We start from the raw sequence: 72,089 nt of genomic DNA on the forward strand, positions 1-72,089 counted from the left end.
GTGTGTGTGTGACATGCGCACCTGTGTGAATACGGGCATCAGGAAAGGAGGAAGGTGTAATATTCTGTGTTATGCTCAACATTCCTAATCTGTGTGAGTCTGATGATTTCTTAGAAAAACATTTCCCTACATTATCATTCGGGAGATTTCCTTAAACCATCAATTTGTGATGAATACTTTCAAAGTGGCCCATCATGCATGTCAGTACAATCTGTTCACTAGTAATTGTGATGATGTACGTCATAACTGTTATATATACTGTATACTAGATATTCACGCACACACACTACACTCACACTATGTACATATTTTGTGGACAGTACATTACGCACACATGCAATACACTACACACATAATATTGCTAGATTTCTCCTAAGTCTCTTAGGAACACACCAACGATAAACTTTACTCAGTACACCAAAAGTAACTGCTTGGTATATAAGCTACACATGTGCCCATACAGTCATACACATACACTACACACTCACCTAATGTATAGTGTTTTGAAAATTAACATGTACACAGCCGGCCGCAGGCATGCCCAAGTGTACTAATTTTAGAGCCAACATGTATAATTATAGTGAGTGATGTATTATACAGTTCATTGTGCTGGTCATAAAATTGGTTATTCAACTTGTGTTACTGTAGATATCACACTTTGCCACTTTCATTTCATCACTTTGTGTGAATAAATTTATTTGACCTAAGGACTGCTGCATATTGTAGTATGCCACATTCACTCTTGATAATGCCACCCTCTTCAATGCAGTGTCATTCAACAAAGTGTTACTTTGTTGCCTAGTGACAAAAAAAACAAAAACAGAACTACCCCTGCAGGCAATTCCCCATGGATTAACCCTTATTACAAAGAAATATTAAGAACAAGGAAGTTGTTTTGCATGCACCTTTACATGGACAAGCAGTGGTGTATCTACAGCAGGGCTTTGTAGGGCCTAGGCCCTGCTAAATTTGGCTAGTGCCCTACCAAACTGAAGACTACGAAACCCACAATCACCAGCTTTTCATGGGGAATTACACTATCTAAATTCTAACTAGTGAAACTTATTCTATACTAAATTACTCACCAAAAAGCTGTCATGAAATGATGATTCTAATTAACGCCCACCAAATGAGCACGTGATTAAATCACCTGTTGGTGATATTGATAAGGACGTGTCCTCCTAGTGTTCTTGTAGGTTATAATCACCATATCTAGATCCTTGTAGCGTTTCATCATGTATAAGGCAGATATTCTTTGGTCGAAGCTCAAAGGAATGGACTGTCAACCCGGACTGCTTTTAAATTTACTAAATCTGTTTTAGTAATTTTTGTGTGTGTAATTAATTTTTCTGTATGTGTATGTGTGTAAATAGTCTTTCTTTTCCTTGCCATGCCCGCGTGCTGACCCAATTACCGGTCAGTTGTGCGGTCGCATGTTGTCCAAGGATCCACTTGCTTTTATTTTGTATACACCTTGTTCATCATAACTTGATAGTTAATAATAATGTAGTGTTGTCTTGTTCTAATGTTGTTAGCTATAGTGTTACTATACAATCTGAACAGGTTAGCGGGCTAAATATACAAATAAACTACTTTGTAAAAATCTAAAAGCTTGTTTTTTTTTTTGCAGCTGAAATGGCCTCAGGTGCATTTTTCAGCTGTTGAAATTCAAAATATTTTTTCTGCAGGCATGCCCCTGCCTTCAGCAGCCTTAGCTGAGGCCCTAGCTGTGTCCTACCAATGAAGAAAGTCCAGATACGCCACTGTCAGGACAAGGTCATTTATTACTTCCTTTTATGTCTAGCTGACACTGCAAATGTGTGACCTGACTAGGTATTGTAAAATATTATTGTTATACGTTACATAATGTAGTATCACAAAGCTGTATTGATGCATATCAGTTACTCTCTCTTGGTGCTCAGCTAAATACACAGTAAATGTGTGCTTATTTTCAGTAGTACAGTTTGAGTTAATTGAAATTTTTAGGTTCACAGAACTGTATTAAAGTTGTATAATTATTATCGACAGTGTGAAAACTTTCTAATTTTGATAAACTCTAAAAACATGCAGTCTGATGTAACACAACATCAGTACAGTAAGTCTTAAAAGTAAGCAATACCTTCCAATATTATACTACCAATTTTCTCACAATGTATAATATTACTATCTAATAATATTCATACATTAGTTGTGATGCAACCAAAGTATATACCGTAATTCACTTTATTTTCATGCAAAAAAATGTAAAAATATTTTTGCATGATTTAGGTGAATGACTGCTCTAATTTCGATCTTACATAAAAATTACTTTTCATAGTTTTGCAAAAGAAAATTATTTTACAACGAAAAAAAAAACAAATTACAGTATTAAGCTTCAATTAAGCATTATATTCTCTATGTAACAAAATCTCTTCAAATTTAGTACACAAATGTAGTATGATTATACTAAAAAGGTTTCATACAAAACCAAATCTGGCAGAAAATTCTTAGAGGCAAGAGTGCTCTGCTGCTGATTAGCACAACGCATTGGTGTACAGTTTATGTAGGTTGTAGAATGTAAAAATTATTAATATTCTATTCCAGTACTGACCTTTGTGTGTGATGGTGTGGTTTGTGTTCACGTACCCTATATTTGCAGGCCCATGTGGTCACTAATTTTGGAAATCAAAACAATTTGATGGGATTCATGATGATAATAGAGCCAATATAATAGCTGTACAGCTCACATTCCTTAATAATTTAAAAAGGGGTAGCTATTAGGCCTGGGCCTATTATGCTGGCATAATTAGAGGAATAATGGGTGATTAATTTTTCTAGGATAATTCTAGAATAATCGGAAGCTGTTGGGAATATTACAAGAATAATCGGCCAACTTTGTTGGAGATATCCTGGAGGACACTCAAGCGGTTCAGATTAAAGGTTCTGATTCACAGTATATGCATGTATGTTTAGCCCTTTTGGTTGATGTGTTTCTTCAATGACAGTTAAAACGTCCTAAAAATTTAAGCTGGTAATAGCCTGGTATCACATACTGTATATAAATAAATGCACATATACAGCAATAATTATACACAATTTACATACCACTGTAGATAAGGTTAACAGACAAGGAAGCATTCAGGGTATAGTTGGTATTGAATTCCCAATTAATAGAACTGGAACCCACAATTATAAATATTCAACAGCATTGCACGTGTAGACAGTGATTATGCAATCTCTACTTGTAGCAAAAGAAGCACTAGCTATTTGGAATTGCTCATACTGAATTCAGATTAAAGCTGCCACAAACATACCAAGAATTGTCACCCACCCACCCTCCCTTGGCTAATCATTGGCATCAACCTTCACTCAACCAATGCAATCATACGTGCTAGCACACCTGGTATAAATACATTATTTCGCATTTTGGGCACCCAGAGCATGGCACAGTCAGGCTGCTTGATGTGATTAAGTACTGGCTATACTATAGCAATAGAAATACAGCAGCTAACTTCAGGTCACTAGGGCAAATGCAGCACCTAGCATCTAGCAATGTCCTGGGCTGCCTCATTTATCCCCAAACTATGCATAGCTCTAATGCATGCCATTATGCAGTAGTGCATGCAGGCCAGCTGACGTAGGATGTTAGGTAAGAATAATAGGCCTCATGCTTGGGAATAATGGCCCTAAACATTTTCAAAGATGTCCAAGAAAAGCAAGACTTGTTAGATAAAAGAATACAAGAAATAGAAGACAAATTAAAGAATGAAAAAGCCAATGCTCCTCAGTCTACCTCTCCAGTACCATTACCTACAACTAGGTTACCTCCAGTAACCAGTCTTCCAGATAAAAAGTTTAACGTAGTTGTGTATGGCATTCCTGAGTCACCTCCAAATACTGATAGGCAATCTCGCCAAAAGCACGATGTAGAACATGTACTCAAGTCCTTATCAGACTATGATGATGAAATCAAATCCTCAGCTGTCAAAGACATCTATCGTCTTGGAAAATTTAGAGACAACAGAACTAAGCCAAGACCATTACTAGTTAAATTTCTCCGCTCTATTGATGCCAGCAATGTACTTAGGAACAAATCAAAGCTCAAGTCAGGAATCTTTTTGAAATCCGATCTGTCTGCTGATGAACGAGCAAAGGAGTCACTGCTATTATTGAAGGAGCGGTGGTCTCTAATCCAAAAGGGTGTTGAACGTAAGCGAATGACATTGCGGAACTTTAGCATTTTTGTTGATAACCAGGCCCATTGCAAAGTAGAAGGATCTCAGTTGGTATTCCAATCTCCTAGCTCCAATTGACTACTATGAACTACTAACTTTTATACCCAGAATAACTCAAATTTAACTTCCTTACACAATAACCCTGATTCTTCACACAATCTCAAAATTATTAGTCTTAACTGCCATAGTATCAGAAGTGCATCAAAAAGAGCTAACCTTTTGGTCCTTTTAAATGAACACAAAGCCAACATCGTTATAGTATGTGAATCTCATCTAGATGAAACCTTCACCTCCTCTGAAATATTACCATCATCCTACAACATATTCAGAAGGGACAGAACCTTAGGTGGAGGAGGAGTATTCATTGGTTTAAAGAACCATCTCACTGCCATGGTTGAGAACTTATCAATTAACAGTGATGTCGAATTTATTTGGGTGAAACTACTAACACAGGAATCACAGACTGTTTTCATATGTTCTTTTATAGACCACCAAACTGTGAAATGGAGCCTTTATTATCATTAAATGAATCTTTAAAGGTAATAGCTGAAAAAGAAGCTAATTATCCTGTTATAATCTTAGGAGGAGATTTTAATCTACCTCATATATCATGGGACAATGGATGTGGTCGGGTTAATCCCAGCCCAGCTTATGGCCTACAAGTTAATAATACCTTATTAGATACAGTCAATGATTTTCACTTGGAACAATTAGTACATGAAAATACTCATGATAATAATCACACTCTGGATCTGATCTTTTGTACTAATCCAGCTAGAGTTACATCTGTTTCTGTCATACCAGGGATATCTGATCATGAAGCTGTATTTTTTTGTTTTGATATGAAACCCCTCTGGTACCAAAACTCCAGTCACAGTGTCTATTTGTATCACAGAGGAGATTTTGACAGAATAAGAGAGCGTGTATATATCAATTTTTCAACAGAATTTCTTATCCTCAGAGCCATATGCTAAATCTGTTGAAACAAACTGGACAGAATTCAAGAATACCATTAAGCAACTTACGGATGAATTTATTCCTCAAAAACAAGTACAATCATCTAATCACATTCCATGGTTAAATCGTCAAATCAAGTACAAAATTAAAGAATGCAAACAACTTTACAATATTGCTAAAAGATCACAAACTCCCAGTGCCTGGGCATCTTATCATAAAATCAAGAATGAGATAACTAAGGAAATCAGAACAGCCCACAGTAACTATCAGTGCCAGCTATTTGAGAATGACTCCAACAATACCTCTTAAAAGTTTTGGAAATATATCAAGAGCTTAAGGAAAGATCACGTAGGGGTATCAACACTATCTTCTGGTGGTAAACAAGTAACTGATAGTTTCGACAAGGCCAAACTTTTAAACAACCAGTTTCACTCAGTATTTACAAATGAAAATCTCACTGACATCCCAACTGCAGAATCTTTATATCCATCTATGCCTGAAATATAATTTTCTACTGAAGGAATTTTTAAATTACTTTGCGAACTAGCCACAAATAAATCACCTGGCCCAGATGAAATTCTATCAATGGTACTTAAACAGTGTTCTGCAGAAATCGCACCAATACTCCAAGTCATCTTTACCCAATCTATGTCAACTGGAACTGTTCCTGGTGATTGGCTTACTGCAAATGTTACACCAGTTTGTCCTATTTATCATCTGATGACCGAAATCAGTGTATACACTCTAGATCAGGAGAAGGTACAGAGGGCCACAAAATTGATCCATGATCTTCAAAACTGCATATACAATGATTGCCCCACTACTTTACCATATGACTTAAATACCGTAGACTACATGGAGATAATTATGATAATGCTCTACCGGCTATTGCACAACCAATTCAATCTAGACACATCCGAGACTTATTATTGCAACTGTGGCTACGTAATTGTGAAACAGACCAGGCTTTGGACCTTCTTTTACCACAATAAGGCTTCTTTTTTTCAACTGAATTAGAAGCCAATCAAATTAGCTACCATCGTATCCATATCCCAAGGCACTTACGAGAAAGTAGCTAAATAGTTGTATTCAGGCTCCTGCATAAAACATCTGGCATCAGAGGGTATATGTATACAGATGTATATAACCTGCGATTTAAACTCCACTACATTATACACGTTGACTAATACGGTGATCACGTGACTAAAGTGAATTGACGGCTAGGCCACTGTAGCTATACATCATGACAGTTATACGTATTTCCGCCGAAATCCCCGGCGTCGCCTCCTCCTCTTCAAGTAGGGTATAATACTCGCTGTACCTGCTGTATGTGGTCTTACACTTAGAGCTCAACGAATCAATCCGTTGGTACTGTCACAGCTAAGTACTACGCACTGCAGCTAGTTTATACGCGGCGAGACGGTGACTCTGATAGGCTCTTAATGCGCAAATAGCTACTAGCTACTAGGCTGCTGCGTCACAATCAGCTGGCAGTTGTACTGAACCGCAAAGAAACCTCACAGAAAAAGTGGATATCAAGTGAGTTGAAAATAAAATGTATGTATGCGTATATAGCCTGTCAGTATTGCGAACGTGTTGTGCAATAGAGGGAGTTGCATCTCCTTGGTAACGTTATGTAGTCGCCATGTTTTTTATCAATCAATTCAATTATAGGCAATGTTACAGGTGTACATGGTTATAGGGATGCCACGACATAGAAATTTTTATGTCACATGTCATAGAGGTTTATGTCACGACATGTCATATGTCACGACATAATTAATGTTTCGCAACTGAAACTGTTATTTATGAAACTGTATAGTTATTTTGATTTAAACATGCAAAAATATCAACTTAAACATCAGTAATATTAATTATGACATTGACAACCAACATTGCTCATACTTATTTGTCAATTTTTCTCATATTTATTGTATCAAATTTGATCAAAATGAATGGAAAAGTGTGCATTATTAGGAGATATTTATGTCACGACATAAAGAAGCCTATGTCATATCATATCATGAAGCTTTATGTCACGACATGTCGTATGTCACGACTATCGTGGCATCCCTACATGGTTATACAACAATAAAAGTGAGTTAGTGTACAATTGCACTAAAGGTAATCTAGTAAGTACCAGACCCCTTAACACATTAACTTAACATTAAAAGTAAGTACTTATTGTTACTTATATAATTACAATTAGCTAGCTGCTAAGTGTATCAAAGTTGGGTGGCTTGGGATGTTTGGAGCAGATGCTTCAAGGACATATAAAATGGAAACCATGTTGGTTGTCTGGATCAAAGTTTCTCATAAAATGTTGCCATAGGATTTTAGTTAGTTGAAGTTTAATGGTAACAAAAGGTTGAGTTAGCTAAGTCAATTACTAGCTGGTAAGCTGTTGAAAGCTCAAGGAAGTCTGTTGAAGAATGTACTTCAGTAGGGTATGTGATGTGTAGGTGATGGTAGGTCACATTTGCTAACTAATGAGGCAAATGTCAACTATCATCTCCTACACATGCACATACATTACAGGAGTGCATGCTCAACACATTTACAGCACATCACATATTATGTACAAATACACACTTTACTGTAGTGTTAAATAGCTACTAGTGCTGGGCGGTATTGAAAATAGCAAACAGTATACCTTCCATAAAAAGTATCACGGTATTAATGTAAAAGCCAATAGTATTAAAGTAACTGCCATTTACCTCAACAAAAGCACCAAATACCCATGGTAGCTCAGCAAACCTCAGGTACAAATTACCGCAAACAAACTTGTTTACATAGTTTGGTTAACTGACTACATCAGCACCTGCCTACAAACATTGTCACATGTCTGGTTACCTTCTAAATGTGGGATGAAACAAGCCCACAGGGAGGCCATAGTGCCCAGACAGTATGGTGGTATTAAAAAAAAACAGGCAGTATCAAAACTGGTATGACTTAAATATCACAGATTACTAACAATACCAGTATATCGCCCAGCTCTAATAGCTACACAAGGAATTTTAGATGTCAGAACATGATATGTAGAAAAGATATCAGGATTCAGACAGAGTAGTTAATTCATGGAAAGAGAACTGAGGCTGGACACGTAGCTGCTATCTAGCGGGTCCAGCTACGGGCTATCTAGGGCTCACAACCAGCTAATACGAAAGTAAATTTATAGCAAGGTCTTTATATTCAACACCGGTGGCAGAGGAAGTAGTTTATGTGAGAGAGGGCTAACCAGAGTATAGAATCTGTGGCTGCTGAGGGGCACAGCCCCCAGAAGCTGCAGCCAATTTTAGGTTTTGCATGTCTCAAAGTTCACCAGAATGCGCAATTTGAAGCACTATCACAACTTTTTAGTCAAAAGTATTTAAAACTGGGTATTTGCATATTATAAACTCTTGGAAAATGTTGACTACAGGGTTAATAAACATACAGTATTTATAAGCAGTTCAAAATAGCCTTTTAGACACCTGGAAACACTTGGTACACCAACTCTCTCAAGTAAGAGGTCAGTGGTTTGATCCCACTGTAGGCAAAAAAATTTTTTTCGTTTTTCAGATTACTTTTAGGAACACATCTTTATGAAGCACTTTTGACTACTCTATTAGGGTACTATTTGCCATCATCATTTCAGAACTGTGTTAACTTTATTCGAAGTGAGATCAAAAATTGCTGAATCTTTCTGCAGACACATTTTGACTTGGCTGCTGCTGCTTCAATCTCTTCTTCAAGAAGAATACTTTTGACAAGAGATTGCCCAGAATGATCAGGGGAATCTTGAACGCTGACCACTTTAGTTGTTTTTACTTAAGTTTTTATGTTTTCCCTTGCCACACCCACTTGTGTGGCATTTTATTGCCTTATCCATGGTTGTGTGTGTCCAAGGACTCACTCGCTAGTTAGCTTGTAACATAACTTTGTTATTCATCACTATTGATGATTTTTCTCTCTTTGAGCGTTCTATTAGAGTATATCGATCTTTTGCATGGTTTTCAGCCCCACTCCAGGAAGGTGAAATATCATTCCGAGGGGGGCTAAGCCCCCTCACCCCCCCTTTCCACTGCTTATGTTCAACACCACAGTGCTGTACAGCCACATCCAGCCATCGCAAGGTGAGCCAGAGCTGCTATAATTGCTGAGATCACTAATACTAGTTGCTTGGAAATGTAGCTAGACTAGCTATACCTAGTCTGCATGGCCAGACCCTAGCTACTCCAAATGCCCCATTCTCTCGTAGCAGGCACTTATAATCTCTAATCAATAAGCGCTGTGTGGAGAGTAGGGTCTGGCCACGCGAGACTAAGCTAGCTATACCTAACTCTGACTAATTTTAACAGTGAAAGTTGAATACACTTTTTAATTTCACTCCAGAGTCAGTCTACTTTAGCTGCCTGTGCTACCAATTTTTAGCCAGTTGTGAGCCTTGGATAGAGCCCAATTGATCTCTAAACACTGCCAGTTCAGCTTTGGTTTTTTTTCCAGGCTACAAACCTTACATATGTATACTTCTCTATACCGGGATGCAATACGAATCTGCCTGATATTATATTTTTGTAACTGAAATCTAGATTCCTTACTAAATTCAGCTGATATACCATCATTACCATGTACAACTCTAGCCTGGTATAGCAACCTATTATGTTAAGGATATGCAACTGCTCTATTATGTTGATAGCTGCATAGCACTAGGTTTTTCCTACCAGGAAACTGTTTACCAACACAATCATAGCACGTTTGCAAACCATCTAGTGTGCACAGAAAATGAAAATTTCCATATGATACAATATGTAGTAGCTATCTGCTTACTGTCTTTTATGTTGTACACAGCAGGCTGGTACATAGCACATTAAAGACACATAATCACTACTGTCAACTACAACCAAACCAATAAATGTCAAGCTGCACTTATTGTAGCCCCCGTCAACCATTATTTGAAGGACCAGTACAAGTGAAGTCTTGTCAACATGTGAGTTGCATGTGCATATGTATGTATAAGATCACCTGCTTAGGTGTGTGTTTGACATAATGTGCTCACAGTAATTCTATTAATCTACATTGGTGTGCTAATATACAACCGTATGTACACAGTGATGTGCAAGCAAAAAAAGGGATGCAGTAATATAATAATACTGTATGAATGAATTGCAGTTTGTATCTGAACTTGTCAATTGGAGAACACAAAACATATTGTAATGCACTAGTATACTTGGTAACATGGCAGCTTACCACATTACTGTTTGGATGTTTCAAAACTAATGACCTTTACTAATATTCATCACATTCACAGGAATGGAGAAAAAAGTACCTACAAGCTTTTTGTGGTATCAGTGAAGCTGAACCAGCAAAGTTAATGGTCTACAAAGACAAAGGATCCACACTTGATGGAAAATCTGTGATACAGGAGATTCTATTTACAGATGTGAAGCGTATCAACTACACAAAGGATCGAGATAGGAGAATTATTGATGTAGAGCTGGTCAGCCAGGATAGAGATCAGTTTTCATTCTATGCAGAATCTTCTTTCTCAGATTTCACTGTTTGGTTCAAATATTGTGGCTTTCTCTGTACCATTCCATGTTACCCGATTCCAGATGTGCCACAAGAGAATTTGATCTCAGAACAGGAAATGAATCAGTATACTGACCCTAAAAAATTTGATGCCAGTAAGTTGTGAACACAGTGCATGTATAATATATACATGTACATAAACATAATTAAAAGCTGCAATTAGTATAGGTAATCATAGGCGGCGGAAAGGGGGGGGGCTAGGGGGCTAAAGCCCCCCCTAGGTCTGCTGAGGGGGGGCTTAGCCCCCCCTCAGAATGATATCACACCGAAATTATCTTTCTTGGAGTGGGGCTGAAAACCGTGATAAAGATCGAGATACTCTAATAGAGCAGTCACACTAATAAAGTAGTCAGTGTGTAGCGAGCTATGTAAGGATTTTTATGTAGTTTATCAGCTAGAAATGGTAGCTGGTGAGGTGGAAAGCTCTTGTGAGCTGGTTGTGACCTTTTTTTTTTTTTTTTTTTTTTTTTTGGTCTCACCTTACCAAACTATAGAAAGAAGTCTGGGTCAGCTCAGCGAAGCCCCCCCTCATATCAACTACTTCCTCCACCGCTGTAGGTAATCACACACATTTGAGTGTAATTAGGGAATAATTGTATGAGTAACAATCAAAATTGCACGAGGCAAAGCCGAGTGCAATTTTGGCTGTTACGAGTACAATTATTCCATAATTACACGAAAATGCGTGATTGCCTATTAATCACATAGTGACCACCCTTCGTGGTTTGTAGTACACATCTATCATAGGCGGCGGAAAGGGGGGGACTAGGGGGCTAAAGCCCCCCCTAGGTCTGCTGAGGGGGGGCTTAGCCCCCCCTCAGAATGATATCACACCGAAATTATCTTTCTTGGAGTGGGGCTGAAAACCGTGATAAAGATCGAGATACTCTAATAGAGCAGTCACTCTAATAAAGTAATCAGTGTGTAGCGAGCTATGTAAGGATTTTTATGTAGTTTATCAGCTAGAAATGATAGCTGGTGAGGTGGAAAGCTGTTGTGAGTTCGTTGTGACCTTTTTTTTTTTTTTTTTTTTTTGGTCTCACCTTACCAAACTATAGAAATAAGTCTGGGTCAGCTCAGCGGAGCCCCCCCTCATATCAACTACTTCCTCCGCCGCTGACATCTATCCAGTTCTATGTGGCCATTAACTTCTACCAGGTGATTGCATCATCCTTCCTTGTATTACATCATTTGTTGTTGCACTTAAAAGGCTTTGTGCATCAGGGATTCTGATTGGCTACTCAAAATGTCTACATATGTTACACTTAAAAGGCTTCTATTGTCAGCTTCTTTGATTGGCTATTCATCATATCACTTTCTTGTTGTACTTAAAAGGTTTCTGTTATTCTGCTATTTTATTGGCTACTTTACAGTGCAATTACAGAAACAAGGCCATGCGATTTGGGATTAATTGCACTCCTACTATTGAGACTAATGTATGGCAAATTAAATCACTATGTAATTAGTACTAGTAATAGCATGGGTAGCAGTGAAATTAGGGATAAATACCACGAGTGTTGTATTGGAAATGGGGATAAATTTCACGAGGTGAAGCCGAGTGAAATTTACCATTTCCGATACAACACTCGTGGTATTTATCCCAAATTTCACTGCTATACCCATGCTATTCCCAGTTAATACCATACTCGCTGCATATACGCATGCTGCACATTAGCGTTGCTATGTACGCAACTTGTCGCTATGTACTAAACACACGTCAACACTAATTGGCGCTACATTGTTAACGTAAATTCTAGCCAATGAAATTGCAATTACAACTTTTTCACTGCTACCAGTGAAATACAGGATAAATTCCACTGCTACTATTGAGACTTTTGTATGGGCAGTGAAACAGGTATGGTATTATTAAGAAAATTGTGATGTTCATGGCTTCTGTTATTATTAATAAGTTTGTCAGCAGCGTAAACACACAAGACCATGCATGATAGCAAGAGTAAATAATGGGAGATTTATTTACTCTTGCATTATTTTTAGCATTACAGTATTTACTCTTGATGATAGTACTAGTTCTTAGTATGTTGGCATTGCCTTACAGTTTTATTGTACCGTGCATAGGCAGATCTAGGAGACACTGCCAGTGGCGTAGCCAGGAAAAAATTTTTACTGAGGCAATGTTTATACATTGACCAAATTGAGAGGGTCTGCTTCTGACTCAAACTGATTCACAAATATTTTGAAGTATGGGTGGTACAGCATTTGCAGGTTGACTATCTGGTTGGAAGGAGGAAACTGTTTCAGAAGACTGGGCATTTTTCTACATGTCATAAGTAATGCTCCAGCATAGTTAATGCTACAGTATACCATGCTTCAACTATTAGACTAGTTTAATTGCATTCAATACAACTTACTGCAAAGATATTTTGAGCGGCCCGGGCCAGGCCAACCATACATGGACTGCAACGGAGGTCATAGTCATGCACACTACTTTTTTATTGATCTGATGTGTTGTTTAAGTCAGAGATAATTATCTCTTTCATGTAATGCTCAACTGCATGTGCTAAGCATGTCAAGATAGGAAGTTTGGGGGAATGCTCCCTCAAGGAAATTTTTGAAATATTGCTTTGAAATGGCTTTTTTTATTGTAGCTGCTAATGCATATTAATATACATGATCAATTAACTCAATGTAATGCCATGCAGTTGACTCGTTAGAACTTTTGAAAAGTAATGTAAAGACAATTAACATAGATGTAAATGATCAAGCAGTGTAATGAGAACAGCGGCAATAATCTGTATTGAATGCTCTATTAGAAAATATTACAATGACTGCTCTATTAGAGTATCTTGATCTTTTACAAATTTAAGCCACACAAAATCTGTAGTACTAAACAGGGCTGGAGCCTATGGTGACATGGTGCTGGACCACGTTTCAGCTACTGGGGTACAGTAATGCTGTCTAGTAACGTTTGAGTAGAAAATTCGGGATGCCAAAACTCAGGCCTGCTCAGCCTGTTGTTGAGCATTTTTACCAAGGCAGCTGCCTCGGTTGCCTCAATGGTAGCTATACCACTGAATGCTAGGAGAGAATGAGGGGCGCAAGGTGTTATAGGATAAAATCCACTAAGAAGAGAAGAATAGAACTTGGAACTCTAGTAAACAAGTTATAATTATTCATTTACATAACTTTTTGTTTGGTGTAGCTAGGGCATACACTTTCTAAGACTCTATAGGATATCTTCTGGGAGCATTTTTTCATAGATATTTAGCTAGCAAATGCATGCTTTGAAAACATAAATTGGTTAGACAAACCTGTTTGATGGTAAAGTGTACTAAACATTAGGTAGTATTAGAGTAGTGACTGCTGTATTAGAGTATCTTGATCTTTAGCACAAAATTTCAATTTATTAACTCATTTGTCTAGTTTATAACTGTCAAATGCATTTATAAGTGGTCTTCTATTTGCCTATTGGCTTTCTACAGTGTGAATGCATGATTCTTGTTTCTGGTGCCAATATAGTCCTGCAAATTAATGGGTGGCAAGAGAGGGTCGGATGGGGGGATCCCCTATTGGCCCCCCTCAGATCTGCCTATGGCACCACATATCCTAGTACAGTTCAGTGGGGGGAGAACAGTGTGGCTTGAGGATGATCGCATCCCACTATCCCTCCCATGACTTGTATACACTATATGTGACCAGATTTGCAAAAAGGTACCTTTTTCACACACACAATTTGACCCATTTTTTGAACTTTGAAGCTTCATAACGTTTTGATCATTTCGTATAATTGGCTGAAATTTCCATGAATGTAGCTACAGTATTTGGCTGCAGTTGGATACTTAGAGCAAGTTAATCAGTGTAAGAAGTCAATTGTTACATCATTTTGTTTGCTAGTATGTAAAATGTGTTGAAAAGGTACTTTTTCGCAAATCCAGTCACAATTGTGTGGGTATTGGGCAATAAACACAGTTAAATAAGGCAACTATGAATGTGACAATTGAGGTAGGAATCTTGGTTCTATTGTAAAACCGCAATATTTTGATGAAACGATATCAGTATCGTCTAAAATTCTTGAAAACGATATTATCGTGATATCATGATTACCGCAGTGTTCTCCAATAATATTGTATTAACTATTGTAACACGTAGTAGAACATCACACTGCTGCTGTTGTAGTTCCAGGAAAGAGAAGGATACAGGGAAGATCCAGATTATAGATCCAAGTAATAGAACAAGACTCTAATAGAGCAGTCACCCATATAATAGAGCAGTCAAGTACACTCTAATAAAGTAATTATGATAGTAGATTGTGATAAGAAACTTGATGATTTGGATTTTTGAATATTTCTACACATTGTAGCAGTAAATTATTATAAAATGTGGTGATGCAAAACTGAGTATGAGCCTCTATTGCCAGTCAGCGGTCTTTTAGTAATGGTACATGCCATACGTATGTTATTTTATATACATCCATTCATGCTGCTGCAGGTTATGCCACTTGGTGTAGTTTCATAGCTAGTAGAGCACCTGTCAAAATATGAAAAGAATATCGTGATAATTAGTAATATCGTGATATATTCCCATGATATATCGTGATAGTAAAATTTCAATACTGCCCATCCCTATATTAAGGATATTCATTTGTCACTAAATTTATATAGTAAATATTTTTTGTACAGAGTTCATGTGGGTAGTTCACATACTTGTGGAAGGAGTTGCAGAAAGTAACACTACCTTGGCTGGGCTACGTGTTATCACAATTCGTGGCAGTGATGCCACATTCAATGTGCATGACTTTCATACCGGGAAACACTTGCTGTCTTGGGATCAAGGAGCAATAAGGCAATCTGGTTGTCTGAAGTCACTTGTGTTTTTAGAGGCGGGAAGGAGATGTACAGGAGGTCCAGGATTGTTGTGGATGCATCATCCGATATCACAGGCTATGATACTGCGAAAATCCCTTCAAGAGTAAGTTACTTTATATGGTATCAAATAACACCATGCCATATGGGGATTTTTATTTTATTGCAGTTTTCTGTACTATGGTCCTGAAAGTGTCACTCAACCAAGAGCAACAACCCAGATTTCATGTGATGCTCCAACTAGCAAAAGCTATCTTAATAATAAAATGTTTGACTCATTCCCACCATCTCATGAAGACCGGCACAAAGACCTTCTATCAGCAGCTGTTTCAAGCATGAGAATACAACCACTGCCACCACTGTATGAGTACAACTTTCATGGTGTTTCTGACTCCCAACGTGCCGGGATTAAGTCAGTGTCATCCCAAGCCTCAGCAGACTCACAATATTCAAGTGGTTACTATTCTGAAAACAGTAGCTTGTCAGATTGTCGCAATGATGCTTTTTTGTCAAACACTAGCAAACCACTTTATCCCAAGGGAACCTGCAAGCTTCTCAGGTGCAATGAAAAGAAGCATAGAGAAAGCAGCAGCAGTACTGAAGATGACAAATGTCCTTCAGCATTGAAACATTCAAAGTGTATGTCAACCAAATCATGTACTCACTCGTATCAGAACTGCTTCAAACATTCTTCTACAACCAATAACTATGAGAATGCCTCATCATTGAATACATCAGATGCTCCTCCCCTTCCACCAAAACCTATGAAGAAGAAAACTCCCATATATGAAAACCGAGACACACCTACATTGTTTTCTTCATCCAGTAGTAAACATCACAGAAGACAACATAATGAGCAGGGTCTGTCATGTGAACCGCCACCACATATGCCAGAAAGACCAAACAGGTCTGTACCACAGACTACAACTTAAATAAGAATCTGTTTTGGTTGCATATAACAGTTAATGAGTTTATGGGATTAGATAAATCTTTTATTTCTATGTTCTAAATTGATGATAGCTAGTTTAGAGCACTGTTGGTGAGAGTTGAAAACAGCAATTGATGGATAAGTCAGTATAATCATAGAAAAGCCAACAAAGATTTAGTACGCATAGATATGGTCCATATTACTGTATTCACTAGCAGGGGCGGATCCAGACTTATAGAAAGGGGGGGTCAAAAATGAACTAAGGCACTACACTGTCTCTGGTTTGATAAGGTGAGACCAAAAAAAAAACAAAAGGTCACAGCCAGCTGACAATAGCTGCCCACCTCACCAACCACACATTTATAGCTGATAAAGTACATAAAAATCCTTAAATAGCTCACTACACACTGTTCTAATACTGTGACTGCTTTGTTAGAGTGACTGCTCTATTAGAGTATCTCGATCTTGGTATACTAAAAATTTTTGGAGGGGGGTCAAGAGCCCCTTTGACTCCCCCCCCCCCCCCCCACTGTATCCACCCCTGTTCACTAGGTAGCAGTGTCACAATCAATTCAAGGCCTGAAGGTTGTTTTCGAATGTAAATTATCATCAAATCTTTTATCAGTACATCTCAAAGTTACTTTAGTGTGTAATTATCCAGAGTTACTTTACCAGAGAATATTGAATAGTAAATATGTGCAATGATAGAGCATGTATAGGCACACAAAATTTGTTCATATTTCACAATTGGTAACTTTATTCAAACTGCACTATATGGCCGTTAAATTTCTAATTTTTCCGCTCCCCTTATACAAAACTAACTGGAGTTTATGAGGAAATTTTGACAAAAGGAAAGCTCGATGAATCCACCACTTCATCAGCATTGAAGAATTTTAATGTTGATATAAATCAAGAAATCATAGATTAAACACAAACTTTTAGGAACACTTATGGATGTTTGATAAAGTAAAATTATAGGAATTTAATTGATTCGTCAAATTCATCATTTTTTCTTTCATCAAAATTTTGTGTCCTACAGTATAACAAATTGCAGATAGAGTACGTATTTCAGTGGTGAGGTCCTGTTCAGGTGAAGGGATATATTTCGTGTCCTTATACATACTTACCGAGCATATAATTATAATAACTATTTGTGCATATGGTACTAGAAACAATGTTGGTGTATTTAAACTGTCAACGTAGTAACAATAGTTTACTTGTGTTACAGGTCACATTCAGACTCAGAAGCCAGTAGTCTTCCTCCTACTCTGTCAAAGAATCAAATGGAATTGATTGCTCTTCAGAGGTGCTCCCCAATCATAGTGGAGAAGTTAAATATTCCAGCTATTGTGCCACACCTGCTGGCAAAAGAGATGTTAACATACAGGGATACTCAAATTATGCTAAACCAAAGCAACCCTGACGTTGATAAAGCTATGCACCTTATCTGCTTTGTACTACCTAGACAAGGTGATGGCTTTTTTGAGAAATTTCTTCTTTGTCTTTGTGAATCAAAACTGGGAACTGGGCATAGTGACATTGTAAAATCACTAACAGCTACACTGAGTGAGGTTAAAGGAACTATTTCTGGGCCTGTGAGGCCTACATTTGTAGACACTATTCCATAGATAGCAAACCCTGTATATTTTGTGCAATAATACAACATTTGCTTATTTTAACCAATGACTTGAACAATTAAATTGTGCATCAATATGTGTGAGTATAATGATCTTTGTAACTGTATGATCTGCATAATTGTAATCATCATTTATTTGCTGTGGAGACTGTATATCATATTAACACTGTCTAATAACATTAACACATATTCTTGTGAGAAGGTTATGCACAAAAACCTGAGTAGTGCAATCATCACCAGAAAAGTCATGCTTTTGGTAATACACAATGTAGTTATATACAATTTTCTTGTGGTATAAAAACTCTGCATACCACATCAAGCAGATAGTGTCATAGAAAATGTATATCAGTCTAATGCTCACACACCTAGTCAACACAGCATGGACTACAACAGAAACAATTAGACAAGTACCACATATGCTCATGTCATGCAGTTGTGCGTGTGTGTGTGTGTGTGTGTGTTACAGGAGAGAAGATTTTTTTTGAATAAATCATCAAAGGGAACTTAACAAGACATTCATGTGATAATGGAATTAGCATGTGATGCCACATCAATACCCTGTTGGTAATATGAGTGCTCTAAAGCTGGATAAAAATGGCTTGTAAAGTAATGTAATTGTTCATACGTCTTATAGATAGCCTTTTCAATTGCATGTACTTGGCTACCTGTAACTTGACTTGTGAATGTGGTATCACCCTGAAATTTGGTCCCCTTATATATACCCTTAACATAGCACTATGGCTTGAAGGTGATAAGTTGAAAACATGAGGAGTTATGCATATGATTAGTCAAACTTGACAATTTGGAAAGGCTATAAGATCCCTTTTCACAGACTGGGTCACATTATAATGACTAATATTGGGTATGTATTAATTCATGATTGTGAGCTCCGTGGTCTACTGTGGCTATGTACTGTACGTAAATCCATACAGCACATGAAATGATGGTGAAATATTCTGACTATCACCATAGTGTATTATTTCAGTTATCACTATTACATATTATATACACACATGGGTGCAATGATGTGAAGTAGCTAGTGGTATAGAACATGTGATAATACTTCATATAAATTATCACTTAATCTGTATCTGCTGTACAACTATTTGATCATGCCAATTGTGGTTCATTTCACATGGTCAAAATTACCATTCAATCAATACTCGCTGTGTATACATACTATCTTGGATTAAAGTTTCAATTTTTGAATGCTTAGTGTGATGTATGTGTGCTTGTGTGTATGCTTGCATGAGTGTGTTTGTGCAATGTGTGTATGTGTACATACAGGCATGAGGAAAGGAGGAAAGTTAATATTCTGTGTAATGCTCAACATTCCTGATATATATGTGTGAGTCGGATGACGTCTTAGAAAAACATTTCACTATGTCGAGATTTCCTTAACCCATTAATTTGTGGTGAATACTTTCAAAGTGGCCCATCATGCATGTCGGTACAATCTGTTGCCTGTATTCCATAATAATTGTGGGATGGTTTTTGTATTGTGTTGCAGCTGCTATAACTGTTATAATACTGTATACCATATGTGACCGGATCTGCGAAAACCCGACATAATGGCGCAAGCCTATAAATTTTCAGTCTATAAGCCATTGATTTGCAATGGGTAAAATATTTGCGTAATCGAAAAAAGAATTCATAATTTTTTAAAACGCTTTGTTCTTTGTGAAGGAAGGGTCGTATGATAAAAACCTGGATATCATCTTATTCGCCTACTCAAGCGGAGTTCAAAAATCGTTGTTCCGTTGCAGTAGACTAAAGGATACGCAAGTTATGGGCGTTTGTTTACGTCACGTCGAAACGATCGTACGCGATCGATTTTTCTTCACTGATTTCGTCTCTGTGTGCAGTGAAGAATGGTAGCAGAAGACAACTCTTACCCAGTAATGGACTCCCCTATTCATGGCGAACACAATGGTGCAAGTTGTAACTCTGTATTGCATTGTATTTGTAAGTTACAGCCGTTTTTGTAAGCGCATGTAATTTATTTTCCCATGCAATACTTGCTGTACAAATCGATCTTTCTGTTGTTGCTACTTTGTAGGGCTGTAACAAAAGTTGTTGCCATATGAGGCTGAAACTTGGCCAGAGCATACACTTGGCTAAGTATATTATAGATATTCAATAATAAAGAATTTGAAAAATGCGCCATTATGTCGGGTTTTCGCAGATCCGGTCACATATAGCTACGCACCACACACTACACTACACACACACACACACACACACACACACATAATTTATGTACAGTACATTACGCACACATACAATACACCACACACATATTGCTAGATCCCTCCAAAGTCTCTTAGGAACATACCAATGATATAGACTTTAATCAGTCATGACACCAAAAAGTAACTGCTTGGTATATAAGCTACACATGTACACACGCACGCACGCACGCACGCACGCACGCACGCACGCACGCACGCACGCACGCACGCACGCACGCACGCACGCACGCACGCACGCACGCACGCACGCACGCACACACACACACACACATGCGCGCACACATAAACACACAAATGCAAAGTCTTCAGCTGCCATGCTAGCATGATCATGCCTACCCAGTGAACCAGCAGTAGGACACCCGTATGCTATGCAGGTGCTAGCTAGGACACGTGGATCTTCACCTGCTCAGAAACTGGCATTTGTTTCCCTGGTTAATACCAGGTACCAATTTATGTTACATGGGTGGGCTGCCTCCCCAGGTTGACACCAGGTCACCATGCAGGTCCCCATTTATAGCTGGGTGGACTTGAGCAATGTGAGTAAGTTTGTAAGTTTCTCGCTCAAGGAAATAACAGCAAAACCAATTTAGTGTAACCAAGAGTTCATAATATATATATATATATATATATTTAGGTATAATTATTATTATGTACTCTTGGCATAACTGAGCACCGAACGTGGAGCCTTTCGATTACCAGGCCAATGCTGTAGCCACTTGGCTATGCTGCCTCACTCTACTTCCACATGCTCATGTTTACACAGCATAATTATGTCAAATGATGCTATGTACAGAGTTTATAAATTGGACACTTTAATGTGATCAATTTCTACTTAGACACCACAGTTAGTGCTGGAATGTTAACAATTGCTGGGTAACTATGCAGACGTCAATCATTGATGTACCACTCTGCGTGGGCAGTTCAAAGGCGTGGGCAGTTCAAAGTCACCGCCAGTGCCATAATTTGTATATTGCACTGCTGCAGACCGCAGCAAGTACATTATAACTTATAACGCACTGGTTGCGGTTTTGTAGACCACAACGAGTGCATTATAAGTTATAATGCACCGACCGCAGTGCAATATACAGATATTGCACTGGCTGCGGTTTTGTGCAGCATAGCACAAGTGCCGGTGGCGAAGACCACTACGACACCTCACCTAATAGGTGGAAAGACACTTCACAGATCACTCGAATTCTTTTATAGCCCGACATGTAAAGGTCAATTGTGGGCCATAACGTCACCAATACGTATAATGTTTACAAGCAGCCAATGGCGATCGAAAAAGCCAACGCGGGTGGCCACAACTCTAGTCTACATATATATAAACGTACTTATACACCTTACTAGTCTGGTGCCATCTTAGCCCAGATTAAACTGTAGTCCACTTCGACAATGACTCAATAAAACAAATATATTCTAAATAATACTAACCTTTACGTTCGATTGTGGGAACCAGTTTTGTCATGCCACCAGATTCGAGTTTAGCCAGTGTGAATAGTAAGAATTAGACTCGTATCGTTTAGTAGTTAGGTTTTGTTTACTTAAACCGTCTATTTAGCTGCTTTTTTCGCTCGAGAGAATCACTATGACGATTAGTCTGGCGCTTAGTGTATATGGCGATTGAGTGATCACGCTGGCATGCTGAGCACTACATGATGAGAGTCGAACAGCGAATGCAGGTTAGTGATATAACCCATAGCGTACTAGCTTTCAATATCTCAGGTGGCTGCAGGGGGAACGTCATCGCAACGTCCAGCTTGGTTACCCACAATCGATGTTAGAAACCTGGCCTTTATAAGTGTTACAGCTGTCTTGTGAGACTCTCCCCACCTATTAGGTGAGTGGTACATAACAGTTATACAACGTTCACTCGCAGCGGCGGAGGAAGTAGTTGATATGAGGGGGGGGCTCCGCTGGGCTGACCCAGACTTATTTCTATAGTTTGGTAAGGTGAGACCAAAAAAAAAAAAAAAAAAAAAGGTCACAACCAACTGACAAGAGTTTTCCACCTCACCAGCTACCATTTCTAGCTGATAAACTACATAAAAATCCTTACATAGCTCACTGCACACTGACTACTTTATTAGAGTGACTGCTCTATTAGAGTATCTCGATCTTTATCACGGTCTTCAAGAAAGATAATTTCGTTTTGATATCATTCTGAGGGGGGGCTAAGCCCCCCCTCAACAGACCGAAGGGGGGCTTTAGCCCCCTAGCCCCCCCCTTTCCGCCGCCTATGTTCACTCGTGCTCTGCCTGTATAAACGCACTTGCCTTCGGGCCTGACGGCCCTCAGGCTCGTGCGTTTATATCAGGCAGAGCACTCGTGGCCGTTGTATAACTATATAATATGACGCTCTAAACCAAATATGGACATTAATTTTATGGATGACTGATAATGGTTCACTCTCACGATTCTTCATTGACAAAGCTACGCAGTAGATACACTACATAAATATAACATGAGAGTATAATGTAATCAGCATACTGCGCCCTGCTAAAGCAATCCCCTAGACATAGCTAATCTACAATGGCAAATCATTGAGCTAAATTGTATATAAAGTTTACTTAATTTCCTTACCATTTGCACCGTGGGGTAATGAAAACAACAAACATGTGTTGTGGTTTCAAGCAGGCAGCGCATGCAATTCAAGAAAAAGGTTTTATTACAAAACGTGTGCAAGTAAGCTGACAACAGCCTAGGCATCTGTATTGCTAGTGTATTTTCTGGTGTTTGAACAAAGTGAATTAGCAAGAAAATAAGCTCCCACGTGAATATGTTAGTAGTGTCACGTGATGCATGGTATATAAGGATGTGTGGTGTGTATTAAATTCATTCTAGGCCATGTGTGTGATCAGGTTGGCTCCCAACCCTCCCATCCCATTAGATTTTTTCTCCTTAATGATGTTGTAGATGAGTGACCTGCAGCAGCTTCAGGACTTGAATGAATTGTATGCATACATAGCAGAGTGAGTCATTTTTGGTTTTTCCTGAGTGGAAAAAATCCACCAGGTTTTCCCAAGAGCTATCCTGGGGCTGGATGGCTCTGAATTTTTTTTTCAGCTTATTTTATGTTTGGCTAGCCCTCATTCTGCTCTTGTTTGTGATCTTTGTAGTTATGATAGTGAAGGAATTATTAGTTGTAATGTGCTAATTGTGTTTTTTGTCTTTTACAAGTGTTATTAGTTATAGCCAACCAGCTTGTGGTGGCACAAACCTAAGGTGGTAATGGGTGATAGTTTTGCATGCATCACGTGTAAAAGTACTAGTATGGTGTGGGAGGCTACTATTCTTAAATAGAAAACTTTCTGCTACTGTATAATTATAGTGTTGGGTAGCTAGTGGTGATTATAAGTTAGGACGTGAACAGTGCTACATCACCTTACATGCACATCTTGTTTACCACAACGAGACATGACTCAGCGTAGGGTAAGTTTTAACTAGCGGCGCGCGTTTCTGACTAACTCCGTTTCGGTACGCGCGGCGCAAGGCGAACTATATAAATACTGTTCGGTTTTCAGCTTCTGATGAAATCACTACAGCAGTGAAGGATTGGGCAAGGGTTAGCACATAAGGAAGCGACGAGATCATGACAGGACGCGTGATACATTCTGGACCTATTTATGTTAAAGGGAAAGTAAGTTTCTCGCATGCAGCCACTCCTTGCATACTAGACGCTGCCATGGGCACTCTCTCAGTACTACGCCGTGCACTGCAGGCATACTGTGCATATAGCACGGTTGGAATTGGATCTCCTGATCTGAACTTTTTCCTCTTTTTATATTCTTTAATAATGTAATTTAATTATAGTGTAAGTCTTGCCAGGGCTCTTCCGATACTTAACTTATCGTCATGACTACTACTCTGTGGGCCTCGCTGTAAATGCATGGTAGCTACCCTCCTAGGCCCCTGTATGTATATATTGTCTTGATCAATAAGACGTCTTCTTTCTTCTGTCCTAATTAAATAAACTTAGTAGACAATGAAAACACGGGTAGCTAAACCGGCTGATCACTCAAAGGCTTGCTGTCAGACCTTCAGTGCTATAGTCACTGTATTATAAAAGCAGTAACAATGCATTCTTAAATATGACTATTCGTTGTACTTTCCCAACAATTCACGATGCACAAGTACATAGCTAGTAATTAATTATACATTAGGCCAAGACAAATAAATTTTATGTTTCACGGATGCGGCGGGTCAAAATTTCCGGTTTCCAAAATAATGTAAATCACGTGACCATTTCAACATGGCTGGTGAATGTTCTTTGTCGATAAACTCGTCCTTAAATGAGTGGTTGAGTGTTGTATTAAAGCGAGGCTTAGTAATTATTAAGAATAGAGTGATAGTACAATGTTCCTGCGAAGAAACGTTTAGAGCTCTTGTTAGAAAAGTCGCACCGGAATTGGAAGAGGAAAGAGTGAAAAGGGTGGTGATTTCTGCAGATGAAAAGTTTGTTGACGTCCACGAAGTAGCTATGGAGGCACCTATCAGTGTTTGTAGGTTATTTAATTGTAAACATTGCTGTATATACTTCGAAAGTGCTGATTCCACGTCAGCATATGATAAAATCATAAAATCAATATTATACATAAACTCTAATTCCGTTAGTGTATAAACTTGACAGGCACCATTCTTTTTTTATTTTTCGACCTGCCGGGTCACCTTTGAGGGGAAAATAATCCATGAAACATAAGATTTGTTTGGTATGGCCTTATGTAGCTATGCATGCAGCCTTGGAATGATATATTTTAATGTTGTATGGGGTTGCACCATGTTTATTGCATGTAGCTAAGTATGCTAAACCAGTGCTGCATACTGTAACTGAACAGTGCACGAATACTACTACAGCAGTTATATACGTAATACATTATTATAATTGTCCGCATTACAGAGCAAGACAACACACTTACGGGCTTCTTGTCAAGGCTCAACCCAGCCAGCCAAACTAGAGCTTTTTACAAATGAGACCATGGACAAGAAGTTACTGGACATATTATTCACTGAAGTAAAGAAGATAGAAGTGGTTGATGAAGAGTCTAAGAGGTTCATTGCTGTGACAACACAGAATGATGAAAGTCTAACATTTTACGTCAAATCACAAACTGAGCATAAAAAATGGGTGGACTTTTGCCGTCTATTGGCCATTATTCCTACCTACTTCATCCCAGATCCATCACGTTACTCTTTACTACAGATGGAATTCTATAATAAAGAATTATCCATTCAGAGACATAATGCAGGTATAGCACTGTAACTATCTTTGTATGTGACACTGTCTTATGTGATTCCTTGTTTACCACATTACAACTTATCTTGTGACAGAACAATTTGCTAAACAACATCTATAGTCATGGGAATATTTAGCTTTTCCCTTATTTCTTTGGGGGTGGGGGAAGTTATACATTTACTGTAGCTGCTTTAGGGAAAATCTGAGACAGGCATAAACAATTGATAAGAAACAGACTTTAAGTCTGGCCAGTGCGGTTTACTTTATTGTACAAATATGCACCAATATTTATTCATCATTTTGTAAGCTGGCCTTACATCTGTATAGAAGAACAAAGGTGCCTACAAAATTTCATTTATTTCATTTCCTTACAGAGGAAGCTTGGGTGGTGTACATTATTAATGAAGGCGTGGGGCACACCTTGGGAAGTAAAGGATTTCACATCATCACCATTGGAAAAGATTCTACACTCAATATTCTTGACTATGACACTGAGGCAGTTCAAGTCACTTGGGATCAGGATAAAATCAGGAGATCAGGTTGTGTAGAATCTTTGGTGTTTGTTGAAGCTGGAAGAAGATGTCATGGTGGCCCAGGAATGTTGTGGATGTATTGCCCTGGATTTGCTTTGAGTTTTAGAAGGTGTCTCCATAGGTGAGATCATTAACCAAAACGATATATGTGGTTTTCATGTGGTCAGACAGGGGATTGTTGTGGTAGCAATGTTGTTAGTGATAAGCGTAAACAACATACACTAAACATGTTTGTCTCATTGACCTTATATCCAACAAAAAATCCCACTTGTATTATTTTTTTCTGTAGTTTCCTTTTTGATAAAGCAAAAAGAGGTCACCCTATATCACCCAGTGCGACTGTTAACTCAGGAGCTGACTTGGTTTCCATTGATTCCAGCATCAGAGCAAGCCGTGATGGACTCAATGACTTTAATAACAGTTATGAGCAGAATGGCTCTTTTTCCAGTCAGCCTCACCCAAGTCCCCAAGACCACAGGAGACTTACATGTAGCAGCAGTTTGCCAAGTGAGGTCTCTGCCTCGGTAAAATCTCACCCACTACTAAAAATATCAAAAAGTTCACCACCACCATTATTATCATATGTACACCCAAAGCCAGGTGAGAAACATATGCAATTCTTCAATCTTTAAAAATCCTTTTTTGCTACAGGTTGCTATCAAGAGCAAAATGACTATGCAAGTGTTCCTCTGAGCAAGCCACCAATTGTGTCCAGAAAATGTAAGCCTCCTATACCTCCAAGAACCACACGAAAAACATCAAGTGAAGAAGACAAGTGCATGAAGAATCCAGCTAGTTCCCATTGTAGTGCTGATGTGTCTATTCCAAGCAGCGAGATCATTACCCGATCTCGATCTCACACTGTAGATGAATCCAGTGTTAATCCACATGGTGATGGATATCGTAGACGGCTCAAAACACATGAAATGGTTGTACTCAAGGATAAAAACCAAGCAAGGTTTGTGCATAAAACTCCATGTAATTTAAAATTGTTTTGCATTATAAGCAATTAATCATTTCAGGTTCTGTATAGTTCTGTAAATAGGGTAAAGATAGAAATCCTGACAAGTGTAGTTCCATCCCTCTAAGTATACATTTGTGAAGTGGCTGGTTTTACTGTACATTTATTATACCTATACATTAATAGGAACATGTTACAGACCACCAATCCACTGCACAGTCCTGATCATATTGGGGAACTAGTGCTAATGGGATGTTCAGTAGAGCTACATAATAAGTTGGACATCACCAGTATACTACCATTCCTTAGTTCCCAGTATCTGCTAACCCGTGATGACACAGATGTGCTTACAAATGCTACCACCACTAATAATTCTAAGATTAGCCATTTGTTGAAAGTGTTGCCCAGAAAAGACAAAGGATGGTTTGACAAGTTTTTATACTGTCTTCATCATTCATCTGAAGGAAATGGTCATGCTGGGCTGGTAGAAGAACTGGAGAGTAAATTTGATGAGCTGAGCAAAACAGCTATCACCAGTGACAAAGAGAAGAATACAAAGGAAGTACCCAAAGAAAATTATGAGGTATGCTAAGCACTATTGTATGAGACACCTGTTAACATACGTCACTATTCTCATTTTCAGACTTATCCAATTTATTTGGAATTGCCAAATGAGTCATCTCCATACACAATTAGTGTGATGCCAACAGATTTGGTGGAGTCTGTTATGGAGAAAATTGGCAGAAAGCTGAGTGAGTTGTTTGTTAACATATAAAAGACACAAAATTACCTGGGCTGCACAAGCATGATCAGGGGCTTTACTAACCATTAGATGACATAGCTAAATAACAATAATAAAATTGTGTTCATGTGGTTTAAGTTTGGGTTTTTTTTGTAGACATCAAGAATCCTTTTGATATCATACTGAAAGTAGCTGGTTCACAAAGGCTAGATTCAAGGAGGTCTCTTATGGAATCGAAAGTCTTTAGGAACAGCCGTTTATCGATGGTACTGTAGCACAAGATGCCAGCAAGTAACTTTCTCTATAGCAACAATTGATCATTGACTTAGTTAGTATAAACATAATCGACTTCGCAATCGCCTTAAATATAAGTATACACACTTTTGTAATCAATTCACAATGTCACATCAACACATTATCATGTTGTAAAATATGCTGTGTTAAGTATTAACATGCAACCCATCCTTCACACCATAATATTTGGGAATAATTGTATTGTATAAATATATGGGCACTGCATGTAATATGGTGGGCTTTTCTTGTTGCTATGCTACAGACTATCCTATTATACATATCTGTGTGTGCCATAATAAGTGGTAGAATGTTTATTATTTTGAGACCAGGCCATGTTTGGAATTGGTATACATTATTTCTACACTCTAGCTGGAGTAGCAAACATCAGTAACATGGTATGTGTACATCACATCACTACACACAGTACATCATCTATTATTATTTGTGTAACCTCATTAGTCAGGTGACTACATAGGCAGGCCATTTTGTTTTAAAACAATATAGGTAGATTTTGGGAAATTTATATGCTTGTGGGGAGTTGTTTAGGGCCTTTACAAAATTGTATGGTTTCTCACTTGACAGGTTTCTTTGTTCTAAAAGTGTAACATTGAAATACCCTACACAGGGTATAATTGTACTAAGCATGACACTGCAACATTGGTTAGATCATAACATGAATAAAGTACATGTAGACCAGCTACGTATGATATGATACATAGTGCACAGCAGGACATGTACAACCTAATACTTCACCTACTGTACCATAAGCCCATCTACAGCTAGTCAGTAATAATGTGACATATTAAAGCAAACAAATTCATCAGTACACATGTACAGTTTGCGTTTCTGTTTAGAATCACTCAAAATACTTTATTACATGCTGATTAATTTTGTGTTTTTTACATAAATATTGTGTGTTTGTGTACACAAATGGGATGGAACACTGTTAAACACATACTGGGTATCTAGGTGAAATCAGATATGCAGGTAAAAGCCTTTTCCAGCACATTCAAAACAATGATTCATTCCACATAATTGTATGCTCAAAAGGTTAGTTACATAGATACAGAAATACTAGTAAAGTTGTGCACTTACCATAAACTATGCTTTAGGCAAACTAGTTTATCTTGACATGTTAATGAATCTAAAGCATTACCATTTATAACTAATGGTTTTCTACAATAAAGCGCTCACATGAAATAATTTATAATTAATTTGATGAGGTTGGAAACTCTAAGGATGCATGGGACACAATCAACTTATTCAAGTAATAAACTCCTAATTAGGCAATGGTATTAACTAAGCTACGTATTATATGATTGTTCCGAATAAATAATGAAGTATCTATTAATCTGGGAGATTAAGTTGTAGTGATACTTACGCACTCTGCATGCTCTCATTTTAACTGTTGGAGTATTCAATTTTGTCAAAATGACGGTGGCACCAAAAGGCATAGTCTTTTTAACGGTGCTTCCTTTCCTACACATACAATGCTACTACAAATTAAAAGGCAGACACAGTACCAGGACAATAAAAGTTGGGTACAAAGCAAAACAACTCCCTCAAACCAAACGTTTCATTTTTTGCTCATATACATAGTATTGCCACCCCTTGAGCAGATGCTAACCTAATATAAATTCTAACCTTGACAGATATACATACAAATATGGATTTTAGATACACAGTTAATTAACATCATGATCAGATATGACACTACAGATGGTAAATTTTTACCCCAAATAAGGCTTAACATATAATGTAGCAGTAATGGACTGTTACTGCCAAATTTTCGACAATTATTATTATTAACCTTTTGAGTAACGTTAACTGTTTAGGCCATGCAGGTACAACATTAGTAAAATAGTGAGCTAAACATTTGATGTAATAAGCAAACATTGCTCTCAGACCAACAGACAAGAGTTAGTGCTTAGTAAAACAATGGAGACAAAAGTTCATGAGCCTTTTAGGCAGAGTACTGCAGCATAGCATCATATACGTGGGTAAGATTATAAGCATAATAAGCTGGTGTCTTCTTACAATGTGTTAATAGGATATTAAGATTATGTACTGCATTGTGCTAAGCTGTTTACACACAAAATGTTACCATATCACACACACACACACACACACACATACACGCACGCACGCACGCACGCACGCACGCACGCACGCACGCACGCACGCACGCACGCACACACACACACACACACACAAAACAACAATAAAGCCTTTAGCTGCTGTGCTAGCACAGTCAGTGGACCAGCACTGCGCCACCTGTGTGCTACTCAAGTGCTAGGAGTCAGTGCAGGTAAATCCTACTGGGGCAGGACTAGTAACCCACAGGAGGCTGTGCCTTGTACCACAGGTGAAGGTGTAGGCACCCAAAGTCCCACCTGGAACTTCACTCACTGTGTGAGACATGGAGAGTTGGCATTTGCTTCCCCAGTTAATACCAGGTTGTATATATTTCAGTATGTAGGGGTTTATTTAGGGACTTCCCACAAGGTCGAATAGCTTCTCATTAGACAGATTTATATTAGCTATGTCATCAAAATATCCTACAAAAGGAATAATTGTAAAAAGCATCACGTTGCACATTACAACATTGGTGGTTAACTGCATCAATAAAGTACAATGGCACGGGTACACATGTATTGTAGTTGTTTGTGCTTACAGCTTAACCTGGTACAGTGTTGTAGGTTTACTGTACATTGTACTAGCTCAGGTATGAAAGATTGGATTATACAATAAACAATAAATATAAAGAATCTATTAATGTGCATCCCAAGCAGTTACCACACATGCAAAGTGTCAAAACCGGACAACAGAGAAATTACACTATGAAATGCAGTGACATTCCTCCCTATACAAGTACTAAACACAGTTGCTCCTATTATATTCTCTTTATAAGCACAATGTTATGTATGATATACTATATGCTCAATGATTGAGCATTATCACTCTTTGCAATTGCATATTGTATCCCCTATTTGCTATGAGTTTATTAGTGATCACAATGGTTTAAGTATTGCTAGCCACTGGAATCACTGAAATTGTACATGAGATATATACATAAACTGTATTACTCATTATTATACTCATACAAAAGTATGGGAAAAATTTGTTGGGAGCATCAGCCTACAAGCTGTAATTATACCTTGAATGGTCTGTATGATAAAACATGTGCTTGGGGTCTGCCAGGGGCAGCCCCCACAGAAAAAAATATTATGACTGCATTTTCAGCGGTTTCACCTAACAGTTTCTCTTAAAGTATCTCCATCATTTTATCTTATTTGCTACACATGTGAATATGTGTGTGTGTATGTCACATGTTATGGACAGACCATGCACCAGTAGTTTTCGTGAAGCAGTGCACTGATGCACATTGTGTTATATATACCACCTTCTTAAGATTGTTACATTTTAAGCATTGATTTCCAGGGATTTAGACTTTTCCTTTTGCAGTGACCTGTCATCGCTGAACAATATCTTAGGTACTTAGCCAGTTTTATTTTAGTGCTTGTTTCCCATTACTACAACTTTTGTACTTGATTACAATACATGTATGTACATGCATGCATATAGTATACACAGAACTACAACCAGTAAATCATGCACTGATCATGAACCATGATACTGGTTTATCCTGATGTATGTAGATATCAACAGCTAATCAGCATAAATGCGTAACCAATTGCAATAGATACCCTCTGTCATAAAGAGCCCACATAATAATTCAATTTGTCTTAACTTTAAGGATGGGAAACATGCAGGGAATCAGGTAAATGAGCTCCTAATCAGGTAATTGTGAAGTGGGATGATTTTGTGCTGAAGAAATCTGGTACAATTTGTCAAAATAACAGTGACACTAAAAGGTATAGCCTGTAAAATGGATGCTTCCTCTACATTATATACAAGTACTACAAGAAAGGGAGGACATACGTAGTCACACAGTAGGACAAGAAATAAATATACAAGGCTACAAAACACTGTACCTCAGACTACATTAATTTTTTATGCTCATAAGTATATTCATACTAAAACCCTTTTCTCAGATTCTGACTTCATATAAGCTTTAAAACTTGTGTAGCTACAAATACAATTATCATAAAATATAGGGATAAGTGATACATATTGACATAGGTAATGAGAATATCACAATGTAACACTAGAGCTCGTGAATTTTGATATCCCAGAATACCATAGCTATGGTAGTTCATGATTGCTCTGTTAGACAGTTAGAGTACAATAAATACTCCAATATAGCAGTCACTATTGTGATACAGGGTACATGATGTATCACAAATCCCAATAATACATATATTTTCCCCACAATTTAAATTTAAACTCACACTAGAACAAATATGTTATCTGACCATTTGCTGCAGCTGTATGCAACAAGTATGCACTTAGGTACATGTACATATATAAATGTGCTGAATCTAATTACAGGGTGGGCACCAAATATATTCTCATGTACAGGGTGGGTAGTTGCAATTTAATTCTATTTTAACCATGCATCAAGACATATTTCACCAGAACATATCTGTGTACGGTATTGTATATAGATATAGAGAAGAAATCAAGGCATCATCTTCACTACGCAGGACTTGTACTGTAGTTCAGTATATTCTTCTTATATATAACAACCACTGCTTTCCTTTCAACTATCCACATTTAGCATTCTCAGCCCCTAGACTTTCAAATCTCCAAGAGTTCTGTAGTTTAGCCACCCCGGTTGTGCTCTGAGCATAAAGTGCCTCTTTTAAAATACAAATGTTTTTCTTCATCTTCTTCACACATTAGGACCACAGTTCCATTTTTGTGTCAATGTCAATATCTTCAGTACACTAATAATTTGGGTTACTGTCCATTCTATTGTTGTGTAACTCTTAGGTTTAAACTTGTTTATGTACATCTTTATCACGTCTGATAGAGTTCTACCAAACATTTCTGTCTTCTCAGTCAGTAGTTCAAACGCTAGCTCAACAGATGTTCTTTTAAACTGCAAATTTGACACACAAGTCAGCACTCACCAGTGACAAACAGGAAGTTACAAGGATTGTACTCAAAGTGGATGGACTCAAAGTAAATTGTGAAGTACTAGACACATGTTAGTCTTATCCAAATGGAATTGCCAAATTTATGGATCAAGTTTAATGTGATGCCAACAGATTTGGTTGAGTCTCTCATGGAGAGAATTAGCAGAAAGCTTAGTAATAATGAGTTGTTTGCTATTGTTGCCAATAAATATTTAACAGTCATAAAAGTCCCTGAGCTGATCGGAGACCTGAACCACTGATCACAAAAATAATTGTGTGGGTTTTGTTGTAGACATCAAGAATTTCTTTGATATCACACTAAAAGTAGCTGGTTCACAAAGGCTAGATTCAAGGAGGTCTCTTAGGGGAACTAATACAACCCTGTTGTTTCCTTTGATCTGAGGTGTCAAAGTGGTATACATAAAAAACAGTGTGAAAAGATCCAAGTAAATTCTATACTTGCCATATAGAACAGTTCATGCAGCCACAGTTCTGTAACAGGTATAGTTATAGAACAGCACCATCAGCACGTGATATGGTAACCCAAGGACTCATGATCCAGGTGGGGTGGCTAGCTACCCACCATGCATGGCCTTGCAGCCACTCAGACATGCACACTCTTTCGTTATTTTACATATTATATCAATATGAACTAAATCCCTGCATTTCATTGGATTCCATGCTAGTTGGCTGCCCAGTCTATAACCTTATAGTAGATGGTAGCAGTATACATTATGATAATGGGCAGTATTGGTTATCACCAGGCAGAGGAGTTCTTGAAGGAAAATATGGGATCTGCTTTAGGGCTGAGTCAATTATATCTTTTATAATTGCAGCAAGTCACCCTAGGGCTGTGGCACAATGCAACTGCCTCAAAATTAGTTTAAGCTAAAGTAGTGAAAAACATACAGGATATTATAACTACAACTACACAAAATTTTTTGGAATTTTCAACTAGAGTAGGGACCATAGCACATCGATAAAAAGTACTGAAACAAGCAGGGATATAACACTTCTTATTGTTTTACTGTGATTTAATATCATGCACTACTCCAACTTGTTTCATTACTTTTTATCGATGCGCTATGGTCCGGGTTTTACTCTTTTCACCACCTTTCATAACCCTTACGTAATATTAAGCTCAAAAGCATCCAGACTTCCTACTGTAGTTGTTGCTCTCTCTCTTCGACTTTAGGGCACGCATCTAGTAGTTGCCGCGAGTAGTCGACTTTAGGGGATGCGTCCAGTAGTTGCCGCGAGTAGTAGACTTTAGGGGAAGCGTCCAGTAGTTGTCACGAGTAGTAGACTTTAGGGGAAGCGTCTAGTAGTGTTAGCGTTAGGGTTAGGGTTAGAGTTCAGCTTTGGTTTCTTCTTCACCTTTAGGGTTAGGTTCTTCTTACTATATACAGCTTATTTCGTTAGTCACATTTATAAGATACAAAAGAAGGGAACCAAAGGAGCTAGCAGTGGTAGCATAATCGGTAGCATAATCGGTAGCACACTGGACCATCACACTGGGATCCTGGGTTCGATTCCCCTTCAATACTGCACTATTTTTTTTTCGCCTTTTTGGTTCACCGTCTTTTGTCTAAGTTCTGTAGGGTTATGAAATAGGGTGAAAAGAGTGATACCCGCTATGGTCCCTACCGTAGTTGAAAATTCCAAAAATTTTTGTGTATTTGTTTGTTAACTTTTTTTGTAAAATAAAATTATTGTGACTGGTGAACCCACGCATACCACGTCAAAAGAAAGAAACGCCACCGCGCTAGCTGCCAATTATCATCTAAAAAGTGAAGTATCCATTACGCTTCGTTTCAGCTATGTTCAACCCGTTACACAGTATTACGAACCAAGAACTATTCGAAAAGCACCTCTGCAATCAAAGTAGCCACTATAAAAATATGGATGATTTCCATTACAAAGGGAAGCCATGCATCACACGCTACCATTAAATCAACACCTTTTGCTGTCAACAAAGATGACTGGGACACAAAGGAGGACAATGGTAAGTCCATGAAGAATGCATTGCACACACTGCGGCATGCCAAAAGGCACGTGTCCGGTTGAGGCAACATCGAACAGTAAAAATATCAAGCCTGTAGCCTTAACCATTATTGAGTTACGCTTGTCTGTAGAGGCATCAGTCAGTCAGTCAGTCAGTCAGTAGAAAGTTCCGTTTAATAATTTTTTAAAAAATTGCATAGCAACTTGTTTGAAGTGTTTCAGGTTGATCTGAAGGCTTGTTTGGGCCTGCTTCATCATCATCAGGGAAAAGTGAGGCTAGTTTTTGGGTGACATTTTTTTCAAGGACCATGCCTACACCTTTGTGATCCCTACCATACAGTACTATCGTACTGTATGATAACCTTTAAGGTAATATTTCTTCCTGTGGGGCATGTGACTAGTAGGAGATGATAGCTCACATTTACTTATTCAATGGAGCAAACCTAAAGTATCATCTCCCACATATCACATATACAGAGAGGAATGTGCAGTCAGTATGTGCACAGGTGTTACAGGTGTATTACAGTTTGTTTTAGCCACTAGTGTTAACTCATGATCAGCTTGTACTGGGATTACAAAATACATTATATGTTTACAAGGGCATGCTACTAGCTATGTGCTTCACTGTACAAGCTAGACGATAACATTGTCAGCTCTTCCCTGATGTAATATAGCTACCAAGACATTCAAGACTCTCATCTTAAAATCTGGGCAAATCAGCCACCTTGGTTTATTTCTGGATCAGTGCCTGTAACCTGTTCAATATAGAACACACTGAGACACTGGATGACCACATACAATGGCAAGGTGATGGATTTCAAGACCACTTGGCGAGTTTCAAATTGTTTCATACCACAGGTTGAAGGCAGTTCTCTATACCAGTCAAAGCATCATCATGCTAGTGCTACGTGTATGCAAAATATAGCACTCAAAGAGTAGTCTTGAGATGAAATATAGTACTCGGCTTTGCCTTGTGTTTGTCTCTTGCCCACTCTTTAGCATACCATATTTTGTGTATGATATGCACTGCCGGTGGTGCTTTAACATGCACTTGTTGAGATCGATTGTGGTATTAAGTTTACAGTAGTGTTGTGAAAGTATACACAGGGAGTCCTTGGACTAAATTAAGTAAGAAAGTTAGTTCTATATAACATAAACCCTAGACACCTGACTCAATGTTACATAACACACATGACCACAAATTTATTCATGGCTATTATAATTAATTCATGATTATTATAGTGGGTACTTATCCCAGTACTTGATTACTTGTCTATGCTAGCTCAGTACTTAGCTCAGTACTTGAGTACTTAGCTTAGTGAGTACTTGGAACCCACAATCCATCTTTTCGCATGCTCTTAATTGTGTTGTTCTGAGTACATTCGAATCCTCACTACAGTAGTGCCTTGTCATTATTCTTGCATCATTTTCCAGTGTCCACTATCAAATTCACATGGTCCAATGTAAATACACTTATGAAGCAAGCCTGCACATATGTAGGTGAGTAAAGGAGTAGTGTAGCACTAGCAAAGCCATTTAACGTGATGACAATGACATGAATGCATGTTGCGTATGTAAATAGAAATGCGAGGAAGTTTATTTGCAGTATGTGTTTATGGCAGAGTAACTAGCACTAAAATATGCCTAACATAATAGAGAAAGAATGGAAGACAAATCAATACACGTATTGAATTTACCAGGTCACGAGGTGAGAGTCAAATATTATGTTAGAATTTCTGTGGCGCCTTGATGTATACCATTATTACCAATTTAATGTAGCTACCTATAACATATGACATTAAAAAATTCTATATCGTGACACCTGTAGAACCCACACATATGCATCAAATCAACAAAGTACGTGTGGAATCAGGTGCATGGCTGAACGCCTGCCCCCATCCATCAATTAAGCGAAGTGGTCATTGCACTTCATTTTCAACCAATTACACAGCATTCAATACTAAACAAGGAACAGTACTGGAACTCTGCAATCGATCCAGTCACTACGGGGTTACTGTTGATTTCAAGTCTATTGAGAAATTGTGTTTGCATAAAGAATGACTTCCACCTCAACTTACTAAATATACAAGATTTTTCAATGGAGATGAAATGTACAGTATAAACGTGACAGTCAGCCACAGAGAAGCCATTTTATGCTACTACAAATCGATACCTTGGGCTCCAGAAAAAGGAAGAAATACAATACAAAGGAGGACAAAGGTAAATCCATGATGCATACTTGTAACTATGTACTGCAGTTTACTAAAAGGCACCTAGTGATGTCTAGTCACAGTGAAAAAATAAAGCACGTAGCCTTAGGCATTATACTTGTCTGAAGGCATCAATCAGTCAGTTAGTCAGAAGAAAATTCCACCAACCTATCGGGTCACACTGAAGGTACTTTTAGCCTTGACTATATTACATACATATATCTAACCAATACTGCCAAGGCACCATGAAGGTATTGTAAGGCTATACAGTTTCTAGTCAATATTTTTTGTGAGGAAGAGCAAACCTCCAAGATCCTTAATATATATATATATATATATAGTACTATTGTACTGTATGATTTACTAAACGTCCCGCTGAAGGTGCTAAATGTGTAAATAGGTGAGGCATTGACAAGTAAGTTATTTTATTAGCCATACAATGTTTACAAATTTGAAACCAGATCATACCACTTTGGAATTGCTGAATTACTTAGTGATGTATACTTTTTATTGTGCACACTAACATGTACATCATTATGTACAGTGCCATGTTGATCAGACATATGTATGCTTATTATACCACCATACATTTGATATATATATATATATATTAGGGCTCAAACGAATATTCGAATATTCGAATACCATTTCTGGTATTCGAATATTCGTTTCAAAGGATGTATATAACATCACTGGTAGAGTACATGGAAATTCTTGATCCTACATAAGCATATCTATGACATAAATGATCAAATCATGTTGATTCTGAATTGTATTAAAGAGACATCTTGTACAGCCGCAGGATTATTGATATCTCATCCATATCAATGTTGAAAAAGAATATTCGAATATTCGGTAGTTGTGAATAAAGAATATTCGAATAGTAAAAACCACTATTTGTTTGAGCCCTAATATATATATCCAACTTTATATATATACATATGTAAGTCAGGGTATACCACTTTGCAAATAGTACAGGTGACACTACATACTACCGATTGTACACACCATAAATTAACTTAGCTGCCTATACACTAAATACAAAATCACTGATAAGTACATACACACTCTTAGCAATAGGCACCAGTCTATTATGCTGGCACAATATTGAGCACAATAGGAGCTTTGAAGCACTAAGCACAATGCTAGTATAATGGGTAGATTTTTGCAATACTGTAAATTATCATCAGCGGAAAAGATTGAAATACTTAGCTACTCTACAGTATTTGTAACCTTGTGTACTTTCCTATACTTCTCTTCACACACAAAAAGAATTAAAGTAGTGGTGTGTGGCCTTATTAGTAATTCTAGACCAACGAGATACATAATTTAACCATTTGACATAATAAACTGCTATATAAATGAATTATTTTTAAATGGTTAACTTTGAACAATTTCTCACAAGCCAAACATTATCATTATCCATATACAGAAAGTGCAAAACTGTTAGTTAAACATGAAGTTGAGGCAAAGAGTTTGACCATAATTGTGAGCATAATAGGTAAACTTTTGAGCACTGCAACATACGTAGCATAATAAGTGAAATGAAAAGCATAATAGGCTGGTGCCTACTTAGCAGTGAAGAACTCAATCATTGTGATTGTGAATTTAACTTTTAATTGTGTTGTAGTACACAGCACCACCACCTAAGCAGCCCCATTGTGTGACAGTGCGAAAATATTTAACAAATTACAATCAAAATTTATGTTGCCATAGATCTTATATACTATGTACCCAGGATTGCGTACTGCTAGTTTTCATAGGAACAATCTGTGTTGTGCTCATTAACACTTTACCTTTGTAGTCTACTGCACAAATGTTGTACTAGCGAAATACTACTGGAGTTCTACAGCACCGTACCTGCTACCCTCTACAGTTCTAATGCATGGCTAGAGGACAGGTCCTGATTACCAAACATCGAAGCCGGCAAATTAAACTTCTTGTACAAGTTGCAATAGTATCTGCTTTGTATTTCTCAAAAGATGCTAAGCCTTGTGGCTTTAGCGCTTGTTAAATACCTCAAGATATCACTTACTATGATGCTGTTTGTTGAGTGGATACAGATGGACGGTTTAACATAGGCATGATGATTGTAGCTTGGTTATCTGAGTTGCTACACAATGAAATATATTGGCGACAACATATCATGAAGGTTGGGGCTTGTAAAATCATTTTCACGATGTACATGCTGTATTTCAAGCATTTTCCTGGTATTTAGTCTATTGATAGGTGTTCTAGTACATCCTTTTACTGCCGGACATTGAAGAGGTTAAATCCTTCGTATTGCAAATGACAAGAGGTGGCCAGTTTCACAGGAAACGTTCACGATAACTAACAGAACACGTACAATGTGGAATGTACATGTTTGTAATATATGTGTTAACAAACTCGGTATGTATCCCAGTATATAATATCTATGATGTTGCACATTAATACCATTGTGTCAGTACCAGCCATGGATGGTTTCAAGACACTTGAGACACTTTGAGTTTTAGAAAAAACAGTACATATTCATGACATAATTAAACTCCCATCAACTTTATACTATACCATTCAGTCCATTCTAAATAAGTAAATCTACACATACAGTACAGACTAAATATTGCATATATAGCTACAGAGACGTAGGGTATATGTTCTCTATCAGACGTATTGTAAAAAAAATAACAATATGTTCTCTATCAGACGTATTGTAAAAAAAATAACAATGACACTCACCCCTATGTGTAAACTCCATGCGTATATAGTGCATAGCGCTATAGTTTAGTTCTCATATTAATCCAGTCAATCCATGCTGCAAGGCAACGATCACCAACTTTGACACGATGGTCAATAATATCATACATTGATTTGAGCAATATAGTTTTTTCGCTGCACATTTTCTGTAACCTAGATAAGTAATGTTTACCCATATCTATAACTTTTCTCCTCTTGCAAATCCATTCATGGGCATTTTCTGTCTCTTTACCTTTTAATTTCCAAGCCTTCTGAATTTCTGCCATTTTGTTAATCTCTTCAGAATAAAGTGCATCCTTTAACACAGTCATCCACTTCTCCATTGTCCTTATACACTTTGCCCATTCTTCCTTTTCTTTGCTCATATCAATATCTTCTGTACACTCAGTGATTTCTTCAATGATCTGTATTATTTCTAGCTCAATAGGTGTCAGCAGTGCTCGTGAGTCAGCATCTCGTTTCCTCTTCTTGAAATTGTCTATGTAATACTTTATAAGGTCTGATAATGCTATACTGAAGTCCTTCGTATTCTGGATCAACTCCTCACATGATCGCATCAAACCAACTTGATTTAACATCACTTTGTGGTTGTACTTCACAATATCCAGTTCATTTTTCAATTCAACTATTGGCTGTATTATTGGTCTCATATCCTCTGCAATGTCTGGACATAGTCTTGGTATGGGTGGAGTCTCAAGGATGATCTTATGAATTGACCGTGACACACCACTAGGAACGTGCGTGCTGATTCTACGCTCAACTAACCCAGGAGCAGCTCCATGGGCACTACCGCTCTGTATCAGTAAATTACGGTTTAATTCTAGTTTGTCGGCTAAGTCACCATGGCCTGTTCCTTGACTACTCCTTCTCAGACTTGAGATGAACAAGTTCCACCAGTTCTTTCCTTTAGTAGGCAAGTTGTGAACAAGGTAATCAACTTTCTCATCATTTGTAAAACTTCTGTTTTGAAGCGTATCTTTATCGTGACGTGTAAGCAGATCTCTCTGGTTTAAGTATGGAAATATAGCTCTCACTTCCAACTTAATGCGAAGTAATTCGTGGCAGTAACACAATGCTCTTTCCTCCGGTTCCTGATTATCTAGATCATTACAAGAGGCGGTGTCACGCTCGTCACGATCACTCATTATTAATTTTGTTACTTTAATCAATACATGTAGACTCTCGTGTACTCTCGCATACGGTATTATAATCCATCATTAGATATTCAGAAAGACAGAAATGAGTTATTTTCCCTACCGTCCGTTTACGAGCAAAGTCTATCCCACCCCAGGGGTCCTGTGCGAGGTCCTATGCATACACAAACTGGAGATTTGACAACTGTGCCTAGCTTGCCCCATGCATCCCTGGCCCCAAGGTGACATAGACCGTACCTGTAGCTATGCAAGCTATGCAGTACTGTACTAAAGTTATGCAGGGTTTAGGGAGGGCCGGGGATTTAAAAAAAAGAAATTGTATCAAATTTCCCAGTTTTTAATTTTTTTTATTTAGTATTAGCTAATGCACAAGTGCTGAAGGTCTGTAGGATACCTGCCTTCTACTATGACATAGTAGACTAGTACAGTACTGCATAGCTACAGGTACAGAATTAAAATTGCATGCCCTGGTCTAGCTACTAGCTCTGGGTGGCAGGAGTCACAGAAGCATTAGCCTATATGTTTAGTTTGTTTTCCAATATGAATTTACTTTAGTTATTGGCTTTCCAAATGCTGCTCTATGACCTTATTACAGACATTAATAATGAATTGATGATTAACCGTCAGTTTTAAACTCCAGCTAGCAACAACACAGCACATTCTTCTCACCTCTGAACCACAATGTGTTGACTGCTACCTAGCTGATCTCAGTCTCACACTGTAGGTTTATTCACAGGATGATGGATATTGTAGACGGCTCAAAACACATGAAATGGTTGTACTCAAGGATAAAAACCAAGCAAGGCTTGTGCAGACAATAAAACTCTTAGTCTCTGTATAGCTCTGTAAAAAGAGCAAAGACATTAATCCTACTGTACATGTTGTCATTATTATACTTAGTAGGAACATGCTTATTTATTTATTATTTATTATTGATACTGTGCAGACCTCCATTAGGGAGTATAAAGCACAGATGCACACAAGAAAACATACATAAACACAAAGTATACAACATTTTAGTCTATAGCTGGGTTAATACAAAAATAGTCTACAATCCTTTTCTTAAAGTCATCTATATTGCTTGCTTCTATTACAGTAGCTGGGAGGCTGCTCCATATTTTAATAGTGGCAGGAAACAATGAGTGAGAATATATGTTTAAGTGAGCTGACACCTGTCTGAATCTTAGAGAGTGCCCTCTTGTGCATGTAGTTACTGACATTGGAAGGTGGTGACTGGGAATGGAAATTTCATTATGCAAAATTTTAAAAAGCATGAGATTTCTCGCCTACATTCCAAAGACGTCCATCCAAGTGAGTTCAACATCCCTGTGACACTAGATGTAAAGCCATAATCACCAGTCACAAATCTTGCAGCTCTACGCTGCACCGATTCAACTAAATTAATGTTTGTATTCGTAAACGATGACCACACAACACTAGAATATTCCTCAACTGGTCTTATCATAGATTTATAGTTCACCCTAGATGGGCAAGAACCAATGTTGCAGACTACCAATCCACTGCACAGTCCTTCATGATCATATTGCTAATCAGAGATGGAGAACAGTACAACATAAGTGGGAAGTCATGTGGAGTGGCTGTAAGTTACATAATGTTTTAAAATCATTAACTGTACCTTAGTGTGTAAAACACACTAACATGCGAAGAATGTCAATACTAGGGGGGTCTTGGAGCATGCCCCCCACAGGAAAATTGTGAGCTTTAAATGCTTTGAGATTGAATCTGAGAATATTTTCAGTGGTACATGTGTACTCAAATAGGATATTGCTATTATATAACAATTAATGACTATCATTAAGATGCTATACATACGGCAGTAAATGTAGGCATTTCAGACAGGCTCATGGAGTGGGACTGAAAACCATGCAAAAGTTCGATATACTCTAATAGAATGCTCAAAGAGAGAAAAACCATCAATATTAATGAATAACATAGTTATGTTACAAAATAAATAGCTAACTAATGAGTGAGTCCTCAGACACACACATGACCATGGATAAGGCAATAAAATGCCACACAAGGGGTGTGGCAAGGGAAAATAACACAAAAACTTAAGTATTAAAAAAAGAACTAAAGTGGTCAGCTTTCAAGATCCCCCCAATCATTCTGGGCAATCTCTTGCCAAAAATATTCTTTTTGAAGAAGAGATTGGCAGCCAAGTCAAAAATGTGTCTGCAGGAAGATTTAGCAATCTTGATCTCACTTTGAATAAAGTTAACACAGTTCTGAAATGATGACAGAGATGATGGCAAGTAGTGACCTAAAACACTGCAGTTCAATTGTATCATAAAAACAAGTTAAGGAAGTCATAGACAATTGAATTCTGATTGAAGCTCCTGGTACTCTCTCTTCCCTTGTTTTCTATCCCTAGCAGAGTTGAGATGCCCTTCTGAGTCTAAGGGACATGTTAATTCTAACAAGGCTATTGAGTTGTTTCCTTCATTATAAAGAACAATGTCTGGTCAGTACAGAGTAGTAAGTAGAGAAGGAGGGATTGGACAGTCACTTGTGCACATACCAGGTAAGTCAGCATAAACTGAAACTGTGCTTAGTTTTGAAAAAGAAATTTTAGCAAGTTCAATAGACAAATGGTGTAGAACTTTGTTATGGCGATATGTGAAGCAGCCCTGTGTCAAGGCACTGGGACATCCACACAAAACACGAGCAGTGGTATATAAGCTGAGTGCAACCACATAGTGTGCACTTCTTCCCACATTTTATATGCCAACGTTTTAAGTTGACTGATGTGGGAAGGGTGTCTGAGGAAGCACAGAGAATAAATGAGAATTGACCTGGGTTGCATAACTTGCATCCAAGAAACAATTTGTTCCAGGTTCCACAGCAAGATTCAATAGTCACAGAATTTTTCAATTTACCTTGGACAGGTAGTATTTTCAAATGGTTATCATATTATGAGTGCTCATAATTTTTTTGCCTGCAAGTAAAGGTAACAAGCCATTGGAAGGGATGTTAATTGTGAACGTGATTTAGACAAAATGGAATAGTCAGCATCTTGTATTTGCAAATAGGCATTCCCCAAACGTAATTGCAAACCCAGTTCCTGAAGTTGGTGGTCACTGGAGGCACTAATACAGGATAGGAAGCTCAATATTTTGCCTGTCTTGACACTTGGGAAATGCTAGGGCAGTCCACACCTGGATAGTAAAGGATATATCACGGGTAGCACTTCTTGGAAGGCTCAACCATTTCTTAAGATGACGAACAGTTATGTTTTCCATTTTAGTAATGGCCCTTTAGTGACAGCATCTACTGATAGATGGAAGCGAAGGGGAAAAACAATGTAATTGCGGTAGAGCCAAAGCTTGTACTCACCACGGATGGGTAACACATCAGTAGCAGATAATAGTTGAGATAGTAAGTTGCATAACAGAACCAATTACTCATGTGATTCCACTGAATGTTCTATTAGAGTAGTTAGGTGACTGCTCTACTAGAGTATGACTGATGCAGTATGCCATTCTTTAGCACAAATTCTAGCAAATCAAGGTAAAATAAGTTGGCTAATGATTACAACAATTGCTTTAATTTAGTAACTGGGCTTTGGAAAAAAGTGAGGGGGCAGTTCACTTGTAAAAGTAGGGGGAGGCAGTTGCCCCCTCTGTCCCCCTATTTTTCCGCCCCTGATACCACCTGTTTCCAAGTTTTCTTATTTGAAAAGTGTGTTGAAGCTTCAATAGCAGGCATACCATTAATAAGTGAAAATTATAACATGGCTATTATACAGCTTTTACAAAATAGATTTGGAAGAAAAGAAGTCATTGTAGATTCCCTATAATGCCAATTGCAAGTTACAAAACTTATTCCAAGGGTAGTTAATAACAAGTTTGCTGAAGTTCAAAAGGTATCTGAAACAATTGAGAGATTGCTGAGACAATTATCACAGGGTGAAATAATCAATGATCAACAAATCTTAGTACAACAGATAATTTCCAAGTTTCCTACAGAAGCTATATATATATATAGCTAGGCTTGAGGATTATAAATTATTATCAACCTGCTGTTCCTTGGAACATGAAGTCTTTGACAGAAGCCATTTGTCAGTATGTGACAATATACAAGAAAATGTACAACGTTATGTGTATAACACCAAGAGTTCATATTATATAATATATTATGAACTCTTGATAACACTAACCTTTACGTTAAAGGCCAGCAGTTTGTGTCAAAACATGTTACAAGTAGTTACAAGCCTTCTAGTTCTTCCTCAGATGTTTCCCACAGGTCAGATGTGCTGGCTGCTAATTCACAGAGAAGGCGTATTGAGAACAGTTGTACTGAACCTACTTTGCCATGTATTTTTTGTAGAGGTGGCCACTTCAATGATAAGTATGATAGATTTTTTGAGAGAAAACATTGAGAGAATGGCTCATCAGAAACGTTGTTTTATATGTTTAAAAGTAGGCCATATATGTATGGATTGTCCTAGTTCACTGCTTAAATCATGTTATTATTGTGGTACAAGTAATTTCCATAATAGATGCATATGTCCTAAGAAGTTTGGAACATCTGATGTGAATGTAATGGTTCCTGAACTGCCTGTGAATAACAAAGAGGAGAGTGTTAAACCTTCTAACAGTGACTAGTTTGCAGTATCAAACTCTTTAACTACTACTACTCCCTCATTATTGGCCTCTGGTGAGAGAGTAGTAAGAGTACTGTTACAGACAGCAACTGTTCTTGTACAGCATCATGATGGAATGACAACTACTACTGCTTGTGTTTTGTTGGATGGTGCCAGAAATCTCTGGATGCTTTCCAGTGATAATATAGCCAAATCTAGATGGGATCGTAAACATTCCAGCTGGAAGTACTATCTCGTCACCCCCAACTATGTCCCAAAATTAATCTGAGCCGATTAACAGGTCAATATGTGTTGTCTCCAATGTACAAAGTATGAAATCTGCTAACTTCTCCTTAGGCAACATGTCTAAAAATTCAATATCCTTTTGTAACAACGGGGTCCTCTGGATGTTTCCTGTAATCTGGGGGAGAACATTATCAACAGGTTTGTGCCATCTTTCAATTTGACCTTAAATTGAACAACATAATAGGTCAGTAGCTTTACTAGCTCCAAATGTGGAAACAGAAAACATTTCCTGATGTTCTGACCTTAAGATCAATTGTTTAACTAAATTATTAGTCATCTTCTGTTCATCAGGATGGAAATCTTGGTACACTTTTGGCTGCTACAAGGTTACGTCATGTGGAAGATTATCAGAGAGCTTACATTGTAGTGTTAGCGTTTCCTCAGTAAAAATCCAGACTTGGAAACATTTTGGAGTTTAGAATTGGTGGGAATTGCTGACCCTATTGACAGAGAAGGTAATAATGAAGCCCTGGAGAAGTTTTGTGAAACCATCAAATTTGTGGATGGGAGGTACAAAGTCACCTATCCTTGGAAGAGAGATAAATCTGAGTTACCTGATAACAGTAAAGTTGCTATGAGAAGGATGAAGTTGCTAGTTCATCGACTAGAGGGTGATGTTTCATTACTACAATCCTATGATAATGTGATTCAACAACAGTTAGCATAAGGAATTATTGAAACAGCACAAGATAGAAATACAGCACTTATAAATACATATTACTTACCTCATCATCCAGTGTTAACTCCATCGAAGTCTACTACAAAGGTACGTATTGTTTATGACCCTTCCTCTAAGGAAAAGTTGGGTACTCTAACAGTTTGAATGAGTATTTACATAGGGGACCAGTAAATTTGCCATGGTTGGGCTCCTCCTGAGATTTCGAACTTATCCTGTTGTTATTTTGGCAGACATCGAGAAAGCTTTTCTCCAAGTAGCAATCCAGGAGGTAGACAGAGATATGACAGGCTTAAGGATCCAAATAAGTTAGAAGTGGAGAACAATTTGTGTATCCTTCGTTTTGCAGAGTACCATTTGGGTTGATATGTAGCCCATTTTTATTGGCAGCAACCATCAAATTTCATTTGAAGAGAGAAGGATCACCCATTGCATTACATATTTTACATAATATTCATGTAGATAATGTTCAAATAGGAGTGGATAGTGTTAATGATACTCATGCAATTTATGAAGAAGCCAAACGCATATGTAAGAAAGCTGCCATAAATTTACATGAATGGAATTCAAATTGTTCTGAGTTTTAGAATGTCCTCCAAATGGAGAGAGGTTTATTACAAGTAGTACAACTAAAGTTCTCGGTTTGTTTTGGGATCCAGTGGGAGACACTCTTATTGTTCCAGGACTTAATAAAGTTCCAGCAAGCACTATTACAACTAAACGTGATGTTCTTCACAGTGTTGCTAGGATATTTGACCCACTAGGATTTCTTTCACTGATAATGATTCATGGAAAGTTGTTTTTACAGAAACTGTAGGTTGCTAATCAGTCATGGGATGAGCCAATAAGTACAGATCTCAAGTCAGAATGGAGTTAAGTGTTACAATTGGTGATAGAGATACCTGGTCAAAAGATTCCTAGATTTGTGAAGACTGCAAAGAGTGGTAACCAGCTATTGTGATGCTTCAACAAAGGCCTACGCTACTGTTATGTATTTGAGAATCAGAGATAAAAGTTTTCCAACTAAGTTTTAAATTTCAAAGATCTGGTTGGTACCTGTTGGGCAGAGTAAAAAGAAAATATCTAAACATCTTTGGAATTACTAGCTGTTCTCATGGGAGTTAGAGTAGGTAAATTTGTTGTGAAAAAATTGGGATTAGAAATAGCTGAAAAGATTTTGTTCTCTGTGTTCTATACTGGCTTAAGAACAAGAATTCAGATATTTTCAATATAGTATAATTAATTTTCACCATGCACTTGCTTTATGCAACAAGAAGCATAATTATACACTCTGGTGCTGTATATGTAAAATATGTGTAATAATTAATTACTCTATAATGCAAACACCAAGTTCATGTATTCTCATGTACAGAATGGATGGTTACAATTTTAATTCGTTGTTCTATCCATTTTATCCATGCATCCAGACATATTCCACCAGCCTCAACACGTGTGTGTACGGCATCATATATAGAAGAAATCAAGGCATCATCTTGACTACGCAGGGCTTGTAGGTCAGTGAGATATTTCTTTCCTGTATCAACCACTGCTTTCCTTTCAACTATCCACAGTTCAGCGTTCTTTGCTTCTGTACCTTCAAGTTTCCAAGCCTTCTGTAGTTTAGCCATCTCAGCTGTGTTCTGAGAATAAAGTGCCTCTTTTAAAATACAAAGATTTTTCTTCATCTTCTCCACACATTGAGACCATAACCTAATTTCTTTGTCAATGTCAATATCTTCAGTACACTCAGCGATGTCTTCAATGATTCGCATTACAGTTCGTTCTACTGGACTTAAGTCTTTTTGTTTCTTAGTTTTAAACTTGTCTATGTACATCTCTATTAAGTCTGATAGGGCTTTACCAAACTTTTCTGTCTTTTCAGTCAATAGCTCACAAACTTGCAGTAGCCCAATTTGGTTACACATAACTTTATAACAATATTCAACATTGTCTAATTTATCTTTTAGTTGTATAATAGGAGAAAGAATATCTGCTATGTCTGGCCTTAATGTTGCAATATCAGGGGTGGGTTTGGCAACAGAAGTACCAGCAAGAGGTTCATTGCCAGCTTTAGAGAGTGGCTCATAGTCATAGTCGGGTACATAGTCATGCATAGCTAGAGCAATTCCACTAGGGACATGTATACTTGTGCTACGTTTGCGGTGAAACAAGCCGCCATCTTGATATGGACTGCCTCCTGCATACAGTCCAGCTGCATCATACATTAACCTCTTTAAATGATGTTCTAAGGTACTTGCCACGTAGTCATGAGCAGTTCCTGAAGTGCTTTCCTTCAGACTGAGTACAAACTTGCTCCACCATCCAGCACCCTTGGTTGGTAGTATATCTATTATGTAATCTACTTTTGCCTCCTTTGATCTGTGTTCTTCTGTTAAGAGATGCCTGTCACCTGGTGTTGAGGTTTCTTCCATTCAGTAAGGAGACGATAGCACTAACATTCAGCTTCTTCCTAAGCAAGTCGTGACATTTATTTAGTGCTTCCTCCTGTAGATTTTCCCTATCAGTAGTTGATTTAGCCGCCATATCATGCCACACTATATAGAGTAGCTAGCTGATGGCTGACCGGGCGATCGCAGGGCCGGATATACTGATTATGTCAGTCATAAGAGCTCTTGGCTGCTTCTCGATAGAGTACGTACATGCATCTTGTAGTCTATTATCAGATCGCATCAGTAGTTACCTCCAGTTGCCCTTGAAATCTTGTATGGTGACGAGTCAAAATGTTAGAAGTCGTTACGACACACCCAGTCGAAGTTTGCATACACGCCCACTCATAACTTTGTTTACCTGACAAGAAACTTACGAGGCTACACTAGTAACTTTTTTAGCCATGAAACCACCATGAATAATCTATGAATTTTATGAATCACACATGAATTTATCCTGAAAAGCGTTCACGGTATATTCATAGTGTTGGGAAATTCCCATGAATTTATTACAATACTCCATGAAATACAAATGGATTTACACACAAGGGAAACATCAGTGATCCTGCATTCCTTATGAAAAGTGCATGAATTGCTTTGTTACCTATGAAAATATTTTTCCATTCTACATGGCCATGGAAACCCTATGAAAACAATTTTATCACTTCTTGGTGGCACTCTATGAAATGCACGTGAACTTCACAAGTAGATAATTTACATCACATTGATGATTTGCTATGCCATGAAATTCTGTACAACCTATGAAATAACCATGAATATAACTTGTGTGGAGTACAGTCTACGAAAACCCTCGCGAAAATCACATGAATTGTTAGTAACTCTAATTAATGCACACCACGCGGTACTGCTTAGTAACCGGGAATTGCTAAGTTCACCCTGTTCAATGTTGAGTCACGTGATCTTATGTTCTATTATTAGAACTATAAACACTGACTGCTCGAATTTAATAGACGTATTATCAATCGTAGTATATTTTATGGAAGCCTGAACAGTTGGATGGACGAAAGCGACTACCCTTCCATATCTCATCAGTCCCCCTCAGGCAGTGCATCTGAAACTTGTGACTCGCCAGTACAGAGAAATTACTACACATTGTGACACCAATCATAGTATTATCTGTGCCAGCTAGACTCAGGTGATGGCAGAGATCAGTAGAGCTAATAGAGAGCCTGAACTTGGATTGAATATAATGTAAGATGCACCTATATCGATGTTGTGCTTAGGTGTGAACTTGTCAGCCTGCAACAGTGCATACAGTGGGACTCGTCACAATTTTTTTCTCTTATCCCTACCAGATGTAGAATTGTAGCCTGCAAAGTGCCCGCACATCTAGCACTGCCAGGCCTATTTTCAGGCTAATACCCTGCTTCAAGTGAGTAGCTAATCACTCATTCTGGCCAGTATATACAACCACTCAACCAAGCCAATAGCCCATGCACAGTTCTAAGGGTTTCCGAACCGGTCAGCTTTTTAAATCTCTAAGACAAGGTGTATTACTACTTCTAGTGATCAAACTACATAAACTGCTTCTCTCCAGTCCTTCCAAGTCTTAAATGTGTTAAGCACCTCTAAAATAATTATCCATTATTAAGCTATTGACTTCTGCAACTGTTCGATAATGCATCAAGTCTTTCTGTATACTTGATTTAACTGTAAACAGTGTTTTTATTCATGTTGAGCTAAAATTGCTTAACTAAAATGTCTCAGAATGGACCCCCACCTCTGATAGGCTTTTCTGCCTTTGAATTGGAAACCAGTCAACAAATTGTTTAGAACTGCCCCTGCAATAGCCTGTACTGCACTGGCTGACCACTCAACCCAACCAGTAAGAGCAGAACTACTGGTCATAGGAGGCGGAAGGATGCTAAAGTTGGGGGTGCCCAAAATTTATGGTGGTAGTAGTAGGTGTGAAGCATGCTAATCAGTGGTGTAACTAGACTTTTACCAAGGGCCCAGTGCAATAAGTCACAAGTAAAGCTATTAAAGTAGTCGAATTATCGAAACAATAATTATTTCTAGAGGCGCTTATACCGATAACCTGTCAGTTTGAAGTGATTTCACAATAATGAAAGGTAATATAGCTGTTTTGCAGCCAAAAATGTGTGCTGTTGTCAAGGTTTCGATTGGTTATTTGGTGAAATAATCTTTTTCTACTACTCTATTGATAATTCCGTGGGCGTGACTTGATTGCTGACACCCCGGTTTAGTTATGCCACTGATGCTAATTCTAGGGGGGTCTGGGTGCTTCCCCCCCCCAGGAAAATTTTGAAAATTAAGTGTCAGGAGATTGAATTTGGAGGCATTTTTGGTGGTTTTAGCTATAAATCAAATACAAGTACTATTACTTTTATTTTAATACATGCTGACTGCTCTATTGGGGTGACTTCTCTATTAGAGTATTTCGATCATGATTGACAAGTTTCCGGAAGTTCACGTGACGACTGTTGCACAATACAGCTTTGAGTTGGGGGTGCTCAGCACCCCCAGTAAAATAGTTGGGGGTGCTCAGCACCCCCAGTAAAATAGTTGGGGGTGCTGGAGCACCCCCTCTTCCGCCGCCTATGTAATTTATAGACATACTCGATGATGGTTACTTGTGGTCAGCAGCAGTGAACGTTCTTACTAGTGCTGAAACGAATAGCAATTTTTACTATTCGAATAGTTGTGGAAAAAAAACCACCGAATATTCGATTATTCTTTAAGCTTGTACTTCAATTGAACAAGTACTGAAACCTTCTGTTAGGGAGCAAGGTAAGGCCTAAGAGCTATTTCTGCCTTTTCTATAATAGAATTTTTACAGCATAGATACATCACTTCATTCACAATCCTAAGTTTCAAGGCTGGCTTTTCATCTGAATATAGTGCACAAGGTGTTAACGATTATTCGAATAGTGTGTTAACGAATCGAATAGTGTCATGCCGACCGAATAGTCAAATAACCGAATAATTGTTTCAGCACTAGTTCTTACTATGTGTTGTTCACATAATTGGACGAGTCCTAGGAGTATCATATAAATATGCTCATTCTGCTTATTATACTTAATGTGCTGAAAAGTTTTGTCTCAGACATTACATTGGTTGTATGATATTACAAGGCACTATGACAATCAGAAAAATCAGGGTGGATGTCTTTCAAGAAAATAAAATTTAACTTGGCTATCTGAGATTAAATATTAGGGTATTTTTCATGGCTAATAGGGCCTAATGTATTTCGTGGACTGGACTCACAGACTGAGCTGGAAACAGCTTCTTAACAATAATCCAGGGATTACCTATCTCTTCTAATCAAGGATCTTGTTCTTCCAGTAGGCTGCAGTTAATAGTGACTCCAACCTTACAAGAGATAGATAATGGCTGGATTATTGTTAAGCTGCTTCCAGCTCAGTCTGTGAGTCCAGTCTGCAAGTCCAGTCTGCAAGTCCAGTCTGCAAGTCCATTCCACAAAATTTATTAGGCCTGGCTATAGGGCCATTTTTAAAACAAAAAATATTTATAGTAAAATAAACTCTGAGTCAGCTAATACATACTTGTCTGCATTTGTTATGGCTAAAGTGGTTAGCTATACACTTGTGCATTTGTTACACTTGTTGGTATTTATGTAGAAACTTAACATCACTGAAGAATCTATCAAAGCTCGCATCATTCTGAAAACGATTGAAAATTTGACATATAATTTGACAGATGCTGATGTTCCATTAGCACAGCAGCTGAGGATTGACTTGAATGATTTATATTGGAAGTATCATGCACAGCTCCCAAAGTCTGAAGGATTATTGTTGCGCCCAAACTCAAAGAGTTTATTGCAGTATGCATGTAGAAAAATAAGAAGAGCTAAATTGACCTTGCAGTGTTCTACCATGAAGAAATTGAAGCAAAGAAAGAAAAGATCTTCAGAAAGGGTTGGAATTAAGGCAGATAGGTTGGCCAAAAGTGTAAGCTATACTGATGTGCAATTTTCTGAAGTGAATATTGATGTTTGTTTTCATGTAGGCTAGTGGTATTAAAATGCAAGGTGCAAAGCCAGCAACAGAAGGTAGAAACGCACGTCGAAAGTGCTATAAGTGTTCAGGATGCATAGCAAAAAGAATGTGATGTCTGTTAATACTGTAAGGATAAGCCTAAGTATGGTGGACCAGACACTCTGAAGCAATGCTGTGTCAAACGAAAATGTACCATGATATCTACTTGGAATAACAGCAAAAAGACGGTACGATAATGACAAATGGTTTTACCTGTTATTATTTATTCTATAATCAGGACAACATACTATCATTTATGACAAACAGTGGTCAAACAATAGTAATGATGGTTGGCGATGGGAACTGTTTTTATAGAGGAATTTCTTATCAGTTATTTGGAACATAAGAGGAGCACCCCACAGTACAGAGGTTGTGTATCATATGGAAAATCTAACAAAGAGATTTTTTCAATTTGTCTAATCCCAAGTATAAACGAAGCCACAAGAGAAGTGCAAATTAAACATGTATGAGAACCAAAAACTTGGGCTACCCATGTTGAAGTACTTGCTACTGCCACTATATTTCAAACGCCAGTACTGAAGACTCAGAGGGCTTTAAATGGAGAGTGGTAAAACCCATCTGTAGCTCAAGAATGTGCAATTTGTGATTTCCTGTATTACCTGATGTTGATGCAAGCATTGCTTACTGATGCCAGACCACTTTGAGCTTATGTACTTTGAAAATCATCATTATGATGCAGTTGTGTCTTTGACTACTGGAAAAGTTTGCACAGATCATCCTGTTTTAGCAGGCACTCATGATCAGAGTTCTATGATTGAACTCGCAAGTTGAATTTTGTCATTTTTGGTACCTATTATGTATGGCATGTTGTTCCTTCGTGTGTTTGTTACTTCTACTCTTTTATATTACTGTAATATATCAGTGTTACATACTAGTGCATTCTTGTGGTATAAAGATTTCATGATATTATTCCAATACAAACACTGTGTAGAGTTTATTTGACACTTCTGCTGGTGATATAGAAAAGGATGTAGAAGAAGAATGGTGGTGTGAAGATGCTACTCACTATAGCTAGTTTGCTCACTGAATGCGCTCCAGTTCGTGATCTTCCCTTGGTTATATAATAGTATTGCATACTACTATGATGTTCTTTTCAGCTTAATAGGCTGTTAGAGATCGGACAATGATATCAATAAATCACCATATTGAGTGAATCAATACAAATTTCACTAGATTGACATATCGCAACATAATTATCTGGTGTACTGACATGAATATTAGAAAGTATGTAGATGCTAATTTACAAAAATGTTAGTATTATGATGTCTTTTAAGAAAATCTGACATGTACTGGTTTCTAATAATTATTGCAATTATTATTGTATCATGATATTTTAAGCCAATGTATTATGTATATACTGTTGATACTTTCCAATACTGTATTATCCCACCTCTACAGGCTATGTACTATGCGGTGGGAGTATTAATCCTAAACCTTGACCATCTAGGATCACTAAAAGCCCAACCAGGTTGTATGAGCAAGTAGCTATAGTGTACTCAATTACCTATGCATCATTCTTGTATGTCAAGACTAAGTTGGGCTGTTTTGTTTATATAAATTGCCATTTACTGTTTGATGTGAGTGACTGAATGTATACAGTGAAACCTTTGTATTAAGGACATGATGTTGGAACCAACTGACTGTATAGTATCCTGTATAGTGTCCTGATTATCAAGATGTTTAAGTGATACCTTACTAAGTGTCCAGATTATGCAGGTATCCTCATCTTCAAGTGTCATGATCAACAGGTTTTGCTGTACATGTACATGCATAACAATAAGTTAATAGCAGAGCTCTGCTGCCAAGTTAATAATAGCCCTGCACTATCATGGAGGCTATTTCATCTAAGAGCATTTATATAACCAAAACATATTGCATGTATATACACATTGTCAATAGTACAAAGAACACAGTGGCATAAATGTGGTGATCAATGTCTAATTAACACATCCATTAATGTCAAAACAGCTTTTTAAACAACCCAATAATCTACAAAACTGGTTAAATAAACATGTCAAAGATTCTATGGACACAAATAAAACAAAACAAAAACAAATAATACAAAGAGTCAAATACTGAAAAGTTAAATATAGAAAATGTGAATGTACAGTACAACAGATTCAAGCCTAGATGGAATTTTGGCCAACATTTGTAATGTGCAGTATCTATATATGTGACCGGATCTTGGAAAACCTACCTTTTGGGCACAAGCAAACTTTTTGGGAAAACTCAATTGAAAATTTCAAAAATTTTTTCAATATTATTTTTTTTGCACATTTGGATAAAGCAATTATTAAACCTTCTTGCTGTGTAGTTTCACACCCATATCTTCTTTTTCTTAGGAGATATGGATGATTATATCAGACCATGTAGTAATTTCACATGATGGAACAACAATTAACTTACAAATTTGGTGATTTGTTCAGGTGCTGGAATGGCTAAAGCTTAGTCTTAGACAATAATACATGGCATTTAATTGCAGAAATGTACCAAGAATATGCAATTAAACTATCAGAAATGTCTTTTATAGTATTCTAGATGGTAAAAACGGAATTATTGGTAAACAAAGTGATTTGTCCCCTTTTGTCACCCTTAATCACTCACAGAACTCAATACATTACCATAAAAGTTAGTTTGTAATGTACAGGAGAGAAAATTGGCCATATCTCAGGAATGCTGAAAGATATTAAGCTGAAATTTTGACACAAGATAGATGAGTACTCAGTACCTTATTTAAGCTATAAAACAGAAATTGACCAATGTGCCAAAAAGGTAAGTTTTCCAAGATCAGGTCACATATAATTGGAACAATTTTTGATACTTTCAGTTAATGTAAATCCTGTATTCACACACATTCTGTATCCCTTGTTCCATGCACTATCAATTCTTACAGATACTTGTGAACACTGTATTTTATTGGAGGACTGCACCCTTTGTCTATGTTCTAGCTGAATATTTCTCTTCAGTTTTTACTCAAGAAGACACTATTGTACCAGTATTAGAAGGTAACCCTCTTCCTGAAATTCCACCAATTCACATACACTCTGATGCACAACTTGAAGCCCCACAAAGGGCCCAGACAATCTTCCATCTTACTTTCTCATGAGGTATAGTAGCAAATGAAATTTCCGCTGCCCTTTCTATAACCTTTTCTATGAATTTTCCAAACATCACTAAACCAAGGAGCCATACCTGACATATGGAAATCTGCTCTGATAGTTTCAATATATAAAAAGGGACCCTGCCAACTAGCGTCCTGTATCACTAACATGTATGTGCTCAAAAATCATGTAACATGTTATCTGCTCTAGTATGTTTGAACATTTGAATCATCATCAAGCTTTAAGAGATGAACAGCATGGCTTCCGGCAGCATAGGAGTTGTGAGATACATTTAATTACAAGAGTAAATGATTTTGCACACTGCTTAAACCAACAAGGACAGTGTGGTGTGTTGCTGCTTGACTTCTGTAAAGCCTTTGACAAGGTCCCCCACTCCAGTCTCTTCCACAAGTTACAATTTTATGGCATTAAAGTACCTCTTTTGACTTGGATTAAGAACTTCCTTTCTGATCGATCACAACAAGTGGTGTTAAATAATAAACAAGGTGACTCATGTAATGCGGGTGTACCACAAGGAACTGTTCTGGCTCCATTACTATTTTGATTTACATCAATGACCTTCCTTTACATGTCTCAAGTAAAGTTTGATTTTATGTTGATGATGTTATGCTTAACTCAAATATTTACTCCGTGGAGGACTGCCATCAATTACAATGTGATCTTGACTCCTAACACAGTGGGCACAAAAGTGGCTTATGACCTTTAATCCAATTAAATGTGAATTTCCTACAACTAACAAACAAGATAAACATCATACCATTCACTTACCACATTGACAACTCTACAATCAGAGAGGTCACTCATGCTAAATATCTAGGTGTAGTTATTGATCAACACCTGGGACACCGCACAAAACAAGCTGCTAGTATAGCCACTAAAATACTAGAGTGCACAGTTTTAAATTTTACTTTTTCCTTTCAGTGATTAAACTATGGAATAATCTAACCCAGAACATTGTTAACACTTCCACATACACTGTGCTTTGTAATGATTTGGACACTTTTAATATACTGTGCATTATAATCATACATGATTCCTGCACAGTACACAATAATATAATAATAATAACCTCAGTTTGTGACAAAAAGGTAACTCTTCAGATATGCATCTGAAATTTACTCCTTTACATTTGCAAGAGATCGAGGACACTTAAATGCCCACTTTACATGTGCTGGACAGCATTAGCGAACTTCCAGTTTGGACTTCTTTGAGGCAGTGCAAGGATTCCATACCATGCGTGTACATGTATACTCCAGAAATGATTATATCAGATACCAAAGAACCATGGATTCAGGTGTATGTAGCACCTTATGCAAAGTATTACTGGCTTTGGGAGACATAATGCTTGCAGTGGCTTGACAAAACTCAATTGCACAGAATATGTACTTGTTGATGTTAATTGTGTGCTAGATGTGCGGGCACTTTGCAGGCTACGGTCCTACATCTGGTGGGGATAAGACAAAAAAAATTGCCACGAGTCCCACTGTATGCACTGTTGCAGGCACACCTAACACCTTACATTATATTCAATCCAAGTTCAGGCTCTCTATTAGCTCTACTGATCTCTGCCTCACCTGAGTCTAGCTGGCACAGATAATACTATGATTGGTGTCACAATGTGTAGTAATGTCTCTGTAATGGCGAGTCACAAGTTTCAGATGCACTGCCTGAGGGGGACTGATGAGATATGGAAGTGTAATACTATGATTGGTGTCACAATGTGTAGTAATTTCTCTGTAATGGCGAATCACAAGTTTCAGATGCACTACCTGAGGGGGACTGATGAGATATGGAAGTGTAGTCGCTTTCGTCCGTACAACTCTTCAGGATTCAACAAAATATACTACGATTGATAATATGTCTATTAAATTCGAGCAGTCAGTGTTTATACTTCTATTAATAGAACATAAGAACAGAAGATCACGTGACTCAACATGGAATAGGGTGAACTTAGCGATTCCCTTAGTAACCAGTCAGTCGTAGCAATAGTGAAAGTTAGGGTGAAAGTACTAGTAGTTTTAGTTGAGTAATTGAAGTAGTTTACAAGGTGTAGTTTATAGTAAGAAATCTATTTGACTCTTGGGGATGGTTTTGTTTTGTCTGGAATTGCTGGCTGTTCGTCTCAAAGCTCACCTGAAATGCTAATCATGTTATCGTGCGATGTTTAGTTACAAGAACTAGCGTGTGGAACAAGCCACGCTTGTTTATCAATTAGTGTTCTACTAGCAAACAAGGAAGAGAAATGCTAATACAGTTTATAAAGATGGGAGCCTCGCGAAAGGTGAAGCTTAAATTGAAGTGAAGGAGGTGATGCTAGGAATTTCACTCATGTCGCAACCTTCACCTGCCTTCTCTAGTAAGTTGTACATGAACTTATAGTAGGTGTTTGCCCATTTCTGAATGTAAATGGTATGGTACTGAACATGCACAGCTACATTATATCAGTGTTTTCAGCTGCTTAACTGCTAGGGCGGCAACGTTGTCTACTAATACTAAGTTAGCACCCTATTTAAATATTATTAAGATGCACTAGGCTACAAGCTTTCAAGGGTTACCACTAAGGAATGGGACAGACCAGATTGAATGAGCTACATAGAACACTTTGAAAGTGCTACATTGCTTTATTGCATGTTGCTAGTGCAGCAACATCGGTGAGACCATAGATACTAGACTTATAATAGGGATTGGCAACGGAGGCATAAACGGAAATAATCCGCGTTTCGCTTTCCTGTAATACTGTTAGGAATTTTCAAGTCACTACCAGCTAACCGCGAGATAACCGCTATCATAGTGCCGCTATGCTACTGAGAATGTTTCATGTGTTTCCACGAAGATTTAGTCTTTAAAGGTACGTAGCTCCATTAGGGATTCTTACTAGCATGCGTGATGGAATTTCAGTACGGAAGTGAAACCTGCCTTTATTATTTATTATTAATTACTAGGCAGACAGCACAGCTGGTGTGCCTAGGATGTAAAATCAACAATAGTGAATGTATGTTACAATCAATAAGTGTACGTATGCTACAATTACTAGTTGTGAACAAAAAGTTACAGTATGTATGTGTTACATAAAAATACTAGACGCAAGGCACCTTCACTGCACTGCCTTACGTCTTTATGCAGTGCAGCGAAGGTGCCTTCATCTTTATCTCTCGCATTGCGACAGTGAGAAGACTAGACTAAGAGATGAGAGTTAAGCAGCTGAGATTAATAACTTTCTCTTGCCGTCTTTCTAATGGCGGAACAATTTTCCCTCACCCACATTGTATCTGGACAAAACTGTATGCCGAGAAGTTGTAGCTAATCTGCTAAAGCATGAATTTAACTATAGGACATCCTCACATCTCTCTGGCTTATCTGTACAGAACCACAAATTATTCACACTTCAAGCACTGACTGTTCTATTAGAGTTATCGACTGCTTTATTAGAGTGTATCTGAACCTTTGAAGTCAGCATTGATGATTACACTCCATCAGTTTAGACCACTCAAGTTCAAATGAGATACTGTAGCAGACTGGGTGTGCCCCTCCTTTTACAGCTCCTGAACTCTAGTAGGAGTAAGACCTATTATGTACACCAAACCATAAACTGAATTTGAAGTCAGTGAAGCATCATCCTTGATCTCAACAATGAGGGACATCCCATATCCATGAGGCAGTACTGTCACACAGGATCAAACATAGCACAGTTCATACACCCTATACAACTTTGATTCGTGTGCCATACAACTCAAGTTACAAATAACAACACCTTGCCAGGCTATTATTTACATGTCATATGAAACTACATGATGTAAACATTGCAAATCCGACTAGGAGGTTGATTCTTGCTCTACTCTTGCATGGGCCTGTTGCAGCTTGTCTTGTGTTATACTTCTGACTCCATCTAGTCTGCCAGCAGGTCTGTTGGTTCTGCAACTGCTCACTCAGATGCTAACAGCTTACCTAGCATTACAATAAATCATAAATCAAAAATCAAATTAAGACTACTACATAAACACACCACAAATAATTCATTACACCATAGTAATTTCTCCTGCCAGATATTTTATGTGGGCAGCAGGAAAGACTCCTGGTTTCTGTTGCACAAATTTTCCCAAAATACAATAAATTACGTCATCATATTTTTTGCACTAAAGATAAATTTACATATACATGGTGAACCAGATTCAACTGTATTGGGAAAGTCAAGAACCTAAGCCCACAGTACTTTCAAAGTTCAGCAAAAAAAAAGGCTGTAATCCACATTAAATCATAATAATGTGAACTATACAATGTGTAGAGTTAGCCTTGTCAACACTCCAGCTGTGATCATGGAATATGGAGAACAGTGACCAGGTAATTTACTTGCAGTCCCCAAACAAAATATCTGGCACGTAAGACTAATACCAAAAGAGATTAGATACCTTTGTGCAATATGCAATTTCATCAGATTGTTTACTGAGGTAGTTGGTAAACGTCATATTAAGTCAAGTCGTATTATTATGTGCATAATTATATTCATGAAGAGGGTAATTTATTTGAAACAAGTTCGAAAAACATTTCACCCATTGTTTTCTCATTACCACACCTATGTGTTGGTAATGCAACACACACACAAAAGGCAAACACAAAAACACACTTTTGCACTACAAAGTCACACACACACACACTAAAGCAAAGCTTTTGGTAATAGTATAGCAGCCAGGCACACACACATTAAAGCAAAACTTTCAGCAATAGCATCAACGTAATTCCAAAAACCCAGTTTGAGACCATTGCTAAAGAGCACACACTAGATCATTATCTGTAATATTCTTCCCTCTGGTTCTTAGGTGGTCTTCCAACCTTGAATTTCTTGTAATTTCTCTCCTTTCATCAAAGTTCTGATGCCAAGACTATACATGTGAAATTTTCTGTTGCTCATTTTAAACTCTGCCTACACGAAAGTAACAGGAAGGATTCATAAACTAGATATGGAGTGACATCCTCCAAAGTTAACATTTGTACTGAACCTTGGAAACTCTTCAGAAAGTAGTTCACGAAGCTCAGTAAAACTACACAAACTTGTACAAATATCGCTCTGGAATGCCCTGTAAATAAGCATTCTCCCTCAAACAACGCCCCTATTGTTAGAAAATTTGATCCATTAACACTTCCAAGGTCAAAATAAAAGGGTGGGAAATGTTAACACCGTTTAGGAACGTTGTGTCACTTCAAGAAAACTACACAACGGTAAATAGCGTTGAACTCCATAGTAAACAACAAAATGACAGCGCGCTAAAACACACAAATAAGAAACTTACCCATCCAATGTACTTCATATAGCCATAGCTTCAGCTTTAACGCACGAAAAATACGTGCACTGCATGCCTGCTCGAGTACCTGTCACTCAAAGGCTCCACCATCTTTTACTTCACCAGCGGAACAGCGAAACGCGCATTAATTTACGAAAATAATAATTTTGTAGTGCGTTGCCAATCCCTATTATAAGTCTAGTATCTATGGTGAGACCAAGGGAGAGAATTGGAAAAGTAAACGTGTTCAGTTACCGGTATTACCATACTTCTGACTCCTGAATCAAAGACCAATTTAATTACACATGATGTCCTGAGTAGTGTCGAGTGTTTGGTGAATCAATACAAATTGTTCCATTCTGTGTTTGATGGTTCCAATTAGCAAAAAGTAGCCATAGGATATGACAAGATACACATTCAAATCTATTTGATGTATCGGTACAGTGGTCACTGCAGCATTTACATACATCTTTTAAAAATTAACCTATAGTTTACGAACTTACTTAGTCACCCGACATGTTAACTTATTATAATCAGCTATGTATGTTCACTTAGCCACCTGTGTGCCCTCAAGAAATTTTGTTTGATAATCTTTAAAGTAGAGGAACTGGCTAACGTTCGCTGTCATGTGGACTTTAATGCTTATTGCTAATACTTAATGCTTATTGCTAGTACTCTTCTTCTCTGCTTAATTTTGGATAAATGCTAGACTAAGCACATCTTAGTTGTATCCATTACTCTGGTTACAGGTACCTGCCACTCAAATAATTATTTTTGTGGGTGCTATAGGTACTCCAGGACGAGTGTTCAGCTGTTTTATTTATTTTTTGCTTTTTTGTCCATGCACACTTAGATATGTATTAACAAATGGGACCAGTACGTCTGTGTTTAATGTTTTCAGTCTTGAATTTACACATCATTTTGTTTACGTATAAGGTGTGTAAGTTAGAAACTGTTTAGTATGTGTACAAATAAACTTAGATATTTATATGCTGTTAGCTACTCTGTGATCCCAGAACTTTCAAATAAAGATACGTGCATAATAGCAATACATAATGGTAGATCTGTGGTCCATTATCGTAGTATGGGACATGGGTATAATGTCTTTCAACTATTGTAATTCATGATAAGTTGTAATTACATTGAACTTCAATTTGTAGGTGTTTTGGAGTTGCTACTTTGTGATTAACATAGCATTTTCTGTCCGGCATAGACATTATTTCGTGATATCAGATCTGGAACACTTTTATGGTATCTCATAGGATGTTCATGTAAATTTCATTAATTAATTCATGTAAAATTCATGAGACATTCATAGTGCACTTCATAGAGTGTTCATGACATATTCATCCATAGTATGGTAGTAGTTTCATGGTCAATTCATATGGGAGTCATGGGATAATAATTCATATTAAAGTCATGGTGTTTTCATGGGATGATTCATATATAATTTATAGGGTGCATAAAATTCATAGCCTATGAAACAGAAAGTATTCATAGGGTCATAAATATGAATAACCCGTGAATTTGAGTTCATAGGAAAACCATGGGTATATGAGTTAGTAGTGCTAGTTATCCTTTATCTATGCCTAGGCAATGGCTTCCCTGCATGGATTCCAAACACGCATCGGATCCGAGACCTAGACAGGTAACTGAAAGCTCCTCATAGGTCCCTACCGAGATTGCTACTTACAACAGTTCAGTGCTATCACACATACTGTATCGAAAATGACAAATTAAATTCATTGAAATACATAGTACTTATCACAACTACATACAAAAACACAAACAACAATTTAAACATCATTCTAGATGTCTCAAGCTTTCAGCTAGTGTGTTACGTCCCACAGATCGGCTAGATAAAGCTGTCAAAACTTTCTTCCATATTTCTGTCTTAGTTTTGGTATTATCTAACCACTCCAGGGACATCATCCTACAGGCTGTCTTGCTCTCCCTACTATCATGTTGAATGGTCTTCAGTTCTTTGGAGTCTACGTGGTGGTTGTGGCGCTGTGCGCCCTCAGGCATCCTGCGTGCATATCAGGCAATGCATGACTCACAGTGTTGCAACTAATATGTTACACTTCAAAGTAGCTTTTTAAAGTAGTTCTAACCCTTTCAAGTTACTTTTACAGTAGTTTTAAGCTACTAAATTCACTTTTAAGTTAAATGCCTTTGATGTGGTTGAGGGTGCCTTTAATATGGTCTGGCATTTGTTCAGGATCCTCTGTGGTGGTTGAATATATCATTATTGTTACTATATCAAAGCTTCATATTAGCTCTTACACTAGTAATTACTATCTAAGGTTTTCAAAATGTATAAGAAACCTTATCACCATGAGACAGTTTTGATTGTGGGATTCGGTTGGTCTTAATTGAGAGCCACAGGAGGCTCAATTGTAGGCTACAGGAGATCACTGAAGCCCACAATGTAAAGTGGATGTTGGTCATATAGGTTTCATATACATTTTACTACAGTATTCAATAGTAAGAAGCATTAAAGCTGTACAGTTTGTGGAATGCAGTAATGAGTTGTCAGCACATCACATTTGTAGCATAAAGAATTCCTTTGATCTGAAGTGTCAAAGTGTTACATTATATAGTTATACAACGGCCATGAGCGCCCTGCCTGATATAAACGCACGAGCCTGGGGGCCCGAAGGCAAGTGCGTCCATACAGGCAGAGCACGAGCGCACGCCGCATAACCGCCATGCACCACTCACCCAATAGGTGGGGAGAGTCCCACAAGACAGCCGCAACACCCATAAAGGCCAGGCTTCTAACATCGATTGTGGGTAACCAAGCCAGACGTTGCGATGACGTTCCCCCCGCAGCACCGCAGCCACCTGAGACATTGAAAGCCAGCACGCCATGGGCCATATCACTAACCTGCATTCGCCGCTCGACTCCCATCATGTAGCGCCCAGCATGCCAGTGTGCCATATAGACCAAGCACCAGACCAATCACCATAGTGATTCTCTCGAGCGAAAAAAAGCAGCCAAATAGATGGCTTAAGTAAACAAAATCTAACTACTAAACGATACTAGTCTATTTCTTACTATTCACACTGGCTAAACTAGAATCTGGTGGCATGACAAAACTGGTTCCCACAATCGAATGTAAAGGTTAGTATTATTTAGAATATATTTGTTTTATTGAGTCATTGTCGAAGTGGACTACAGTTTAATCTGGGCTAAGATGGCACCAGACTAGTAAGGTGTATAAGTACGTTTATATATATGTAGACTAGAGTTGTGGCCACCCGCGTTGGCTTTTTCGATTGCCATTGGCTGCTTGTAAACATTATACGTATTGGTGACGTTATGGCCCACAATCGACCTTTACATGTCGGGCTATAAAAGAATTCGAGTGATCTGCGAAGTGTCTTTCTACCTATTAGGTGAGGTGTCGTAGTGGTCTTCGCCACCGGCACTTGTGCTATGCTGCACAAAACCGCAGCCAGTGCAATATCTGTATATTGCACTGCGGTCGGTGCATTATAACTTATAATGCACTCGTTGTGGTCTACAAAACCGCAACCAGTGCGTTATAAGTTATAATGCACTCGCTGCGGTCTGCAGCAGTGCAATATACAAATTATGGTACTGGCGGTGCCTTTGAACTGCCCATGCAGAGTGGTACATACCAAGTTGTAATCCCATCTCAAACCATTTGGTGGCCATACTGGGAATGACCAGCTCAGTTAGATTTACAATGTCTAGTGGAACATCAGAACCATTACCTGCAATGAGTTATGGAAAGCACAGGTATGTACCAATATGATAGTGCTTTACAGTACAGCAGAAATATGAACACACAACCACCAACAGACACAACAGTCACACGCATTATCAGTGTGTACATGTTTGTATGTGCTTGCCTGTCTGAGCATGCTTGCATATACATGCACGGTGTGTGCATGTGTGTATGTACAGCAGGGTAGTTACGTTACGTCTGTAAGTATGTGAATATCTGGTTTTTGTGTAGATTTCAGTGTGTGTGTGTGTGTGTGTGTGTGCGTGTGTGTGCATTCACCTAGAGCTACAATTCAGCTTACAAGCTAACAACTTAGGGAATACCCCCACTAACAACTTAGGGAATACCCCAACTAACAACTTAGGGAATACCCCCACTAACCTACAGTGTACTTTTATACTCAACCTTGTGGTCTTGTACTTGTAATAATATGAATGTCCCTAATTCAATACTACTGAACACATCATAACATATATTTACATTAGCGCAATTAAAACATCTTAATTTAAAAATGAAGTAGGGTTCAAATAGTAATCACACACATATGAGTGCAATTAGGGAATAACTATACAAGTAATGGCGAAAATTGAGCAAGACAATGCCAAGTGCTTTTTGACAGTTACGAGTACAATTATTCCATTAATACACGAAAATATGTGTGATCACTTACTAATTCTACTAATCAAAAACATTTGCTGACCTGTTTAAATACTGACCATATAGCAATCAGGATAGGACCCAAATCTGACCCATATGTCACACGGTTTAGGTAATTTGCCAAGATTAGATTTAAAGTAAAAAGTTCCCAGTTCACATATAGATTATACAGTGATACAGACAATAACTATGCTATTACACTGTAGGAAGGTTACCTGCAAGAAACAAGTAGCTACCAAACTTTTATCAATGATCGATAAGTGGGCATAGCTCCATGAAAGTCTACAGGCAGCTACTGTACAGCAAAATCCACAATTCCCATAATTGGGCTCACTTGATGCAAAACTAGTTACAACCAGAAACAAGGGAACAGTTGCTCCCCCCCCCCCCCCCTCCTCCCCATCCCATTGCAAAACACATTCTCAGATAATGGGCATGGCTCCATGTATGTTTGTTGTCTATACACAATTGAATTTCCTTCAGCACAATTGAGCTTATAAGATAGTAAAGCAGATGACCTGGACAAAATGCGATTCGGACAATCTGCGACCGACTTAAAATGCTGACATTATGAGATGGTCTTATTGATGAGGTCATGAAGTACACCTTAACTATGTTTGGAACCTACTTGACATGGTCACTATAATGAGGTGGTCACATTGCAAATTTAAGTGTCAAAGTATAATGCATAATCACTTGTGACTTACTACTACTGTACATCTTTGCTTCCAGACACAGAGAGGCTTCGAGTAGCGTTTATCTATTTATAAGCACATGTGCAGAGGATAAGACTAGCAAGCAACAGAGTACCATACACCATAATTATACTGTTGTACACATGCTATAAAAATCTAATGCATACTCACAGAGATTCACCCACTTAGCCTAGCAACCCAGGACCTTAGCGCTTGCACCTTATACTGAAAGCTGAGTGCTCCTGGATCTGGCCTACAACAGTAAACTAGGGTAGATCTCTACAATCACATACTGCATTATATATCTAGAGCACTTGTACAGCAGTACATTATCTATAATACTTGTAGCGTGCTAATCAATCCTCCACACATGCGCTTATAAATGGATAAGCGCTACACGAAGACCATGTCTGGGCCTAGAAGCAAAGACTACTGTACAAAACAACGTTAGGTATGAAAATTAACTGTTGTATAGATGTAGAAGTGTATATATTATCCAATCCAAAACAGCCAAGCTGTAAAAAAAGAGTGCAGCCCTCAGAAAGGCAATAGTGAAAAAAGATATGAAATCCAAGGTGGCGGCCAAGAAATGGCTGTGATGGTAGGTATACATTTATTACATCTCAATTAATCCCTGTGACTTGAAATGTACCTGAACTCTCTACAGGGTGATTTGCCTGTAGACGAACTCTCTACAGGAGGGTCATTCCATACCAAATCAACATGAAATTGACATGACCTCTTCGGATTTCTTTGTAATTTGCTGCACATAAAGGGTCTATTGAGAAACTAAGTCACACCAAATTTTGGCCCATTCTACTAATTACCTTTGGAGATATGACCACTCAGAAGTTGATTGAAAAACTTCTTGCAACATAGTACAAGCTAACACAAAAATTCCCATAACTTGTGAATGGTTTAATGTATAAAGCCACAGTTTGCTTTATCAAATTCAATATTAATTTCTCTTTCTGCTGATATATAGTTTTTTATAATTGTACAAAGTAGAAGGTCAAACCACAAAAAAGTGGTTTTTTCTTTGATGTCAATTTTCAAAGAAACGGTAGTTTTAATTACCTTCATACTTCGTACACAAGCTGTGTACATATACAACTTTCTCATGAAAAAGTTCCAAGTTGGGACAATAAGCAGAACATACATTTGTGAACTAAATCTCTTATCAAGTCAATTAGCTACTTTATATATTTACAAACTTATACAGACACCACAATTAATTGGAAGTTTTTAACTTATACTTTAACTGCTGTAATACTGTCTTAGTTTCCTTTTTTGAAATAGTGTAAATTCTTCCAGAACTGGTTCTTGGATCAACTATTGTAAGGACGTCATCAGTAGACACTGTAATAATTCTTTCTTTTACTGGATACTTATATGATTGTGATGGACCATGAGGAATTAAACTGTTTATACTAACTATTTTGTCATCTTGATTTATGTGAACAACACAACCCAACCACCATTCACCTTCGTACACAGCTGTGACAAATCCTTTTATGTCATCAATTGCAATTTCAGTCTTATTTAAACGAGTAACTCTTTCCTCTTTAGCAACACTTGAATTTGAAAACATCTTTGTTAAAATTTTAACACTGCTTAGAGGAATAAAGCAGTGAAGTTTCTGTGTACCAGGTATAGTTCTACTTATTTTTAGCCTTTCTTCTAGGATGATCTCTTCTCGTCTGTACTCATCTATTATGCAGTATTTAAAATGGACCCTTTCTATGTTCTCAATTGCCCAGTCAAATAGCTGACGAGGAGTCATAATTTGGGAATGATATGCTCTTGGCAGACTCGCCTTAGCAGCGAGACGTTTTACAGTACCACCAATTCCATCACACGGTCCCTTGCCGTGTGATGTAGCATAGAAATGCCATTCAGCTTGTATCCCAAAATCTTCCTTATGATGGCAAAGGTTCACAAAGTTTTTGCGATTTTTGTATTGAGCTGCAGATCCATCTGAAAAACAAAGCATTTTATCTACGCTTAGAAATTTTTCTTGAAGAAATTGTACAAGATTCCTTTGAAATAAATGCACAGCAACTGTGTCATGATGTAAGCAATCAGATATAACAACATAACTGATATGTTCTAGCTTTCCCGATTCTCTGTAATAGGCAACAAATAAATGTATTATTGCCTGTGAGTTGTTCCAATGGAATCCTTGGGCTGCATCTTGTAACATAGAAGAATAATTCTCTGAGAAATCGCCAATTACTATAAACTGTCCTGGAAGCAGGCTTGACATAACATTTGTTTGAAACAGAGATTGCTGCTTAGCAATGAATGAATGGGGTATCAAAAGTTTAATCTGATCACAAAATGAATCTACAAAATCATCTGCTGATTTAGTAATTGTCTCTAGTGTTGATCTATCCACAGACACCCATTGTTTGTACTGGATACTGTCAATGTAATTGTCATCCATTACTTCATTCAGGTAATCTTTGAGCTGTGAGATTCCTGGGCAAAACTGACAAATCCTTAAGTAGCAAGCAGGCTGTGGAGGATTACATATGACTAGTGCAATACAGTGGTAATAATGCTGTAAATGCAACTCCCTACCAGCTGTAAGCTCTGCCAGTTTACCAGCAACCATCATCAATTTTGTGTTTTGGTGGATAGTGCAAACACATACTGCATGTGTTCCACTAGCTCCAGCCAAGACACAATGCTTTGGGCGAAGTTCAGCAAACCTAGAAAATCCTATCTTTTCAGCTGGAAATTGATCTTTGAATTGTTGGTAAACTTCTTTCAGATTTCCTAACAATAGTCTCTTTTGAACTAAAATTCTTCTGTCATCAACTTTAACAGAAATACAATCTTTCTTTCCAGGCATTACTCGACTAATATCATCAGACTCATAGTAGTTTTGAACCATTGTAATTGTCTCATTACTCAAACCATGACCATGATTTGGGTTTGGTGTGGACAAAATACCTCCTTTATAACATGAAATTCTTTTATAAATACAGCCATCTCAGGGAATCTTTAACAGCAGCTTTAACAAAAATTTTCCAGGACCCCCCCCCCCCCTTGCAATAATAACTAACCCACTGTACAGTACACTATCTGAGAAATCCAATTAGAAATCCAGAATTAAATATTCAGAAATACTGAAGTCACAAAATCAGTATTTTCGTTTCCATCCGTTTATGAGTATTTGAATATAATGCACCTATTAATGTCTAGCCCACCCCAGGGGTTCCCATGCATGCACTAATTTCGGATTTGACATCTAATGCCTTGTCCCACCCCTTGGGCTTTTGACAGGGGAGACGTTTGTTGAACCAAAATGTTTTATATAAGTAAGCTGAGTCAACTCCCTCACTTAGAAGGTGGAGGCATAGTGGGATACCCAAGTACTGGGAAGAATTTGTCAAATTCCTGGCCCTCCCTACCCGGAGGTGGATGCAGGTATAGAATAATTGCTAGTATTGGGGGATACAGCATGCACTGATGATCTACTAGCTCTGAGCTAGTGGCCATGAAAACCATGTCTATGTATATAGATATGTATGAGTTACAGAAGCACTAGCCTACACATAATTTATCTTGTTTTCCAATATGACTTCACTAGTATTATTGGCTGTCTATATTCATGGATACTCTTGACCTTATCACAGACATTAATAATGAATTCAATTTGTGCATCATTTATAAAATCTTACTATGAGCTAGCAGCAACACAGCACATTCTTATACACCTCTGAACCAAATTGCATTTTTGACTACAGCAAAGGACATTTTGATGGTTTGTGAAATATAGCTAGCTAGTGGTGTAGCCAGGAAATAATTTTACCAAGGCAAAGTTTATACATTGACCTAATTGAGAGGGTCTGCTTCTGACTCAACTGATTCACAATTAAGCATGGGTGGTACAGCATTTGCAGGTTGACTATCTGGTTGGATGGAAGAAACTGTTTCAGAAGACTCTGAGTATTTTCTACATGTCATAAGTAATGCTCAAACTTAGTTAATGCTACAGTGTACCGTGCTTCAGTTATTAGACTAGTTTAATTACACTCAAGAACTGACTTACTCCAGAGATATTTTGAGTGATCAGGCCATTCATGAACTGCAATGGAGGTCATAGTCATGCACTATACTTTACATATTGATCTGATGTGATATTAAAGTCAGAGGTTATCTCTTTCATGTGAATCTCAACTGCATGGTGCTAAGCATGTCAAGCTAGGGAGTCTGAGAGCATGCTATCTCAAGGAAAACTTTGAAACTATATATACTCTGAAATGGCATTTGGAAGCTATTTTTTGATTGTAACTGCTATTGCATGATCAATTAATGGCTCAATGCAAATGCCATGCAGTTGACTCGGAAATTTTGAAAAGTAATTTAAAGACATGCAATTAACATAAATGTAGGCCAAGCAGTGTAATGAGAACAGTAGCTGTAAGCTGTACTGAATGGTCTATTAGAGTATATTACGCGACTGCTCTATTTAGAGTATGGTGACTGCTCTTACTATTAGAATATGATGACTGCTCTATTAGAGTATCTCGATCTTTTTACAAGTTCAAGTCAGTGGCTGAAAAGTGGCAGTTCAGCCAATGTGTCACCGTGGGCTCCGGCCCTGCTTAGTACTATATACAGCCATAGATCCTATTATGTGTATAGTACAGTAATGCTGTCTAGTAACATTTGAGTAGAAAATTCGGGGTACCAAAACTGAGGCCTGCTCAGCCTGAAATGTTGAGCATTTTTTACCAAGGCAGCTGCTTGCAGCAGTGCCTCGGTTGCCTCAATGGTGGCTACGCCACTGCAAATACAAACCACTCAATTTTATATACAATAATTGATAAATTCGATTTCATTGGATTGGACAATTCTAGCTAGCGATGGTTGTAATGGTTTATGGTAAACAAAAACCAAACATGTTTGTGTTGCTGACCTTTAGCCCACTTATTTTATATTATATCTGTAGTTTCTGATGGAGCAAAAAGAAGTCACCTTATATCGCCCAATGTGACTGTTAACTCAGGAGCTGATTTGGTTTCCATTGATATTCCAGGCAGCATCAGAGCTGAAGCCGATGGCTTTATTATAACAGAGGTAAGCAGAGTGGCTCTTCTTCCAGTCAGGTCCAGCGGACCATAGGAGACCTACCGATTTTCCAAGTGAGGTCTCTGCCTTGGTAAAATCTTACCCACCACTAAAAGTAT

The 72,089-nt window shown here is 37.8% G+C and overlaps 2 protein-coding genes and 2 long non-coding RNA genes across 6 annotated transcripts in view; 3 read left to right on the plus strand and 1 right to left on the minus strand.

The window, feature by feature from the left end:
- The first annotated feature begins 6,449 nt into the window (after window positions 1–6,449).
- On the plus strand, window positions 6,450–18,307 carry LOC136240111 (uncharacterized). 2 transcript variants are annotated; one of them, XM_066030963.1, is made up of 6 exons: window positions 6,450–6,710; window positions 10,002–10,140; window positions 10,462–10,837; window positions 15,380–15,668; window positions 15,732–16,469; window positions 17,719–18,307. In XM_066030963.1, exons 2-6 carry the CDS (start codon window positions 10,066–10,068, stop codon window positions 18,116–18,118), a joined length of 1,878 nt encoding a protein of 625 aa, XP_065887035.1. In that variant the 5' UTR covers window positions 6,450–6,710; window positions 10,002–10,065; the 3' UTR covers window positions 18,119–18,307. The 2 variants fall into 2 exon arrangements, with proteins under 2 accessions (XP_065887035.1, XP_065887038.1); XM_066030966.1 differs by having other exon boundaries at window positions 10,005–10,140.
- Window positions 18,308–23,906: 5,599 nt separating this feature from the next.
- Window positions 23,907–28,344, plus strand: LOC136240123 (uncharacterized). Of its 2 annotated transcripts, none has more exons than XM_066030977.1 (8): window positions 23,907–24,018; window positions 25,276–25,624; window positions 25,986–26,265; window positions 26,434–26,744; window positions 26,796–27,102; window positions 27,292–27,688; window positions 27,749–27,857; window positions 28,004–28,344. In XM_066030977.1, exons 1-8 carry the CDS (start codon window positions 23,971–23,973, stop codon window positions 28,120–28,122), a joined length of 1,920 nt encoding a protein of 639 aa, XP_065887049.1. In that variant the 5' UTR covers window positions 23,907–23,970; the 3' UTR covers window positions 28,123–28,344. The 2 variants fall into 2 exon arrangements, with proteins under 2 accessions (XP_065887049.1, XP_065887054.1); XM_066030982.1 differs by lacking the exon at window positions 23,907–24,018 and adding an exon at window positions 24,590–24,880.
- Window positions 28,345–58,380: 30,036 nt separating this feature from the next.
- LOC136240291 (uncharacterized) overlaps window positions 58,381–72,089 on the plus strand; it is a 15,370-nt gene continuing 1,661 nt past the window's right edge. Inside the window, exons 1-2 of the long non-coding RNA XR_010693763.1 lie at window positions 58,381–58,858; window positions 71,852–72,089. The exon at window positions 71,852–72,089 is cut by the window's right edge and continues 48 nt beyond it. This is a non-coding gene — a long non-coding RNA (uncharacterized lncRNA). The remainder of the gene's footprint in view (window positions 58,859–71,851) is intronic.
- On the minus strand, window positions 60,196–61,993 carry LOC136251554 (uncharacterized). The gene is made up of 2 exons (XR_010699120.1): window positions 61,788–61,993; window positions 60,196–60,447 (listed from the first exon to the last, which is right to left on the minus strand). It is a non-coding gene; the product is annotated as an uncharacterized lncRNA (long non-coding RNA).

The sequence above is a fragment of the Dysidea avara genome, chromosome 1 (assembly GCF_963678975.1).
Source record: "Dysidea avara chromosome 1, odDysAvar1.4, whole genome shotgun sequence".
Taxonomy (NCBI): Eukaryota; Metazoa; Porifera; class Demospongiae; order Dictyoceratida; family Dysideidae; genus Dysidea; species Dysidea avara.

Coding starts and splice junctions, on each gene's coding strand:
- LOC136240111 (XM_066030963.1), top strand. CDS start 10,066: ATGTCAAGCTGCACTTATTGTAGCCCCCGTCAACCATTATTTGAAGGA. Junction 10,141..10,461: donor AAGTGAAGTCTTGTCAACAT/GTGAGTTGCATG, acceptor TCACATTCACAG/GAATGGAGAAAAAAGTACCT. Junction 15,669..15,731: donor CTGCGAAAATCCCTTCAAGA/GTAAGTTACTTT, acceptor ATTTTATTGCAG/TTTTCTGTACTATGGTCCTG.
- LOC136240123 (XM_066030977.1), top strand. CDS start 23,971: ATGACAGGACGCGTGATACATTCTGGACCTATTTATGTTAAAGGGAAA. Junction 27,689..27,748: donor TACCCAAAGAAAATTATGAG/GTATGCTAAGCA, acceptor TCTCATTTTCAG/ACTTATCCAATTTATTTGGA. Junction 27,858..28,003: donor GAAAATTGGCAGAAAGCTGA/GTGAGTTGTTTG, acceptor TTTTTTTTGTAG/ACATCAAGAATCCTTTTGAT.